At 45.7% G+C, this 70,723-nt stretch overlaps 6 protein-coding genes and 1 pseudogene across 8 annotated transcripts; 4 read left to right on the forward strand and 3 right to left on the reverse strand.

The window, feature by feature from the left end:
• Positions 1-6,783: 6,783 nt before the first annotated feature.
• On the forward strand, positions 6,784-12,191 carry LOC125510525 (protein LOL3). Its single transcript, XM_048675740.2, has 7 exons — positions 6,784-7,056; positions 7,328-7,447; positions 10,723-10,836; positions 11,322-11,440; positions 11,538-11,615; positions 11,700-11,771; positions 11,880-12,191. The coding sequence occupies exons 2-7, from the start codon at positions 7,330-7,332 to the stop codon at positions 11,919-11,921; spliced, it is 543 nt and encodes a 180-aa protein (XP_048531697.1). The 5' UTR covers positions 6,784-7,056; positions 7,328-7,329; the 3' UTR covers positions 11,922-12,191.
• A 3,929-nt stretch (positions 12,192-16,120) lies between these two features.
• LOC147972816 (uncharacterized) lies at positions 16,121-20,104 on the forward strand. Of its 3 annotated transcripts, XM_087521702.1 has the most exons (3): positions 16,126-16,721; positions 18,119-18,190; positions 19,812-20,104. In XM_087521702.1, the coding sequence occupies exons 1-3, from the start codon at positions 16,196-16,198 to the stop codon at positions 19,886-19,888; spliced, it is 675 nt and encodes a 224-aa protein (XP_087377828.1). In that variant the 5' UTR covers positions 16,126-16,195; the 3' UTR covers positions 19,889-20,104. The 3 variants fall into 3 exon arrangements, with proteins under 3 accessions (XP_087377827.1, XP_087377829.1, XP_087377828.1); XM_087521701.1 differs by lacking the exon at positions 19,812-20,104 and having other exon boundaries at positions 16,121-16,721; positions 18,119-19,805; XM_087521703.1 differs by lacking the exon at positions 18,119-18,190 and having other exon boundaries at positions 16,124-16,721.
• Positions 20,105-25,692: 5,588 nt separating this feature from the next.
• On the forward strand, positions 25,693-28,205 carry LOC125505937 (aspartyl protease family protein At5g10770). The gene is made up of 2 exons (XM_048670838.2): positions 25,693-26,133; positions 26,750-28,205. Exons 1-2 carry the CDS (start codon positions 25,779-25,781, stop codon positions 28,078-28,080), a joined length of 1,686 nt encoding a protein of 561 aa, XP_048526795.2. The 5' UTR covers positions 25,693-25,778; the 3' UTR covers positions 28,081-28,205.
• Positions 28,206-30,058: 1,853 nt separating this feature from the next.
• Positions 30,059-31,813, reverse strand: LOC125505938 (adenylate-forming reductase 06235-like). Its single transcript, XM_048670839.2, has one exon. The coding sequence runs from the start codon at positions 31,683-31,685 to the stop codon at positions 30,159-30,161; it is 1,527 nt and encodes a 508-aa protein (XP_048526796.2). The 5' UTR covers positions 31,686-31,813; the 3' UTR covers positions 30,059-30,158.
• A 1,499-nt stretch (positions 31,814-33,312) lies between these two features.
• On the reverse strand, positions 33,313-37,906 carry LOC125510526 (Lojap-related protein). The gene is made up of 5 exons (XM_048675741.2): positions 37,539-37,906; positions 36,804-36,891; positions 35,521-35,618; positions 33,709-33,801; positions 33,313-33,600 (listed from the first exon to the last, which is right to left on the reverse strand). Exons 1-4 carry the CDS (start codon positions 37,821-37,823, stop codon positions 33,733-33,735), a joined length of 540 nt encoding a protein of 179 aa, XP_048531698.1. The 5' UTR covers positions 37,824-37,906; the 3' UTR covers positions 33,313-33,600; positions 33,709-33,732.
• A 9,172-nt stretch (positions 37,907-47,078) lies between these two features.
• On the forward strand, positions 47,079-49,996 carry LOC147972817 (uncharacterized; annotated as a pseudogene).
• Positions 49,061-52,455, reverse strand: LOC125510527 (uncharacterized). The gene is made up of 7 exons (XM_087524460.1): positions 52,432-52,455; positions 51,351-51,744; positions 51,210-51,262; positions 50,559-50,736; positions 49,926-50,002; positions 49,584-49,682; positions 49,061-49,456 (listed from the first exon to the last, which is right to left on the reverse strand). The coding sequence occupies exons 1-4, from the start codon at positions 52,453-52,455 to the stop codon at positions 50,725-50,727; spliced, it is 483 nt and encodes a 160-aa protein (XP_087380586.1). The 3' UTR covers positions 49,061-49,456; positions 49,584-49,682; positions 49,926-50,002; positions 50,559-50,724.
• Positions 52,456-70,723: the final 18,268 nt, after the last annotated feature.

A 70,723-nucleotide genomic window follows, 5' to 3' on the forward strand; every position in this document is an offset into this window, starting at 1 on the left:
AGAGAGAGAGAGAGAGAGAGAGATCAAACACATAGCTACTGGTACATACCCTCAACCCCGAGGGAGAACTACTCCCTCCTCATCATGGAGAGCACCGGGATGATGAAGATGGCCACCGGAGAGGGATTCCCCCTCCGGCAGGGTGCCGGAACTGGTCTAGATTGGTTTTTGGTGGCTACGGAGGCTTCTGGCGGCGGAACTCCCCATCTATTCTGCTCCTGGATGTTTTTAGGGTATATGGGTATATATGGGAGGAAGAAGTACGTCGGTGGATCTCTGGGCTGTCCACGAGGCAGGGGGGCGCCCAGGGGGGTGGGCGCGCCCCCACCCTTGTGGGCAGCTCGGGACTCTCCTGGTCCAACTCCGATACTCCATGGGCTTCTTCTGGTCCAAAAATAAGTTCCGTGAAGTTTCATGTCAATTGGACTTCGTTTGATTTTCCTTTTCTGCGATACTCTAAAATAAGGAAAAAACAGAAACTGGCACTGGGCTCTGGGTTAATAGGTTAGTCCCAAAAATAATATAAAAGTGTATAATAAAGCCCATAAAACATCCAAGGTTGATAATATAATAGCATGGAACAATAAAAAATTATAGATACGTTGGAGATGTATCAGAGGGCACCACTTCAAATTTATCAAACTTTTTAGGACAGAAAAGTTTAACAAAAGCAACATCAAAAGCAGCACACTTGGTTTCTTGCAGACAAATTACTGAACATCCACTACTACTAATAGCATTACGCGAAGCCAATTGTTTTTGCTCGGAGTTGATCCCTCGGACGTTCCAGCACAACACTTTCCACGCCTTAAACTACATCGGGATCCACGGTGTCGCTCTTCTGCCCAGCTTGAGAGGAGAGCAGCTTCTGCTTACTTAACTGACTCGGATGCAAACCACACATATTAGTGCCAATGGATTGGATAGCTAGGATGGAGGTGGGAGGTGGAATAACATGAGATACCTTTTCAGGCCCACCAGCAGAAGAGGAGCAAGGAACAAAAGGATCTTTCCTGGGCTTGACCTTGGATGTCGTAGCTCTCTTGTCAGAAATAGGTGGCACCCTGAACCCATCGTACTTGTTTGTACGAGCACTTCTATGGAGGAGGACAGTGTCCACATGGGCAGTTTCACTTTGCATCAAATGGTCAACCGGATCCGGTCTAGGCGCAGGTTTAACGAGCACCTCCTTGTGGGTTTGATCAACAACCTGGGGATCATCCCTAACTGGCACAGAATGACCATCCAAAGTAGACATATCAATCACCAGGCCAATACAAAAAGCAGAACTAAAGAAGCTTCCAAACACATCAGGTTCTGGCATCAACTGCGCAAGCAGAGCCAAACACATAGAGTTCATCTGACAGTGAATGAAACTGAAGGGGTTGAGAGGGAAGCAGGCTGAACGTGGCATCATAGGTGGCAGTATCGAGCGAGTGTAGATCCTTTTGAGCATGCCACACATCCCCGCAGCAGCTCTTCATCAACAGTGACAAGGATCACAGATTCAGAATCCCCATCTCTGACGAAAGCAAGCCGGGCCTCAGGGACACCATTGATGAAGTTATCAGCTAGCTCCTCCACATGAGAATATTCTGACCAGGCATGAGAGAGGTTGTCCGTGATGTTATGCTCCTGTGTCACTCCATCCATGAGAGAGGGGCCATCGTACTCAAAATAAGTTTTGAAGCTGAAACCAGTATACGGGGGAGGGACGATGGGCCAGGCTCTCCAACCGTTGTCTTGAACTTGATCCTGCACCTGCTTGTTACCATTCCAAAGCGCTTCATTAGCAACCCGTTGTGCCTCCATCTCATCAATCCTTGCTTGCTGCATGAGAGTGTAGCACGACAGTTGATATGGATGTGGTGAAGCATTCAGCAGTGGTGCAACATCCTCATTCCCACGCAGGCCCAGGAGAGTGTTTCTACCATTCAACACATAAACTGGGACCGACCAAGATCTAGCTAGGCCTGGCAGCATCCCAACCCTGGTGACAACCAGACCATGAGGAACCTCAGCAACATCCTTAATGTGGCACTTGACAAGTACCCGAGCTTTTTTTTCATCCGGTCTGGGCCATGCAGGTAGCTTGCCAAACTTGGATACAGCCTTATACACATAATGTTCAGTCATGTAATCCATAGGAAAAGCGAGCATCAGAATCCATACTTCATACTCAAAAGCGGACATTCTCATATTAATCCCTTCATCATGGGGGATCAAAGAGAAGTAAGAATCTTCAGTTAACGCATGCGGACCATCTCTAATGGCTTCATCTCTACTCTGAACATCAGTAAAAGCAATACAACCAACAACAATCGGATAAACAAACTCATCCTCAATCTGATACTCAAGATCCTCTCTAATGATGTGACAAACTTCCTCAAGCCAAAACCTTTTCTGATGATCTGGTACTGGTGGATTGATCTCAATCAAGGCATACCTGTCATGATTGAGAGGCGGCTCATCGACGACCATGGTGCTCCGCTGAATCCGGTGATCTGGTCCATGATACGTCTCCAACGTATCTATAATTTTTTATTGTTCCATGCTATATTATATCTTGTTTTGGACATTATTGGGATTTATTATACACTTTTATATTATTTTTGGGACTAACCTATTAACCGGAGGCCCAGCCCAGAATTGCTGTTTTTGCCTATTTTAGGGTTTCGCAGAAAAAGAATATCAAACGGAGTCCAAACGGAATGAAACCTTCGGGAACGTGATTTTCGGAACGAACATGATCCAGAGGACTTGGACCCTACGTCAAGCAATCAACTAGGAAGGCACGAGGTAGGGGGGCGCGCCTACCCCCCCCCCCCCCCCAGGCACGCCCTCCACCCTCGTGGGGCCCACGTTGCTCCACCGACATACTCCTTCCTCCTATATATACCTACGTACCCCCAAACTACCATATACAGAGCCAAAACCCTAATTCCACCGCCGTAACTTTCTGTATCCACGAGATCCCACCTTGGGGCCTTTTCCGGAGCTTCGCTGGAGGGGGTATCGATCATGGAGGGCTTCTACATCAACACCATAGCCTCTCCGATGAAGTGTGAGTAGTTTACTTCAGACCTACGGGTCCATAGTTATTAGCTAGATGGCTTCTTCTCTCCTTTAGGATCTCAATACAAAGTTCTCCCCCTCTCTTGTGGAGATCTATTCGATGTAAACTTATTTTGCGGTGTGTTTGTTGAGACCGATGAATTGTGGGTTTATGATCAAGTTTATCTATGAACAATATTTGAATCTTCTCTGAATTCTTTTATGTATGATTGGTTATCTTTGCAAGTCTCTTCAAATTATCAGTTTGGTTTGGCCTACTAGATTGATCTTTCTTGCAATGGGAGAAGTGCTTAGCTTTGGGTTCAATCTTGCGGTGTCCTTTCCCAGTGACAGTAGGGGCAGCAAGGCACGTATTGTATTGTTGCCATCGAGGATAACAAGATGGGGTTTATATCATATTGCATGAGTTTATCCCTATACATCATGTCATCTTGCTTAAAGCGTTACACTGTTCTCTTGAACTTAATACTCTAGATGCATGCTGGATAGCGGTCGATGTGTGGAATAATAGTAGTAGATGCAGGCAGGAGTCGGTCTACTTGTCTCGGACGTGATGCCTATATACACGATCATACCTAGATATTCTCATAACTATGCTCAATTCTGTCAATTGCTCAACAGTAATTTGTTCACCCACCATAATACTTATGCTCTTGAGAGAAGCCTCTAGTGAAACCTATGGCCCCTGGGTCTATTTTCATCATATTAATCTTCCAATACTTAGTTATTTCCTTTGCCATTTATTTTACTTGCATCTTTATTTCTCTTTATCATAAAAATACCAAAAATATTATCTTATCATATCTATCAGATCTCACTCTCGTAGGTGACCGTGAAGGGATTGTCAACCCCTTTATCGCATTGGTTGCGAGGAGTTTATTTGTTTGTGTAGGTGTGAGGGACTCGTGCGTGGCCTCCTACTGGATTGATACTTTGGTTCTCAAAATCTAAGGGAAATACTTATGCTGCTCTGCTGCATCACCCTTTCCTCTTCAAGGGAAAACCAACATAGTGCTCAAGAGGTAGCAGTCCATGCTCAATGTTGGAGCCGATGGGGGTGAAGGTGAATGGACGGACCGGAAAGTTTACCATGGCTGCAACACTAGGGCTCTCCGGAGGAGTTGAGGCACTTGAAGCGGATGAGAGCAGAGCAAGAACAGGGGCGGCAGGGGAGGCGCACGCAACTGGGAAGACTGTGCTGGATTGGGCCCCGGGGCGGTGGAATTGACAGCTGCGGGGGGAGGGAGTCGTATCGACATGCAATGGGGGAAGCCATGTCACAAGTATCCAGGATTTTCTGTTGCACTTTCCACCCCAACCCCTGTTTTTATCGTGTATATCCCGATTTTCAGGCGGCTGGATACCATGCTGTTCCACCCGACCACACACAGATGTTGCTATCTCTTTGGGCCGCCAAATAAATCTTGGCCCAAGAAAACCTCCATGGCAAAAAACATGACCCAACAAACTACAAGTCCTACACCTCTTAAGGCCGGGACAACTGGTGGCAGAGTGACCACTTTGGCTACACACTAGGCATAGAGGTTTCATGCGGCCCAATATGCATGCATTTGACTTCTCGTACTGTTTAGTAGAATATGTTCGCTGATCAATAGGTTGAATACAACGTTGACAGAAAATACATGGGCAATCAGAAACAAGATGTCCATGACGTGAACAGTTCAGGCATTTCAAGAGTCTAGCATCAATATAAGCGAGTCTAGCATCAATATAAGCCTGTGATGGCACGTCCTTGATTTGAACCATAGACTTAATATCAAGACCAGAATAACCCGCTTGCCAGCCATCCATAATGTGATACAATTTATCATCCGAGATGGAATTCCAATATAATTCCCTGAAATGAGGACCATGAAAGACTGGAACAGCAGAAGGCAGCTTATCGTGACGATTACAAATCACATCACCAAATCGAATTTGAAAAATAGGATCTGAAATAATCGGAAATTGAAACTTTCCAAAGGAGATGTCGTTGGTGATCAGATCTCTCTCGGAGTTCAACTCCTGCGAGGTGGATTGAACAATCTTGTCTTGCTGATCCTGTAGCCATTTAGATTTAATAGCTACAGATCTAAACCCCACCCCAGAAAGATGACAATCCGCGTGCCAACCATTATCAGGATGATCGATAGCTGTATTAATCTCACCACGAAAGAGGTGAAAATGACAAACAAAATCCGGCCAAATCCGATCCTTAAGGCCATAGATAAAATGTCCCACTTGATTAAAGCCACAGAGAACCGAAAACGGCGATCACCGCAAAACCCTAAAACCCGAATTGATACCACCAATGCAATATTGTAGGGCAAGCGCTACCGATTCCTCCGTCAATGGAAGGATGCCGAGGAGAATGAAACAACCAGGTAGAATTCCTTAGAAGATCCGGGATGAGTCGACGAGAAGTGCACCGTGGATCTGAACTTGTCACGTACCTGAGATTCAATCGCCAAACCTGGGAAGAAGTCCCAATGAAGGAGACTCTCCATAGCGTCGTGGTGGCTGCCACGGCTGGAGTGGCCGGTGACAGGATGGTGGCCGCCGGGGCCGGAGTGGCCACCGGCGATGGTGGCGAGGGAGTCGCCTAGGAGGAGAGGGAGTCGCTTTTCAAATCATCATGCATATCATATTTTGTTAGGACAAGCCTTTGATCAACAATTACACTACTATAGTAGTGATGACCCTCACAAAAAAAATACTACAGTAGTGTAATTTTTGCGATACAAAATTGTAACCACAAGTACACTAAAATACAGATCTAATGACGTGAACTTTTTTTATGAGAAACTTTCAATCCATTCATCTTCAATCATGATAGTGTAAAGAACAACAAAGATAATAAAAAATTAAAACCATGTCACATAAAAGATAATTGGTGGCAAACCAATTGTTTTCATAAGATTTAATAAGATGGGTAATTTAGAACGGAGGAAGTATTACCGTGTCTTCATGAAAAAAAAATAAACATACTATTGGATCTAGCCTCGTGGCAGGTTGCATTGAATGTAATTTTTATTATTTATTATGATATTTCTTATACTGCCATGATATATGATAAATAGATAGGAAGTTCTCTAAAAAAAATTTAGCCTCGTGAAAAGGGCAACACAAAACTAGCGCGATACGCAGCAAAAGAGCACGACACGCAGAAGTAGGCCCTTCCCCCACTGGTTTCGAGGGAGAACCGAGAGAGAAACAAGAATGCGAATCAACCTGTGGTTGGAGGCTTCCAACAATGTGCATTCGGTGGCCCTGTGACTACTTTGGATTCTTTTGATCTACACTCTTCATCCGCGGCGGTTGCTGTTCTAGTGCGTTAGTTTTATGGGACCTTAGCACGACGACTTTCCGACTGTCTACTACAACAAGGTTTGCTCGGCTCCGATGAGGGGGGGGGGGGGGGGATGATGACAACGGCACGCCTTCGACTCGCTTCAGTGTTTGTAGTCGTCGCTAGGTGGTCTACGGATCTGGATGTAATTTTTATTATTTCTAGTGTTAGATTGAAAGTTTTTTTCGAAAAAAAAAATTCAAGATGATGTGCGTGCTTAATCTCGGATGTAGTCAGAGGGGTAGAGTGTTCGTGTATGCGTTTATAGGATGATTGTATGCGTATATATGATGAGTGCGTATGTCTGTGTTGAAAAAAAAAATGCCACCGCGTGAATAACTGGAAGTATTCCTCGGTTTTCCCCTTTGGCTGCCTGCCTAGCTGAAACCGACGACGACGCTACCACTCTCCTTCCTTCCTTTCCTTCCTTCACCGCGTCTCCTCCCAGACAAAATCCCATCCGGAATCAACTTCTCTCCCTACGATCCTCTTCCTCCCCCTTCCCCGCCGCCTCCGCCGGCGAGAATCGCCGCCGCGTCCGTCGCCACGACCTAGGAGCCCTCCTTCACGGGCGGACCTCTTCCCGGAGCCACCGGAGGGCGGGGACGGGCGGCCAGTCTCGTCCAGAGCCGGTAAGCATCCTCCCCACCCCACCCCACCCGCCTGCCGCTTCACGATCGAGATCTCGAGCGAGCTCAGATCCGCGGGAGCAGCTGGCGTGCGCTCGCAGGGTAGAGTAGGGTTGGTCGCGCTTTCCCCAATCCTGCTCTGTCGACCTCGTCGGGTCATTGGTCGGACGGACGATCAGATTTAGTTTTGGTAGATTTCGTTGATTGCTGGTACCGTATTGAATGCCTTGCCCCTTACGCCGTTGCTCCTCTTTCTTATCTGCTTCGTTTGCAGGTATGCAGAGCCAGATCGTGTGCCACCGCTGCCGGAGGGTGCTGGCCTACCCGTCAGGGGCGCCCAGCGTGTGCTGCGCCATGTGCCGAGCCATCACCGCCGTGCCACCCCCAGCGCCAGGTACTGGATTGCAGCGTGGTTTCCTTTCGGTTGCTCTTTCCGCGTTGGCATCGCCTCACGACGTGTATATACCATCCTGAGGTTCAACTCTGGGAATGTTGCTTTGGAAGTAGGATAGAGTTTTGCATTGTATGAAAAATGCTATAAGACCTGTGTAGAAAGATTTGTGAGTACACTCTATAGCCAAATAGTTAGCATGGGGTTTAAATTTCATTGTGCCGACGTGCATGTTTACTTTGATCAGATTCTTTTCTATGTTACTTTAGTTCAAGCTTCTGTGCGCCTAGTTTCACTATCTGCTGCTTGTATGATATGGATACTTACTCCATGGCTGATAATATCAGTGTGATGGATAAATCTTATGTTGCACCCTGTAATTTGTTCTCAAAAGGCCAACTGGTTTTCTGCAAAAAGCATTGAGAAGTATTGTAAATTCACAGGAAATAACAAAATCCCTTAAAGTTTATTTGGGTTGGATCTGTATATACACTATTTTCTTAAAACACAAATCTGTACATTCACAGCTGAATAGTGGATACATTTTTTCTTTTGGATCTGTACATGCAATTATTTGTACTGGGTTAGTGGTTAGTTTTATGTACCATTCGAATTATAACTGCTCTGTTGATATTTGATAACTCTATGCTTACTCTATGCTTCTAGCAAGAACCCAGAATTGTACCTCCTTCCATCCACTGACTAAATTGTGGTTTCTTGGTCCTTTTCACTTAAATACAATCTTCCATTTGTTATTCTTGTGCTCCCTCTGATTCAATTTACTTTGCATATTTGATTTTTCCAAAGTCAAACTTTATAAGTTTGACCAAGTTTATGGGAAGAAATATGAACATTTACAATAACAAATATATGATATGAAAATATATTCAGTGGTAAATCTGATGGTATTGTAGATGTTGATAACTTTTTCTATAAACTTGGTCAAAGTTTACTTGTATGCGAAGTAAATTGAAACGGAGGGGTTATCCCAACAACTGTCAAACCGCTACTACCTCCTGCTTACCAATGTACCAAAGTGCTGTTTAGATTGTCGTATTTTCACAAGAATCTTGGATCATCATACTTTGTCTTTTTCTTAGAAGCTTCATTCAAAAAATAGGATTGGAGTTGTTGAATTCCTGCATAATGCATCTCCGTGCCCCTTACGGAAATCAATATGGGATATGAATTTTCCTTTGAGAAGTCCAATCCAATGCATTCTCTCTTTCTCTACTGCTCCTCTTAAAAAAATTGCCTACAATTTTTCCAGTTTTTTTACTGTCATCATCCAAATGCACCATCTATGATATTCGTATGTCTTGAAATACTCTGCGGGATTCATAGTTCGATGTCATTCATTGTCTTGCATTATTTTCTGTTCCTGAGTTCCAAAGAGGCCCAATTAAAAATGAATATGTCTTTGCTACGTTTTACACCAACCAAGCAACCATACTCAGATGAGATCCATTGGCTATCTTCCTTTTCTGCGTCTGTTATATGGTGATAAGTAGAAAACCTTCTTCTTCCCTTGAGGCGGCAATAAAAATCTTACCATGCTATACAAGTGGCACAGACTTCCAAAGGATTAACAACTAGTTGCATCAGTAAAAGCTTCAGGGAAGTAGGTCTTCATCTTCTTCACAGGTCACCAGTTGTGTATTCTATGCTTGAGACATATTTCGTTGCTTTTCGCTTCCCACCATGCCTTGCTCTCCCGTCATATTTTTTACCACATGTATCTCGTGCAGTGCTGATTTTATTGATTATTTGCCATTGAACGTGTCCATCCTTGCACCGTTTGGATGTTTGCATTCAGGCCTGGTATTGGGTATTAAGAAAAAGGGTTTCCCCCCGCTTTGTATTACAATTACAAAGCAACCATCCGATACAACCAACGATAGGGGCTGGGGCGGAAGCAGCACAAACACGCCCAAAAGAAAGGAAAGAGAAAAAAGAAAAGAAACAAATGCCGATAACGGCGGATCGACAAAAAACGACGAAGCCTTGTGACCGCTGCGTCCACCGAAGATCGCCCACCAAGCTCCGAGATTCCGAAGTGCCGGTACCCAACAACACCTCCAAGAAGGGACGCGACGATGACGACGCTGCTGCCAAGGGTTTCCCCCGGTACACGGCGAGGAGAGAGGAAGGGTAGCCCCGACGCCCTCCAGGAAGGTCCGGCGGCACCCTCAGGCGCCACCGCGTCGGTGTCGGCCAAGCCAGCAGAGATTTCTCCCGATCCCAGCCTCTACCTCAGGCACTCCGGAGCTCGCCACCAGACCGACCACCACCCTGCGCCAGCACGGACACGAAGCTTCCCACGCTGTCTCACCACGGCACCGCGAAGATGGTCCGCACAACGAAGAAGAGGAGTCGGGACTAGGGCAACAGCACTGTCGGCATACGGGAGGGCCCCACCCGAAACCAAACCAGCGTCGTTCCTCCCATCCTGTCTTGCCCGCACATGCCCTAAGGAATGGCGGCAGCGCAGGTAGCCCATCCCGCCTGCATCTACCTCGAGCTCCGGCGGCCGATGTGCCTCCACCCGTCCACCACAGGATCCCTTCCTCCCCGTCTCCACCCTGAGCTCCAGCGGCCGGCGCCACTCTCCCACCCCGCCTCCACCCTGAGCTCCGGTGGCCGGCGCCACCCTTCCTCCATGTCTCCACCCTGAGCTCCAGCGGCCGGCGCCACTCTCCCACCCCGCCTCCACCCTGAGCTCCGCCGACCGGCGTGCCCCCACCCCGAGCTCCGCCGCCACCCTCCTGCCCCGCCTCCACCCCGAGCTCCAGCGACCGGCATGCCTGCACCCCGAGCTCCGCCGCCCGGCGCAGGTGTGTTGCTGACCACCTCCTTCCCTCTTCGTAGAGCTCCAACCTTCTCTCCTCTCCCCTGTCAAGTGTCCGGCCTCCTCATTGCCCGATCTCCTGGCAAAGTCTCATACAACTCAGTGCCTCACGTTGACCATCCAAACAACATTTGACATTCAATCTCAATATCAAGTCTGTGTTCCGAATACTTAAACATCCAAACAGAAGTATTGGCATTCAATCTCAATGCCAATATACTGTGATATTGGTATTCAACCCAATGCAATGCCAAGGCTCCCAATGCAAACATCCAAACGGAGCGTTGGTAGTTTTCTGTCCTATGTTTTCCAAGATTTCCAAAGGGCTACTGTTTTATGGACTATACTTTGTTCAAGCAATATGAACATACTTATAGAAGTTTAATTTGTAACAAAAATGCTTACACAAGTTACTTATTCTCTATTGCAGCAGTGGAAATGGCTCAGCTTATATGTGGTGGTTGCCGAACTTTGCTGATGTACACCCGTAATGCAGACACTGTGAGATGCTCATGTTGCAGTACTGTCAATCTTGTCAGACCAGGTAATGCCAATTCTGCTTCATATTCTGTTATTTCTTCTTATGAGCTTTCCACATTTATGCTTTTGATACATAGGCATGTTAATTTGTCAGAGGAATGTGGACTTTTGTTTTGTTAATCTGCAGTTGGCAAATATGTGTCATCCATGGAACTTTAGATGTGGTCAATTGTCTTCCATAATTAATTTCGCAAATACTGATTCAAGACCTGAGTGGCGTGTGATATGGTTTAGAATGATAGCAGCCTCACATGGAGAAGTGTGTGTTCTAGCCAGGTCGAGTTTACATTGTTGGTCTAGTTACTCTCTAGTACAGCCTTGATTGCATGCCAAAATTAAATAGAACATAATGTTTAGTTAATTAAAAATGTGCTTTGCGCTTTCCCTAGTAGGATATGTTATACTGCCTCCATACGAAATGTTATGCTCCAATTATGTATGGATCTCCTTTCTTACTTGTGAGTTATTTCACTTCTGTTCATAATGCAGTCAATAATATAGCCCACGTGAACTGTGGTCGGTGCCGAACAACTTTGATGTATCCACATGGAGCACCTTCTGTCAAATGTGCCATCTGCGATTATATCACAAATATCACAAATACTGGAGTAAGTTAACCCTTGCCCTACAGCATCATGTGATGCAAGTGTAATTGTTTAGCAGCAAAATTTACTGATTTCAAACCATCTGTGCTATGAATTTCAGATAAATACCATGTCACCAGCGCCATGTCCAAGGCCTACATCAAATGAATCTGCATATAATGCCTCATCAGCTTCTGTTGTATGTCCACAGACATGTCTTGTATTTTGACAAGTTGTTCCTGGAGAGTAGAATGATTTATCTCATATTTTCATCTTCTTGCAGCCCACACCTCAACCCCAGAATGTAACCGTCGTTGTTGAGAACCCTATGACAGTTGACGAAAAGGGTAAACTGGTAAGCCCCCCTGTTTATTTATGTCTCAACAATCCATTGAACCGTGTCGTATTTTACATTGCTGATTGGATTTTAGAGTGCTTAGCGACCTCTGTTCACTTGACACAGGTCAGCAACGTCGTAGTTGGAATTACACCTGGGAAAAATTGAAGGGTTGTTTCTCACCTGATGTATACCTGTTTTGTGTTCTATATAAGAACCTGGAAAGACCATGTACTGGTATTTCCAGCCTTTGGTGATTGGTTGCTGCCTGACCTGGAAGAACAAAGACGCATAAAGTGCTTTTTGGAATTTCACCAAGGAAAGCATGCATTTCGAAAGCTGTATTCTGAATATGTTGATTCTTTTGTCTGTATATGAGTTCTATCAGACTTCACTATGGGCATGACAAAATGGTATTATACATATTTTGAAACTTTACACGCTGTATGACATGACTTCTTTTTTGGTGTTTTCGTGCAGCCTATGCAATTTTACTGCATCGAAGTTAATGTCAAAGCAGAAAAATAATTAAATAAATAGTTGAACTAGATCAAATACACATACATAAGAGTAGTGTAACCAGATTTGATAGATTAACCACAAAGGTAGTTGGACAACAACACATTTTCTCGAAAAACAGGATAACCCTAGGTTTTGCATGTGATGTACAGTACATAGCAAGGTAAAGCCAATCGTTGATGCCAAATATGGGCTTAAAGGAAAACTAAGACCATCCAATCTTCACAATCATTGATGCCAAACAAAATTGGCTTGAAAAAGCCAAGGCCATCCAATCTTAACAATCTTATCGCAAACCCTATGACATGTGCTCCAATAACGATCATTTGCTATTCTGGACAAATCCTTTAAGAAGGGATTGTTGCATGTGCACTGTTGTTGACAAGTTCAACCATAATTTGAACTTAGGATTTTTAGTCCCTGAGCTGAGCTTCGAGGCAACACTTTTGACAAGGGCTTGACACACCCTGATATTGCCTGATCTGCCCCCCACCCCACCCACGTTGCTGGAGAAAGCAACGGTAGCCCGCATTATCACTTCCAACCATTGTTGCCCCTTCTTTGAATCCGTTAATGACAGAGGAAGGGACACTTAGACGTAAGGTGATGACTTAGATCTAGTCGTCATTGCAGCCATCTGATAGATCCATCAATGACATCCTAGAGGACGCCACCTCAACGTCCTCCATCGCGGCCACCGTTAGTATGATCATGCCAACCCCAACATGGTTGGTACCACCGAATGTGATGCATGCCCATTCCAAAGTCGAGCCACAACCACGCACGCCCTGGCCTAGATCGATGCACCACAACATAGACCTGACCCACGTGCGGCGATTCATCTCTCACACGAGCGCCCCCCCCCCCCCCTCTCTCGCAATTCTGGCGGTCTCCAAGCGCACATTCACCCCTACTCGCCATCTAGTGCAGATGCGCCCTAGCACGAAGGGAGGAGGTCCCCTCGATGTCACGTATCCCATAGGCTTTGCCTGTCGACAACCATGGAATGCAACATGGGGGGAGGAATGAAGGAGGAGCCAAGGCTGCCATCGGCTAGGGTTGTCTCCTTGTCACCCAATGTGGGACGACATGTGAGCAACTCTCATTTTGACTAAGCCCAGCGGTTCGGTTCCGTGCCCGGTCATATACCTTATTAGGACGTGTACAATGACGCTATATAGCTGACGCGTAGAATAAGTGGTTGTGGAAGAGAAAGAAACGAAAAAACAAGTTTTGCCTTCTCGTAGTTAAGAGATGATCTCTTAGGAAGAAAGATAAGACATTTGTCTGTGTTATTTATACTTTCCTGATTTAATATTAATAGTTCAAATTTTAGGATCTCATAACATTAAATGCTAGAGATACATTATGAGATAACTCATTCTACAACATGTTTATTAATTTCTCCAAATGACGTGAAATACATTAGCTTATTAACCATTTGGCATGCCTTTACTATATTGCTCAATTGAACAATTACACTTAAACCTAAGTGTCGCCAAAAAACACCACATGCTTATTTGAATTGATGCATGGGATCGTAGTTTGTACGCGTCAAAGAGCAATCTAGCCTTTTGAAAGGAAATCCGTCCCTAATGATGGTTTTGGTGTTTAATGGTGATAGAGATTAGATGACTAACTATGTTTCGGTTTACACATCTATGGAAATGAAACATATTGTTGGTCGGCCCCCTAAGCTAAATCACAAAAGAAAACGACATGCCAATTTTCTCGTCGATGATTTCTCCTTTTTGAGTCGTGGATATGCTATGCTATTAACAGGGGATGCACCATGGATCTTGTGTGGAATCACTTAACACATAAAGCCAAATACCATCCACACCCTATGTGAGAAAGAGTGCCATGAATTCTCTATGTTTTGTGCTTATGAACAATGTCGAACATTTGGTCGGATTGGCTGACAAAATATCTAATAGGTGGGATGTTATGTCATATATTCTAAGGCAATATCCGGCTCTATCCAGAGTCTACTGGACATGCTCGAACATTGTGTCGGACATCCTGTCGGAACATCCGACATGTTGGATTGTCCGACATAACTGGACAATGCACAACCGGTAGGTTTTTGGGTTGACCTTTATATACCCCCCCTTCTTCCTTGAGATCTTCCTTGAGAAGGGGACGACTCTGCTATGCCCACACATTGATCCAAAAGTTTCATTCTTTGATTCCTCCCCATCTAGCCTTCCAATCCACTCCATATTTAGAGACAGGAAGAGGTTCACCTGGTGTACCAATCCATCTAAGAACATCTCGAGTTTTCCGATTCTCCGCGAGATCCTAGCAAGTCTGGTGGCTCTTGGGTTTGTGGGGAACCCTAGACTGGTGGTGTTTCTCGGGAGCTTCCAAATCACATGCTTGTTACTCGTCACTCTGTGCATTTGAAAACCGAACTGAAAAACCATACAGAAAATAAACCGAACCGAACCAAATTTATGGGTTTTATGGTTTCTGGGTTCGGTATGGTATGAACTTTTCATACCAATTTGAACTTTGTTTTTTATGGTATATACCGAAAAACCGAACGGTTAACCGAATAAACCAAAGTAAAAAATAATTTTATATTTCTTGTGATGAACAACCATACAAGTTGTCATTTTTCGTGTACATGAGTCAAATTCACTACTAAGCACGAATTTTTTTGCTTGTAACATAGTCATTTTTCTCTTTTAAAATGTTAAGCACATCCATAACCATCAACAGATGAATCAATGCATGCATATATACTTATATATATAGTTATATACATTTGTGTAAAAGTATGTGTTTTGAGTCATAAATTTGCTAATTTTTATTACATCATTTTCAAATTCGCGTCAACTTTGGTTATTATGGTGTATACGAAACCATACCGAAATAATTTGGTATATACAGAAATCGAACCATATTTTAATTTCATATCGTATTTACCGAAGTATTAATACCATACAAACCGAAAAACCGTATAAACCGAACCATGTAAACTGAATAAACCGAATGCACATAGTGAGTTACTTGTGCTCGTTTGTGGGGGTTTGGAGCTCGCCTCAAGAGCTATCGCTCGTGGTAGGGAACCTAAGCATTCGTTGCTTGAGGTTCTCGGAGAAGAAGGTGAGCATTCATTATCATGGGAGCATTCGATGTTCCCCCTCTCCAACGGAGATTAGCACAACCCCCCCCCCCCCTTATGTGAACTTCGGATTACATCATCATCTCCACTACTTTCGGTTGTCTATGGACCCTAGCTTTAATTATTGTTATTACTTTGTGTTGCCTTCCGTAGCTTGCTAGCTTGCTTTAACACATCATATAGGATTGTATCACCTAGTTGCATTTCTAGATGTGAAGCCCGGATAATTAAGCTACAGTAATCCTCTGCTAATGATGTCACGTCACCGCGATTGCTGTTGTTAAACTCGCGTTGGTTCGAATCCGGTCCAAATTCAAGATTTTAAAATAAAGTCAAACAAATAAAGCTTTCGAATGTCAAAACAAAAATGTCCGTTGGGTTTAAAATATTCACTAGCTAATTATCACGTGGCAACAAACATCATTTGGCTCTCCCTTTAATCTCTAGGAAAATATAAAGTGGCCCAACGACATATTAATTGGCCTTTTCAATTTCCAAAAATGCTTGAACAATTCCGTTGGCTCTATAACTTTTTGTGCAACACCAAAATTTGGTGCATGAATTATGTGCCAAGTTTCATTCTTCACAACATTCATTTTGTGCTCCAACTATTTACAAAACAGAAAGGAAAAGCAAAAAAGGAAAATAATTTTAAGAAAAGGGAGACCTAAACCTACCGGACCCTTGGCCCATTTAGCTAAAACAGGTCCAGCCCAACCCAACTCGCCCTCGTCTCCCTTCTCTGTTCACACAGGGGAATCGTGGCAACGATCCACCGGCGCCATGGCCACCGATGACGCCGTGGCAGCCATCCCACACCTCCCCGTCGTTTCCCCCGGCGGATAAGAGCAACCCCCGGCCCCCTCTTCCTCTCCCCCAAACCCTAGCCTCCTCTTTCCCTCCCACGCGCCGTCACTCTCGCCCCGCACCCGCCCGAGCTCCTCCATCGCCGCGTCGTCATCGATCCCGTGGCCACCGGCCATCCCTCGTCGCCGAGCTTAGTCCAGGAGCACCGCCGTGCTCTTCCTCATCGACCGCAAGCCTCGATTCGAGCGGGGCCGCCCCGTACGCTCGCCATCGAGGCCGTCCCCACCGCGTACATCGCCGGTGTCCGCCGTCGTCGCCGCGACTCCAGTCCGCCTCCGGCCTCCCCGACCTCGCCTACTTCGACTACATGGGCGAGATCGAGCTGGAAGCCACCGGGACGCCCGCTGCTTCCCCGTCCTCAACCTCCATCCGTCTCGGTCGTCGCTGCCGTCGCCAACGCCGGCCACCTCTACTGCTACTAAACCATCGACGGGACCCCGTGCGCTCCCTACGTAAGCTCCGCGTCCATCCCCTCTATTTTCGGCATCGATTTCGACCTCTAGATGCGGCCACCACCGTTGCCGAACCCACTGCCGCTCGGACTCGTCGCCGGCGAGGTTCCGACGAACCTCTGGTCGCGTGCGTACACTAACTGGCCTCCCACACGCCTGTAGCTCCCTCCTAGCCCGCCAACTCACTCGATCTCGAGCTCCTGCGCCGTAGCCGCACCCTACCGAGCTCGGGCCGTCGCCGAGGTCGCTGCCGTGCCCGCGCGCCACTGGTCGCGTCCGGCCACGGGCGCCGCTTGCTGGCCGCGCCCAGGCACGCGTCCGCCTGCGCGTGGCCGTGCCTCTGCTGCTGCACTTCTACTGATGCTAGCCGCTGCCGTCCCCGCGCGTTCCCGCTGCTACTGCATCCTGCCGCTGCCGCTACGCCTCTGCTCTCTGCTACTGCCCCTAATCCCTATCGCTGCTTGCCTGTACTCCTGCTAGCTAGCTTTTTAGTTTTTACATTGATTAATCCCCTCTACAACCCCTAATCTGCGGTTAAACAACCGTTAACAGGACTTAAAAAAATATGGGAAGGTAGTATGTGTGACAAACTCCATTTTACCCCGCTGAACCAAATCCATTTGATGTATGGAATAAATCCTACGAAAATCGCAAAATGCTATCTTTTGTTAATATAAAACAGATTTGTGTGTTGCGTGCTGTGTGTGGTGTGTGTGTTGCGTGTGTGGCCGGCCGGGCCATTGTCCAGTACGGCCGGCCCTTTGTTTAATTAGGACTAGATTAGTTAGTGTTAAATTAATGCTAATTTACTTTAATAGAAAATGACATGTGGACCACCCTGTTGGTTATCTCTAATTAATTGACTTAATAGACACAGTGTCCATGACAAGTAGGACACACTAGCACTGTTCACACATTGACTAAGGTCAACTTTGACTGTTGACCTGTTGGCTAGGCTTTGACTGGCCCCACATGTCATTGACTGTGGCTGGCCCGGTCAGGGTATAAAAAGAATCAACATTATTTAAATTTGAAATAAATAATTAAAACAATTTGAGAATATTAATAAAACTTTGAAAAATCATATAAATTAAACCATAGCTCGGTTGAAAATGTTTTCTATATGAAAGTTGCTCGGAAAAATCCAACGAATCCGAATACGCGATCCGTTCATCTGTCACATGACCCTAGCATGCTGAACATGGAACTTTCCCCCTCTTTTCCTGTGTCCGAAATCCGTCTAACACCGGGAATTCATCCTCGGATGTTTATCCCCTCTGTCTGCAACGTGTAGTACTACGTTAGATCGACCCTAATTCTACTTATCGTCATGTCATGCTTAGCGTTGCATCTGTTTGCTTATATTTACTGTTTCTTCCCCCTCTTCTCTCCGGTAGACCCCGAGGCCGATGATGCCGCTGTGATCGACTACGTCACCGACGACCCCTCGTTCTTGTCTGAACAACCAGGCAAGCCCCCCCTTTTGATCATCCCGATATCGCCCATTCCATTCTCTCATGCTTGCATTAGATTTTGCTACTGTTATTGTTTGCTCATATTCTCATGCATAGCCATCTTTTGTAACCTGCTTATTGTTACCTTACCTGCTTATCCTAAATTGCTTAGTATAGGTTGGTTAGTGATCCATCAGTGACCCCCCACCTTGTCCCTGTTGCCCCTGCTTCATCATCGAAGACCTGATCAACGGGATCGAAGACCAGGCCCCGACACCGCACATCACTTTCCCCTTAGTTGCTCGACACTACTGGGTTACTATCGAGTGTCGAGGGTGAAACCTCTTCAGCACTTCTGATGTTAACCCTGTAGTGTAGTCATTCGGTCATGGTCATCGAGGGTGATTTCCTCCTTAACCACTTCCGATACGACTCTGTCGTGCAACCCCTCAAGTGTGAACCTCGGGGGTGATTCCTCTTACGTTCACCTTGATGATTACATCTAGTGGAATTCATCGGGGGTGATTCCTCGGGTTTTCCCCTTGATGTTTGGACACACGGAACTTGGACTTTACCACTGTTACTTGGAAAGACGGGTCGACCCTGAGGGGTACCCGCGCGAGTTTAATTGCGAGTGATGTGGAGTCGGGCGGACCTGGAAGGTGCCCGCGAGATAATTACGAGGCGTGGCCGGGCATTCCTAGCCCTTGCCGCAAGTCCTCGAGACGGGGCAACGGGGTCACATCTTTCGTGAGTCTCTGCTTGTTACCGCGCGTTCCTAATCCACTACGATTTGGATATTTGATCTGAGGGGCCTCTGGCCTGATAGCACTAACCATCACGTGGGCATAGTATGGGCGTTCTGCGTCGTATGCATCAGCCGAAGCTTAATAGACGTCAGCGACTGAGCGGCGCACGCTGGGTTGGACTGCGTAAGCGCCTGCCTTGTTGAAGGAGGTAGCTAGGTCTGCTCACCGGCCGCCCTCGCAATGTGCAGGAGTTCCCGGGGAGATGGCCCATGACCCATGGGGGCATAGGTTTAGTCCGGCGTGCTGACCTCTCTATTAAGCCTAGGTCGAGTTGCGGCATATTGTTTCGCCGAGGCCGGGCATGACCCAGAAAAGTGTGTCCGGCCGGAGTTAATTGAGCGTGGTGGGTAAGTTGGTGCACCCCTGCAGGGAAGAAAACATCTATCGATAGCCTGTCCTACGGTAATGGACACTTGGAGTTGTATCCTAATCGATACAACTAGAACTGGAGACTTGAGATGAGACTTGGATATGAGGAATGGTTTGTGATGATAACTGGATAGTATGGCTCTGGGATTGCTTTCTCGCAGGGAGTCGAGAAAGGATCTCTGGCCGAGGTTGATAACATTACTACTACTTTACTTTATGCTACTCTACTCCCTCCTGTTGCTGCAAGATGGTGGTTTCCAGAAGATGCTAGTCTTCGATAGGACTAGGCCTTCTCTCTATTCTGGCATTTCTGCAGCCCAGTCCACATATACAGCCTTCCTTTGATAATGTTGCATATGTAGTGTAGATCCTTGCTTGCGAGTACTTTGGATGAGTACTCACGGTTGCTTTGCTCCCCCTTTTCCCCCTTCCTTCTTCTTTCCGGTTGATGCAACCAGATGTCGGAACCCAGGAGCCAGATGCCACCGCTGATGCCTACTACTACGTGGAGACCGATGATGACCAGAGTAGTTAGGAGGCTCCCAGGCAGGAGGCCTTGCCTTTTCGATCGTTGTTGCCTTTGTGCTAGCCTTCTTAAGGCAAACTTGTCTAACTTATGTCTGTACTCAGATATTGTTGCTTTCGCTGACTCTTGTGTATTCGAGCTTATGTATTCGAGCCCTCGAGGCCCCTGGCTTGTAATATAAAGCTTGTATTATTTTTACTTTGTGTCTAGAGTTGTGTTGTGATATCTTCCCGTGAGTCCTTGATCTTGATCGTACACATTTGCGTGTATGATTAGTGTACGATTGAATCGAGGGCGTCACACTAGAGAACTTATATTTCCGCACTAGCCTCTAAAAGCAGCTAAGAAAAGAATCTTTCTCTTTACTATGGAACTTTATTCGTGGTCTGTTTGAGCAGTTACAGGGTCTTAAGGTTAACTTCCACAAGAGCGAACTCTTCACCTTTGGAAATGTCAAAGGGGAAGAGGATCAGTATAAGCGAATTTTCGGTCATGGGTTTGTCTCTTTACTGTTTATATACCATGTCATTCGAATGTAGTTTGGGAAACTCCTCAACAAGGAATGTAAATGTATCAAGGATCTTTTCGAGATCAAGCTAGGTTGTTGGATGAGAAATCTTATGTCCATCGGGTCAAGACTAAGCCTAATCCATGCAGTTATCATGAGTCTACCGATGTTCATGTTGTCCTCCTTTGAAATACCTAAAAGGGTACAAAAAAGATTGGAATGCTATAGATCTAGATTTTACTGGCAATGTGACAAACATAACACATATATCGTCTCACAAGATGGGATACAATTTTTCTTTCAAAAAATTAAGGAGGCCTCGTGGTGGAGGATCTTGATATTAGAAGTATGTGCTCTCTGAGAAAATCGCTCTACAAGATATTCACTGAGGATGATGTTTGGCAAGACCGCAAGAGGTGTTAAAACCTAAGTACCCTCACTCTAAAACCCTCTCTTAGGTTCAAGCCAAACCAAGTGACTCACCTTTCTAAAAAGGGTCCATTGGGGTAAAATAAGTGTTTTTTCAAGGGAGCTTTCTTGGTGGTCATTGGTCAATAGCTTAACCGCTAGATTTGGGAAGAACACATGGCAGATGAGCCTCTAGCTATGTCATACTTGTGTGTCTCTCATATGGTGAGCGGAAGGATGTTTCTGTTGGGTAACACAGTATTTCAAAAATTCCTACGATCACGCAAGATCTATCTAGGAGATGCATAGCAACGAGACGGGAGAGTGTGTCCATGTACCCTTGTAGACCAAAAGCGGAAGCGTTTGACAACGCGTTTGATGTAGTCGAACTTCTTCTCATTCCGACCGATCAAGCACCGAACGTACGGCACCTCCGAGTTCTGCACACGTTCAGCTCGATGACATCCCTCGAACTCTTGATCCAGTTGAGGACGAGGGAGAGTTTCGTCGGCACAACGGTGTGGCGACGGTGATGATGATGTTACCATCACAGGGCTTCGCCTAAGCACTACGACGATATGACCGAGGTGGTAAACTGTGGAGGGGCACCGCACACAGCTAAGAGATGTCTGTTGTGCCTTTGGGGTGCCCCCGCCTCCGTATATAAAGGGGGGAGGAGGAGGTGGCCGGCCTACGGGTGCGCCATAAGGGGGGAGTCCTACTTGACTCCTAGTCCAAGTAGGATTCGGCCCGCCCTCCTTCCTTCCACCGGAGAGGGAAAAGGGGAAGGGAGAGAGAGGGAGAAGGAAAGAGGGGGGCCGGCCCCCTCCCCTAGTCCAATTCGGTTTGGGCAAGGGGGGGCACCCCTCTCACGTGGCCTTTCTCCTCTCCATCAATAAGGCCCAACAGGACCAATACTTCTCCCGGGGGGGTTCCGGTAACCTTCCGGTACTTCGGAAAAATGCCTGAACCACTAGGAACCATTCCGATGTCCAAATGCAACCTTCCAATATATGAATCTTTACCTCTCGACCATTTCGAGAGTCCTCGTCATGTCCGTGATCTCATCCGGGACTCCGAAAAAACTTCGGTCATCAAATCACATAACTCATAATACAAATCGTCATCGAACGTTAAGCGTGTGGACCCTACGGGTTCGAGAACTATGTAGACATGACTGATACATCTCCAATGTATCTATAATTTTTGATTGTTCCATGTTATTATATTATCTGTTTTGGATGTTTAATGGGATTTATTATGCACTTTCATATTATTTTGAGGACTAACCTATTAACCGAAGGCCCAGTGCAAATTGCTGTTTTTTTTGCCTATTTCAGTGTTTCGTAGAAAAGAAATATCAAACGGAATGAAACCTTCGTGAGGATCGTTTTTGGAACAAACGCAATCCAGGAGACTTGGAGTGGACGTCAAGAAAGAAGCGAGGAGGCCACGAGGCAGGAGGGCGCACCCCAGGGGCCCCCACCCTCGTGGGCCCCTCGCAGCTCCACCGACCTACTTCCTCCTCCTATATATACCCATATACCCTGAAAACATCCAGGAGCACCACGAAACCCTATTTCCACCGCCGCAACCTTCTGTACCCGTGAGATCCCATCTTGGCCTTTTCGGCGCTCCGCCGGAGGGGGAATCGATCACGGAGGGCTTCTACATCAACACCATAGCATTTTCGGTGATGTGTGAGTAGTTTACCACAGACCTTCGGGTCCATAGTTATTAGCTAGATGGCTTCTTCTCTCTCTTTGGATCTCAATACAAAGTTCTCCTCGATTCTCTTGGAGATCTATTCGATATAATTTTTTTTGCGTTGTGTTTGTCGAGATCCGATGAATTGTGGGTTTATGATCAAGTTTATCTATGAACAATATTTGATTCTTCTCTGAATTCTTATATGCATGATTTAAATATCTTTGCAAGTCTCTTCGAATTATCAGTTTGGTTTGGTCTACTAGATTGATCTTTCTTGCAATGGGAGAAGTGCTTAGCTTTGGGTTCAATCTTGTGGTGTCCTTTCCCAGTGACAGTAGGGGCAGAAAGGCACGTATTGTATTGTTGCCATCGAGGATAAAAAGATGGGGTTTATACCATATTACTTGAGTTTATCCTTTTACATCATGTCATCTTGCCTAATGCGTTACTCTGTTCTTATGAACTTAATACTCTAGATGCATGCTGGATAGCGGTCGATGTGTGGAGTAATAGTAGTAGATGCAGAATCGCTTCGGTCTACTTGTCACGGACGTGATGCCTATATACATGATCATGCCTAGATATTCTCATAACTATGCGCTTTTCTATCAATTGCTCGACAGTAATTTGTTCACCCACCGTAGAATATGCTATCTTGAGAGAAGCCACTAGTGAAACCTATGGCCCCCAGGTCTATTCTCCATTATATTATTCTCCCAACAGCTAGCGATTTCTGTTGCCGTTTATTTTGCAATGTTTACTTTCCAATCTATACAAAAACACCAAAAATATTTATCTCATTATCTTTATCAGATCTTACTTTCGTAAGTGACTGTGAAGGGATTGACAACCCCTTTATCGCGTTGGTTGCGAGGTTCTTGTTTATTTGTGCAGGTACTAGGCGACTTGCATGTAGTCTCCTACTGGATTGATACCCTGGTTCTCAAAAACTGAGGGAAATACTTACGCTACTTTGCTGCATCACCCTTTCCTCTTCAAGGGAAAACCAATGCATGCTCAAGAGGTAGCAATGACCGAGACACATCTCCGGTCAATAACCAATAGCGGAACCTAGATGCTCATATTGGCTCCTACATATTCTACGAAGATCCTTATCAGTCAAACCGCAAAACAACATATGTCATTCCCTTTGTCATCGGTATGTTACTTGCCCGAGATTCAATCGTCGGTATCATCATACCTAGTTCAATCTCGTTACCAGCAAGTCTCTTACTCGTTCCGTACTGCATCATCCCGCAACTAACTCATTATTTACATTGCTTGCAAGGCTTATAGTGATGAGCATTACCGAGAGGGCCCAGAGATACCTCTCCGATACACGGAGTGACAAATCCTAATCTTGATCTATGCGAACTCAACAAACATATTCGGAGACACCTGTAGAGCATCTTTATAATCACCCAGTTACGTTGTGACGTTTGATAGCACACAAAGTGTTCCTCCGGTATTCGGGAGTTGCATAATCTCATAGTGAGAGGAATATGTATAAGTCATGAAGAAAACAATAGCAATAAAACTAAACAATCATAATGCTAATCTAACGGATGGGTCTTGTCCATCACATCATTCTTTAATGATGTGATCCCATTCATCAAATGACAACACATGTCTATGGTCAGGAAACTTAACCATCTTTGATTAATGAGCTAGTCAAGTAGATGCATACTAGGGACACTCTGTTTGTCTATGTATTCACATATGTACTAAGTTTCTGGTTAATACAATTTTAGCATGAATAATAAACATTTATCATGATATAAGGAAATATAAATAACATCTTTATTATTGCCTCTAGGGCATATTTCCTCCAGTTTCTGTTGCCACGGTAATGGTCCAAGTCAAGCTGGATACTGAATTTCGACGGACACTCATCGGAGAAAATTGGAAAGATTGGATACATCTCGTTACAAGGTTAATGACAGTCAACCTTAGTGAGGAAACAAACACATTCTGTTGAAAGTTGCACACTTCCAGTGCTTTTCAGCCAAATTCATGTATATGAACCTCATCGATGATGGTAGACCTTTCCACAGTAAATATATTTCAAAACTTAAATTGTTGTTGAAAATTAAAATCTCCATGTGCGTCTGGATCGAAAGGTGATCCTAACCAAAGATAACCTGAAGGAACTGGCAGGGAAGCACAAAATATCGCTTCTTTGGTACCAAGGAGTCGATTCAACATCTATTCCTTTAATATCCGCTTGCCAAACTTTTGTGGCGGTATGTCCATATAGCCTTTAATTTACCTCCACCGACCAGTAGTATGAATATGTTTGGAAATTGGTTAGTAGGGGTTGAGTTGAAGTCTAAGAGGATAATTGGTTTGATGCCAAAAAATTGGCATGCCAACATTTGGCAAATGCCAAATATTGGCTAGTGCTTGGTTGGCTACCATGTTTACTTGAAAACCTCACAAGAAGTTGCCAATTTTTGACAACTTTTGATATTGCCAATTATTGGCTTGCCAAGTATTGGCAATGCCAAATGTTGGCATCAAACCAATTATCCTCTAAATCTGAGTGGGAGTTTATGCTTTACTTTGGCTATTTAAAAGTGTCATAATGATTGTCTTTTTAATACAATGGAAGTTCGGATTATTTTCATGGTTATCTTTAGAGCTATCAGGTGGATTTATACGTGGTCCTTCCTTCGCCGGGAGGAGAAGGGGGCACCAACGGTCTTTGGATGTAACTAGTAGGAGATGGTCGTTCAGGATTTATTCAACGGATTTGGTCGACGGGGAGCCGAATGATCTTCTTCACCCTTTGAAAGAAAAAAGAAAAACTATCTCTTAAAACATGAACCAGCGCAGTGAATGATTTTGTACCGAGCTTGCTTCACCGGCCCCGACGCAGCACTGCGTTGGACGACCACCGAACGAGTGACTTTGGCGCGAGAAGTCGATGGAGTTGACGAGATGCCGGCCACGAGCGCCGGCTCCATTGCGCGTCGTCTTCTCTCCCCTGTTCGCGCCCGTGATTCTAAACATTTCACAAAGCTACAAAATTACAGTACTCCCGTGTTCCCGCGTCGTGTGTTCATGCATGCATGCGCCCCTCACGGTCTTCGCTTTCTCTCTCACACACACGCACACGCATACATCCAACAGAGCGACAGCGTATTCTCTCACTACTGATCTCTCCCGGCCTCCCCCCCTTCTCTTTGTTCTCTTGTGGGCGCCCTGGTCGACCTCGAGCATCTCTGCTCAAAAGTATACAAGGATGTCGATCCCATCCATCTCCCGGTGGGTATGTACACTCTCAATGTACGTGTACGTATCCTCTCCTTCTCTCACATTCACGTTCTCTTGTCCGTTGCGCGCTTCCCACTTCCTGCTTGGTCGCTAGCTTCTTCCCTCCCGCGAGCGAGGTCCACTCCACTAGCTCCAATGGCGGCCGCTTCTTCCAGCTCTGCTCGCGGGCACCACCTTCTTCTCCGCCTCCTTGCGCTTCTCGCCGTCGCTGGCAATGCTGTCGCCGCCGGCAGCGGCGCCGTCGTTGGGAAGAAGAGCGCGGTGCTGTCGCTGCGTGAGTTGGAGTGGGGTGCTGCTGCGAGGAAGATCCAGGGCGGCCGCTACGAGCAACAAAGCAAGGCTCAGATCCTAGGTAAGTAATAACTTGTTTTCTTCGCTTCTACGTAGTAAGTACGTACGAATTGTACCTTAGATTAGACTTATCTAAAAGTACGGTCGAAGCATTCCTAGGCAATATCATTCTGAGATATAGTGACCACACATTCACAATCCACTATTCCTGAAAAAAAAAGTTATGTACATCTACCGGTAATTAAGAATTCGAGGTGTCAATGCCCTTCAGCATAGTTTTTGAATGAAGAACAAAAAAGAGAAGCCACGAACAGAATGAAAAAGCGTCAAGTGTCAACATGGGCGCAGTCTTACAAAGATGCATGATTGCATGAATATGAATGTATATACATGGCCTATATTCTCTGGCAGGTGACTGCCGTACCTGGAATTTTACACTTTGTATTATCCGGTGGCCTTCTCGTGGTTAACTCTCACGTGTACTACTCTGATGACAGTGGAAATCATACCATACATAGAGAATCCAATTCATGATCTAGTTCCAAATTGCATGCATGTACTACTGATGTACTACCTACGATACTTGTAGAATCTACAGGTCTCTGATGCCTGATGGGCACTTATTACACAGTTACACTCCGGTTTACACTCTCACTGGTCCATCTCATCTTCTCCAGGAGAGCACAGGAAAGCAGAGGGAGCAAGCAGAGCAACCACCGTGCTAGAGCTGAAGCATCATTCCCCGGCCACCATCTCCAACCAGCCCGCCGGCAGCGAAGGATACCTCAGCCGACTCCTCGCCGCCGATGCTGCTCGTGCTGCCTCGTTGCTGCTCCCCAGGGCAGCGTCCATACAGTCCCGCCAGGCGGCGGCCCAGGTCCCGCTGACATCTGGCATTCGCTTCCAGACACTCAACTACGTCACCACCATCGCGCTCGGCGGCGACTCCTCCGGCGCCGCCGCCAAACTCAACGTCATCGTGGACACCGGCAGCGACCTCACCTGGGTGCAGTGCAAGCCCTGCCGTGCCTGCTACGAGCAGCGGGACCCACTCTTCGACCCAGCTAGCTCCGCCACCTACGCCGCCGTCCCGTGCAACGCCTCCGCCTGCGCGGCCTCGCTGAAGGAGGCCACGGGCGCGCCCGGATTCTGCGCCAGAGGCGGCGGCAGCGGAAGCGAGAGATGCTACTACGCGCTAGGCTACGGCGACGGGTCGTTCAGCCGCGGCGTGCTGGCCACGGACACGGTCGGCCTCGGCGGCGCCAACCTCGACGGCTTCGTCTTTGGCTGCGGGCTCAGCAACCACGGCCTGTTCGGTGGCACAGCGGGGCTCATGGGCCTCGGCCGGACCGAACTGTCGCTGGTCTCCCAGACGGCATCCCGGTTCGGCGGCGTGTTCTCCTACTGTTTGCCGGCGACCACCTCCGGCGACTCCACGGGGTCCCTCTCCTTGGGAAGCGACTCATCCTCCTACCGCAACACGACGCCCGTGGCATACACCCGCATGATCGCAGACCCGGCGCAGCCCCCGTTCTACTTCATGAACGTCACGGGCGCGTCCGTCGGCGGCGCCGCGGTGACCGCGTCGGGGCTCGGCGCCAGCAACGTGCTCATCGACTCGGGCACGGTGATCTCGCGGCTGGCGCCGTCCGTGTACCGCGCCGTGCGCGCCGAGTTCGCGCGCCAGTTCACCGCCGCGGGGTACCCCGCCGCGCCGGGGTTCTCGCTCCTCGACACGTGCTACAACCTCACGGGCCACGACGAGGTGAATGTGCCGCTGCTCACGCTGCGGCTCGAGGGCGGGGCCGACGTGACCGTGGAGGCCGCCGGGATGCTGTTCATGGCCAAGAAGGACGGGTCTCAGGTGTGCCTGGCGATGGCGAGTCTTCCATACGAAGACCAGACGCCTATCATAGGGAACTACCAGCAGAAGAACAAGAGGGTGGTGTATGACACGGTGCGCTCAGGGCTAGGTTTTGCTGACGAGGACTGCAGCTACAATATGTAATAGCAGAAACTGAGAGTAGAATTGTATTCAAGTGTTTGCGAAATGTAACTTAAAACGGAGATTTTTTTTTTAACAATGTATGCCATGTTTCTCTCTTCTTCAGTAAACATATCTTTAGATGTGGAGTAGTTAGGTTTTCTACGTTCTCGTGCCGCTGCCGCCGTCGTCGTCATGTAAGAAATTTAGATCCTCTCGTCTTCGGCTGCCATCTTTGCGCTGAGAGGTGAGCGGACCTCGGATCTTCAAAACCTCTATGTTCTTTGTCAACGTCTAGTGGTCATCATAGTTTTGTGAAAATAAATTTTCTTTTCTTTTTTTGGCGGTGCCATGAGATTTCTGTCCTCGAAGATCCGATTATTTGGATCCGATGAGTTTATGGTGTTGTATCAAGATTTTTTGTTGGTTTGATCATTTGTAGAGATGAAATCTTTCATCGATATCATGGTAAAAATATAATGATTCGACGGCTTGCACTTTTAAGGATCATCCCCGACCCAAGTACATTCATCAATATGGTTTCCCATCTTTTTGGATGGACGACTCAAAGCGCTTTAAAAAAACCTTTATTGGTATTGTTCGTGCTGCTGAATAGTGACAACATCATTGCTCCAAATCAATTGCAGCCTCTTTATTGAAGTTTTTGAAGTATTTTTTTATCTAGAGACTAGCACGAATGCCAGTGCGTTGCAACGGGAAAAATTGATATTTTGTGCAAGCATAATGTCCATAGGTTTTACACATAGAAACTACATCCGTATAGAAATCTAGTGATATACTTTTCATGACATATAACACATATTTAAATTCTCAAATCGATGAGCTAGAACTAGCGAATGACTTATACACCAAGAGGGAAGTAGTACCTCAAATCCTTCATATAGAATTTATTAAGATCACAATCTTTCTTTTAGTTATTCCACTGGTTTACCCATAATCCTTTCTTTAATTAGCCACATCCATTAAATATTCTATTTATACTCACGATCCTTCCTTTATTAGCTCATTCGTTTAATTAGCTCGCCCTAAACATGATGACTGCCACTTTGTATATTTAGAGTGAGTTGAGATTAGTAAATAGAAAGGCGCATAGGTCCTGTGTTCAACTCCCATAATGTTGATTTATTTTGACACAATTATTTTTTGTGGTCTCTATAAAAGCCCATAAAAGGCCCATCAACATACAAGTACCTGACCCAGATCACTTAACGTGTGTAAACCAAATAAAAAGGACTAAAACAAACCAAGAATACCTATTCCCTTTAATAGTAGGTATAGCTATAGAATAGATATAGATATAGATTAATACCGCAAAGAAGGTGTTAGTTAATTGGACTTTCCTAAAAACAACACCTCTTGTGTTTAGTTTTTCTATCAGATCTGTTGTGTTTAGTTAGTTTGTATATTTTTTTACATTGATATGAGGTCACAGGATATTTTCTTTTCCTTTCGAAAACACTAATGTCCGCACGTGTGGCAACATTACAACTCGTCCACACGTCTGGATCACCGTTCAGTTAAGTTTGCACGAATTTTGACACACCGAGACAGTTTTCGCGTGCCATGTAGGACAAGCCGGTGTGTGGGCGTTCGAGAGGTCGCCCACACGCCCAACAGCATGCGGTTGCCAGCTTCTACAACCTTATTTGCCATCTCGAATAACTACATCTGCCATCCCGGATGGCAACTAAATCGTCATCCCGCGGGTACCTAATGTAGTTGCGTCAGGACGTGTGGGCATTTTTGCTTTGTGCCACACGCGCAGGATGAAGATGAGTAGTATTTGTTGGGCATGCGGCACGAAGTAGCTACGCCCACACGTGTGGACAATTCTACTATTCGCCCACACACAACCCGTGTGGGCTGCCCCTGCTCATGCCACACATGATGTGTGGATGAATGCCTATTATGTCACACGTGTGATGAATATCGACGTCCTTTCCTTTTGGAGTTTCATTTTCATACCACTCTTTTTCTTCACTATTTTAATATACACTACATACGGACTGAAATAAGTGAATAAATACAAAAAAACATGTATAAACATGTCTATATACATGTGATTCACAAAAAAGTTAACATCAAGAATCCCATATAGGCCCAAACGCCGGGATGCCGGCCTTCTTGCACCCCGTCACGACGTCCCTGCTCCCCTCCGGGTTGCTCGTCACCACCACCGCCTCCGCGTTCCACCGTCGTGCCGCGCTAACGGCCAGCTCCGTGACGTCCGGACGCCCCATGGTCATCGTGTCGTGCACGATCACGCGCCCTCCAAGCTTCTCATTGCTCGCCACCATCGCACTCATCCCCTCGCCGTAGTTGGCATCGATCCCCTTGGCCACCCACACCAGAGACACCTCCGCCCAGCTCGGCTGCATCAGGAACGACAGGAACACGCATATGCCGGAGCCCGTCGCCACCATTGTGACTCTCCGGTACATGCTGATGAGGTAGGGCAGCCCGGCGAAGTGGAGGGTACGCACCCAGAGGTGGCTGGGCGGGTCGGAGACGATGCCTCGGGTGAAGTCTCCCACCGCACCGGCGAGCATGGCGTGCGTGTCCCCGTCGTCGGAGATGATGCCGAAGGCGTGCCACTCGGAGAGCGGCGAGCGGCTGATGCGGCCGAGCAGGCCGGCCTTGACGCCGCCTTGGAACGTTATGATGGACGCGTGGGTGGACGGCGCGGTGACCGTGACCGGCACGCGGCGCACGGCGAGCCACGGGAGGAGGGTGAAGAAGGTGGTGGCGGCCGCGAGCCAAAGCTCCAGCCGCTTGGCCAGGGCGGCGGCGGTGAGCCTGCCGTAAGATCTGGTCGCCGGGTCGTAGCCAGCAGTGAGCACGACGAACGCCCAGAGCAGCGCAAGAGCGCTCCAGCCAGCGAACCGGTGCGTACGCTCGAACACGTTGTGATGGAGGTGGCGCACGAGCGGAAACGCCGCGAGGCACGAGAGCGCCACCAGCCCGAGTATTGCCCACGCGACGGCCAGGATTTCGGGGGGCGTCACGTGGCGTAGCTGGAGCGCCTGCAGGAGCGCGTACAGCAGCCACGCCAGCGACGACACGCCGCAGCCGCTGTGGACGCCGCCGAGGGACTGGAGGACAGCCGTGACGCCGGCCTTGACGGCGACCGGCACCCATGGCCGGCCGAGGAGCGCGACGGCGAGCCAGAAGACCGCCCGGAGCACCGCCTCGGAGCGGCACAGCGTGAGCGCCAGTATATTCCCGACGGCGAAGATGGCGGGGCGGTGCTTGGCGTAAGGGAAGCGGCCGGTCGCCGCGGCGGCGAGCCCGGCCGCGTTGAGCGCGACGCAGAGCACGAAGAGGCGCTTGTACACGGTGAGCAGGCCTTGGTCGAGCAGTATGACGCCGAGCCTCGAGTGCCCTGCCGCCGCCCTCACAGGCTTAGCCGCCGACGCGTTCGACCCCCCGGCGCTCTGCGCGTCGGCAGCCGCGGCGGGAAGGGCCATCTCCACGTCGTTGGAGTCGGAAGGACAGGCGACGCCACGGCAGCTAGAGAAGTTGATGGCCATGGCGTCGAGCGGCAAGTGATGTGTTGTCTTCTCTACACGTACGCCTGTACTCTGGCAGCTCGTATACAACAGTTGCATGGGTGTGGTGGGGTGCTAAGATGTGCAGATACGCATACGTATTTATCGGGCATCGATCATGCATCCATGCATAGGAGTGACGAGGAAGATGATTTGGTGGAGTATAAAATTTGAGGTCCAGTTAATTGTCGGCTAGCTATACATGCTACGTACTCCGAAGCTACTGGGAGCTAAAGTACAAGATACTGGCGATGGGGAATTGGTCAAATTTCTGACCTGCGACTTGGTTGGAAATGTATATACACGGTTTTGCTGTTTCTCAGGCTGAGAAACAGCTATGTCTCAATCACAAACACGGGGACCGTCCGATTTGCTCGCATCCAAATTGACGCGCGCTGACCATGCTGAGTCGTATGCTGGGTCGTACGCGCTCTGACCATGGGCAGGAAGGCATGGAGTGGCCCTTTTGGCAGCGTAGCTTTTCTTCAGAGCCTTTTATTTCTTATTATTAAACTGTTGGAGTTATACAGTACTAAAATGTAATTTGGTACTCCCATTTGAACTAAAATGACATTTATTTTTGGATCGGAGAGAGTATCTCCATTATACTCCCTCAGTTCCTAAATATAAGTTTTTTTAATGATTCTATATGGACTACATACGGAGCAAAATGAATGAATCTACACTTTAAAATAGATCTATATACATCTGTGCGTAGTTCATATTGAAATCGCTAAAAAGACTTATATTTAGAAACGAAGGGCATATATTTTTGGCCTCCTACTTTTCTCTTTATAAGTTGTACTGAGAAACTAGTTTTATTCTTTTTTGTTTTTATTAAATTTGCTTCTACCCTACGCCAAGATAAAGAATGCTGGGTTGCCAAGAACAAACCCTGTGATTCAAGGTCTTGCCTAGAATTGCCCCTAAGAAAAATGCACCCCGTTAATTGATCCCTCTTTAGAGTAGTATAAGTACATCCTCGACTATAGCACGAGTAGAGTCGAGTTCTCATACTAACCTAAGAGCAGATATGTCAAAATATTTCCACGTTCAAGTAGCTAATCAGTAAACGACTTCTACGTAACAGTTTGAAGATTGGCTCGCAACGCAAGTAGCAGCAAGAAAGGGGAGCAAGACTTCCTTTTCTAAAAGAAGAAAGAACTAGACTTCTATAAGAAGATTTTTATAATCATAGATCGTGGAATATAACTACTTTAGCTGCTCTTGAAACTGAACCATCGTGAATAGAACTAGCGTGTGCAATTGTAAGTGTTGTAACCCGATTACAACTCCACGACCCACAAGGCCACAACATGACTGCGATTGTGCCGAAAGAGGAATTTTGAAGGCAAATCACAACTGTTGGTTTTTAAAATTGGATCGCAATTGCAAGTATTAAAGTCAGGTTGCAACTGTAAGTTATCAAATGGGGGCCGCAACTATAAGTTTTTAGTAGGGGTTGCAGTTGCAAGTTTTCAAGTTGGATCGAAACTGCAATTTTTTAATATCTAAGTATTTAAATGTGATCGCAACTACAAGTATGACGGCACATTTCAGCATCAGCCATAGCTGCTACAACAAAACTACCAAACAGCTGCACCTCATCGTCAACCTAACAACTACAGCTCCTCCTTCCAGAGGGAGCCGTTGCAACTTAGAAGTTGCAGCCCAAACAAACACACCCTAAATTGTCCAACGTGTTACCTTGGCTTCAAGATAGTATAGTATTATGATTACCATCCAACGAAGGGGTGAATAACAAAATGAAAGAAGCGAAAAAAGTCCACAATCTTGGCTTGAACTTGCAAACGACGACATGATAAAAGATAGCTGAAGCAAACTTGACAGAGAGACATCATGCTGGCATGAATCCAGACGGTCTCATTCACAAGCAACCTTGCAAGCCTATCCTTCCAAGGTTCTTGACACAAACAAGCTTGACGCTGCCAATCTGACAAACCTTGAACAAACCCTGCATACAAAATCATAAATACATCTCGTCTTAGTGGAGGTCCGTGGTGTGGCCATGTGGTTCGTTGGACAATACATCCAAATAAAATTTCAGGGTCGGAAAACTGACCACTACAGACCGCAGCACATTAACTCAAATGCTCTTCATGGGTTTTTGTGACAGGTCCCTGCGGCGCGTCTTCACAAGTGAGGTCTCCAACTCCTGCAGCATAAACAATGTAAGATGAGAAACTGTGTTGAAGTACAACCAAAACAAAAATACTATGTGCGCCTGCTTGCGCCTTTAAAAAGGACCATTTTTAGAACATCTCGAAATTCAGAGCAGGCATGAGAAAAAAAAAGGTAACCATCGGTCTTCATCCCTCATTATCCGATTAAAACAACACGAATTATTCCGGGCCTCTGATCCATTCAACTGCAAACAGATTCTTCAATGGGGAATTCTAAAAAATGCATAATGTGCACAGCACAGTTATCTGTATAATTCAATTTTTTTTCTTATTTCCATATGTATTCCAACATTAGAAAGCAAAGATTAGATTGTTTCACTAACAGCAAAGGTTGACAAGCAAATGATGCGTTGTGAATAGTCTCACCGCTAACTATTCGATCAAGTTTCCACCCAACATAAGGTGTGCCTGATCCCTATAATTATTTAAAGCATCTTCAATTTTGTAGTTACTGATGCACATTAACCAACCCGTGGCTGGGAGCCCTACCTAATGGTCAAAAGTAAAGCCAATGGTTCACCTGGTCAGCAATGAGATAATATTTATGTGCCTTACTATCTCATTGAACGTCGGCCAGCACAGCACCAAGCTGCCACCGGACCAAACATCAGGGACACAGCGAAGACCATGCCCACGCTCAAGATCCAGGCGGCTCAGGCAGCAATGCCACCGCCCATCTGCTGAGGAGCGCCACCTGGTCCCGCTAGGGCTCAAGGATGGCGTCACCGTGCGGACAAGACCTGCTGCCCCCATCCACCACTCACGCAAAGTCCAGCGATAGGGTTTTGCCACCCGTCTCTCCCGTTGGGAGCAACGCTGGGGCCTTTTTTTCACTATGTATTTCATTTAATAAAATGTTTTCCCCTTGATCTTGAAACATCCTAAATTCATCATCTATCCAAAACCCAGAGAAGATCAGAATTTCTGTCCAGATGCTGCTTGGATATGGAACACTCTGCTAGTAGCACATTTATAAGCCATATAATCACCAGATAGAGCCAACCTCCCTAAATGATTGGAAGATCAAGGCCTCATAGCAGTTGAACACTTACAGAGCAAAAGGCACACAATTTCACATGGCACAGCATTGTAATTCCCTCCAGGTTGACTGTTAATTTAAATACCTAAAGCTTATCTAAAGTATTTCTTATTATGATTCTCAACATTCTAGACTGTTCAACTGGATGAATTGAACAGATAAATCAACTTTCGAAGATCTAATACACATAAGAGTGCTTAGTTAACTACTTCAAAAAAACGTTCAGAAAGAGCATCAATTCTCTAGCTACCTTTTGGAATAGTTGTCACTAAAGTCCATGGTAAGTTCCTTCACATCTGTTTTCTTCTGACATAAATTTCTTATTCTTTCCAAGCATAACGGCAATTCCCTTATACTGGAATTAAGTACTCACTTCAGATAAAGCATCATTAACGCCAGTATTGCCAAGAGCATAGAGGATTACAAAGTCAACAAATATTTCATATTAAAACGTCAATATCACGACACAAACGCACCAAATAAATATTCATTATGAAGTCCACATACATGCAGTTGCATAGTAACTTTAGTAAAACGGTATTTATTAAATCATAAATATCAACGATGCATTTGCATTTATCATTAATTAGACACACCCGATACCAACTGTCATGGGAAAGAACAACAAAGAGAAGTAATATGTTTGGCTGACCTGAACAGAAATGTTAGGGGACACCGCCTTTGTCCAAATACTTTCCAAATCATAGTACTCTCTTGCTCTTTCTTCAAGCGCGTGGATGATGATACTTCCTAAGGTTAATTGTTCAGAACAAGTGCAAAACATAAGTGATTAACACAGGAGCCACTTCAAAGACAGGTACACCACGATTACAAAATTCTAAAACACAAGAAACTAGACTTCAGACCATCAGATACTGACTTCAACAAACTTAATCAGAAATAAGGTACTACCATTTCAAACCTCAAACTAAAGAAACTAGAGACACCCCATTTCTTTCTTTTTTTCTTTGGCCAGATCTGTGCCTGAGCCTCGAGTATCTTTTCATTCATACATAGAGAACAGCTCTACAACAGAAGCCAAGCGGCTCAAGACACAACTGACATCGGCATCAAAAAAAGAAAAGAAAGAAGCACAAAAAAGCCAGCTGCTATTCCCCGCAGCAAATATGACTGTCTAGAGCCTACCAATCTCCACAGTCTGCACCTTCCCTTAATTTTGATTGCTAGACCTTGAAACGATGTCCGAAGGTCAGGCACCCTTGATCACAGTAATTCCAGTGTTCCCAGATAGACCACATAGTTACTAAGCCTTTTCACATGTCTGCTTGAAACATGACCCAGAAGGGTGCCCACCAATCATTTAAGATGGAAGCCAATTGTGTTATTAGCTGCTGCTCTCTTATCCAAGACAAAATCTCCCATGAAATTCGTCTCGTGAACACGCACAAGCACAGCAGATGACAGATAAACACTCGCTCTTGGTCGGGAAAGGGACACCCTAATATCCATCACAGGGCTTCGTCACTCTAAAGGATCAGCTATCAAACAGAACAGTTCAAGGAAGCTAGCCAGCTAAAGTACTTGGCCTTTATAGGTGCCGCTAATTCAAGATTAATTCCAGCAAACATCAATGGTGGAAGCCCGGTATAAAGCCTTGTACGAGGAAGTTACTGAATATTTCCTAGAGCTGGCCCAAAACCATGCAAAAGAAGGATAGTAGCGTGGGAGCCACAAATCATAATGATTAAATCTGGTCTAGACTCTAGAGATAAGCCTCTGTCTTCTGTTTCCTTTTTCTTTAAAGTTTATATAAGATCCTTTAGACAGGATCCTTTGGTATGTTTAGATTTGACAGTTAGGGTTCCTTCAATTGCTAAAATTAAATTTCATCGTGACATTTGTCTATGTCTATCCATTGCTAAAACAAATTTTACAAAGAAAATTGCAGGGATACATATGAAGTTTAGATGTTACCAGAATCAATGACAACCCACTTTCCAGCTTGCTGGCCTTCTACACTCGGCATCAATATTCGATTAGAACCCTTCTGTTTCTGCTTTATCTGATGAAAAAGGACAATTTCAGTATCATATTAGGATAGCCCGTCTGCATGATCACAAACTTCAAATCACATGGCACGGCCACTGAAGCAGGCTTGTAAACTCCACATGGCACAGGAGAATATATCCTAAAATACATTAAACCACATTAATTCTAAAAACCATACAAATAACTGAGAAGGCAGAGAACCTCAGAACTAAGCCAGCTCTTTAACAGCCCCCAGTTTGTGATGGAGGGGGGCATTGATAATTAATTTTCTACAGTCCCCTTACACTGTGGCAGCACGGTTCATGCAATTGCCTCAGGGGTTAACTACCCGCTTCAGTCCAATCCGAATCACCCATCATGAAACTGGTGCACACTGGGAACCAAACCATCTTTGCAGTTACATCCATATTAGTCACATTTGCAGACGAGTCCACCAAAACACTAAAAGCAAAATTGGTTAATTCTATGGAAACAAATCATTGGACCCTTAGGGATTCCTAGAGCTAAAATCCGTTAGCTAGCTATATAATACTTCAAGATAATTCATGGAATGCAAAACAATCATGTTGCGTCCACGCGAATTCCAGTCACAACATCACCAAAGTAGCAAACATTGGCCCAAATCATACATTTACAACAACAGAGAGGAGGGGGGCTTGCCTTGTAAAGTATGGCCTGAGCGATGTTGCGGACGTGCCAGTCGGAGCGGCCGGTGGCGACGACCATGTAGTCCGCACAAGCGCCGCCGTGGAGCCCGCCCTCGCCGACGGGGAACACACGCACGTCCCCCGCCCGGACGTCGTGCAGCACCTTCTCCACCTCCGAGAGCTCGATAAGCTCCGCCGGCCGGGCCGACGAGGCGCCGGCGGAGGAGAGGAGGCGCGGGAGAAGGTGCGGCGGCGGGCGCCATCGGCCGAGGGCTCGGGATCGAACAGCGGAGAACATCGGTGCGGAGGAAAGGGGGTTTCTCTTCGCCCAGAGCTTTTACGATTTCCACCCCGAGGTCGAGGAGCGACCAAAAAAAGAGCTCTGCTTAGACCTAGGTTTTTTTTTCCTCTCTCCTGCAGTACAGTAAATCGGTTTATACGATGACGTGGCCTTATTTTCTTTGATCTCCCATTGTTTTGTCATCTAACGTGGCCCTCTATCTGTCCACAGGCCTGTTCAGACATCATTTTTTTCCGCAAACCAGGGGAGGGGGGCTTTGCATGCGCCCAAACCACTATCACGCACGCATCCATGCCCTTTTCCGCCCGAAACTGTCCGCATTCATGCTGCTCTAGAGCGGCAGCTACGCATTGATGTCGGCCCTGAGCGGACGTGACCTCTCGCTGGTGCCAACATTGAAGCAACTCGCCCGCCTAGGACGCCGTCCGCGCCGTGTCCCCGGTTTCCGCGTCTGGGATGGTGCAGAAGACGTGTCGTGTGAGGGCAAGGCGATCACCCAGAGATAGTGCACACTTGTGCCATGTGGATAGCTTCTTCTCAAGATTGTCGACGAGAGGGAGAAGATCAGGCCCTAAATCTTTGAAGTATAAATACATGCTTAAGTCGACGTCTGCATCGATCCCTAAATTGGGGTTATGAAGTGTTGATGAAGCCGGTGAGAGAAAGTGGCAGTGGAGAGAGGGAGAGTGAGCAGTGTGAGAGGTGTGAGGGGATTTAAGGCGCGGTTTCGAAAAACAACGTGCCATCTCCCTCTTTGTCCCTGGGCATGCCATTCTTGCGCTTGCTCGAGTATGGCTCGCTGAAAATAGCTAATGCGACTACCATGTTTTGAGTTTTGTGCTATGCGGCCCAAAATTGCATCCCATGGGCCTGACGGAGTGTTATGCAAGTAACCAAACAAGTCGTTGTTGAAGAAAAAAAGAGTAGGCCTGAGAGCCCAAAAGCTTGTGATCTCTTTAGTCCGACTCATCCAAATATTTTGTCGTAGCTCCGCTGCGTACAGAGAAACCGTGCATTTGTAGGATTTGTCGTTATACTGCCATCATGCCATATCTTAAACAGACTTTGTGTCGAACCAGCATGACGAAGACACATTTGTTGTCACCTGTCGGGTCATGCGACATAGTTTCTATCTTCCTGGTCGAGGAGGTGGCAATATTAGGGAGACTTGAGGCAGCTCTAGCTTTTACCTAGTCTTCGCCGTCTCACTAGTAAAAAAAGGGTCAAATGTGAAGCACATTAGTGCCGGTTTAAATTTAAGCCGGCACTAATGTGACCATTAGTGCCGGTTTCAACGCTAGGCGGGCGGACATCATTAGTACCGGTTCGTGGGCAACTTTTAGTACCGGTTCATGCCACGAACCGGTACTAATGAGTCCACTGCGGCTGTGGTCAGGCTGGGGCCCACACGAAGACCTTTAGTACCGGTTCAGGGCATGAACCGGTACTAGAGTTTCTTAGTAAGCTGATTTTTAGTCCCACCTCGCCAAGAGAGAGGTAGTATGAGCGGTTTATAAGTCGTGAGTGCAGAGACAATGACGAAGAGGCGCAATGCTCACCTGCACGTTGATTAGCTTCAAGCCTTTCGGAATAACATAGATTGCACTGAGCTATGTGCAGTGCAGTCTACACTATTCCGAAAAGCTTGAAGCGAATTAACCAGCATTGCACCTCTTTTTTTATTTTTAATAACTTATTTGAACTCCGGACTTCTTTTGTGTTCAATATGCAGCATTCAAAGCGACGTCATCAATTTCCAACATGTTCTGACATCATTTGTTGTTTTTCAGTCATTTACCTAATTGTTTAGAGAGCTAAATGACCGTGAAATTGAAAATCACTACAAAATGAACTCTGAAAATGTTGAAACTTGGCATGGTATCATCATTTCACCCGCATAGCATGTGCAAAAGAGTAGAGAGGGTCATGGCAAAAACTGGACGCACTTCGTGTACAAACTGGACAAACTCTTTCGGAGTATCAGGGTTTCGGATAAGAACTCATCTGTTACACGGGCACTTCAATATTTTTTAAACTTATTTAAACTTCAGACTTCTTTTGTGTTCAGTATGCATCATTCAAAGCGACGTCATCAATTTCCAACATGTTCTGACATCATTTGTTGTTTTTCAGTCATTTACCTAATTGTTTAGAGAGCTAAATGACGTGAAATTGGAAATCACTACAAAATGAACTCTGAAAATGTTGAAACTTGGCATGGTATCATCATTTCACCTGCATAGCATGTGCGAAAGAGTAGAGAGGGTCACGGCAAAAACTGGACGCACTTCGTGTACAAACTGGACAAACTCTTTCGGAGTATCAGGGTTTCGGACGAGAACTCATCTGTTACACGGGCACTTCAATGTTTTTTAAACTTATTTGAACTCCGGACTTCTTTTGTGTCCAGTATGCAGCATTCAAAGCGTCGTCATCAATTTTCAACATGTTCTGACATCATTTGTTGTTTTTCGGTCATTTACCTAATTGTTTAGAGAGCTAAATGACCGTGAAATTGAAAATCACTACAAAATGAACTCTGAAAATGTTGAAACTTGGCATGGTATCATCATTTCACCTGCATAGCATGTGTGAAAGAGTAGAGAGGGCCACGGCAAAAACTGGATGCACTTCGTGTACAAACTGGACAAACTCTTTTGGAGTATCAGGGTTTCGGACGAGAACTCATCTGTTACACGGGCACTTCAATGTTTTTTAAACTTATTTGAACTCCGGACTTCTTTTGTGTTCAGTATGCAGCATTCAAAGTGATGTCATCAATTTCCAACATGTTCTGACATCATTTGCTGTTTTTCGGTCATTTACCTAATTGTTTAGAGAGCTAAATGACCGTGAAATTGAAAATCACTACAAAATGAACTCTGAATATGTTGAAACTTGGCATGGTATCATCATTTCACCCGCATAGCATGTGCAAAAGAGTAGAGAGGGTCATGGCAAAAACTGGACGCACCTCGTGTACAAACTGGACAAACTCTTTCGGAGTATCAGGGTTTCGGATGAGAACTCATCTGTTACACGGGCACTTCAATGTTTTTTAAACTTATTTGAACTTCGGACTTCTTTTGTGTTCAGTATGCAGCATTCAAAGCGACGTCATCAATTTCCAACATGTTCTGACATCATTTGTTGTTTTTCGGTCATTTACCTAACTGTTTAGAGAGCTAAATGACGTGAAATTGGAAATCACTACAAAATGAACTCTGAAAATGTTGAAACTTGGCATGGTATCATCATTTCACCCGCATAGCATGTGCGAAAGAGTAGAGAGGGTCATGGCAAAAACTGGACGCACTTCGTGTACAAACTGGACAAACCCTTTCGGAGTATCAGGGTTTCGGACGAGAACTCATCTGTTACACGGGCGCTTCAATGTTTTTTAAACTTATTTATACTTCGGACTTCTTTTGTGTTCAGTATGCAGCATTCAAAGTGACGTCATCAATTTCCAACATGTTCTGACATCATTTGTTGTTTTTCGGTCATTTACCTAATTGTTTAGAGAGCTAAATGACGTGAAATTGGAAATCACTACAAAATGAACTCTGAAAATGTTGAAACTTGGCATGGTATCATCATTTCACCCGCATAGCATGTGCGAAAGAGTAGAGAGGGTCACGGCAAAAACTGGATGCACTTCGTGTACAAAATGGACAAACTCTTTCGGAGTATGAGGGTTTCGGACGAGAACTCATCTGTTACACGGGCACTTCAATGTTTTTTAAACTTATTTGAACTCCGGACTTCTTTTGTGTTCAGTATGCAGCATTCAAAGCGACGTCATCAATTTCCAACATGTTCTGACATCATTTGTTGTTTTCGGTCATTTACCTAATTGTTTAGAGAGCTAAATGACCGTGAAATTGAAAATCACTACAAAATGAACTCTGCAAATGTTGAAACTTGGCATGGTATCATCATTTCACCCGCATAGCATGTGCGAAAGAGTAGAGAGGGTCACCGAAAAACTGGACGCACTTCATGTACAAACTGGACAAACTCTTTCGGAGTGTGAGAGTTTCGGACGAGAACTCATCTGTTACACGGGCACTTCAATGTTTTTTAAACTTATTTGAACTCCGGACTTCTTTTGTGTTCAGTATGCAGCATTCAAAGCGACGTCATCAATTTCCAATATGTTCTGACATCATTTGTTGTTTTTCGGTCATTTACCTAATTGTTTAGAGAGCTAAATGACCGTGGAATTGAAAATCACTACAAAATGAATTCTGAAAATGTTGAAACTTGCTATGGTATTATCATTTCGGAGTATCAGAGTAGAGAGGGTCACAAAAAAACTATTCAGAAATAAATAAAAGAAAATAAATAAAGCAGAAAAGAATAAAACTATATAAAAAATTACTCAAAAATAAATAGAAGAAAATAAATAATGCAGAAAAGAAAAAAACTATATAAAAAATTACTCAAAAATAAATAGAAGAAAATAAATAATGCAGAAAAGAAAAAACTATATAGAAAATTTGTTGGGGCGCTGCCCAGTGGGCCTGCCAGACCTAGGATGTGCAAATGCAGGCACAGAAGGGCCAGCAGACTCACAGGGCAGCGCGCCCTAGTTAGGCCCAGAAGACAGATATATAGAGAAGCTCGAAGGAGCAGCCGCGGCTGGGTTTATAAACCAGTGCGGCTGTCCTTCGCTCGGCGAGGTGGGACTAAACATTGTGCACCTCCGGTGGCAGCGCACAACCATTAGTACCGGTTGGTGGCTCCAACCGATACTAATGATTGGGCCTTTAGTACCGGTTCGTGGCACGAACCGATACTAAAGGGGCTGTTTCCCGCCCATTGGCCTGGCGAAAATTGGCCGCGCCTCCTATATATATGGCACTTACGAAAAATTCAATTTCATCCACCACTTCTTCTCGATCCAACTTCTTCGCCGCGCCCGTCGCCCATCGCGCGCCGCCCTCGTCGCCCGTAGTCGCCGTCACCGCTGTCGCCCCCGCCACCCGTCATCGCCGTCACCGCCATCGCCCCGCCACCCGTCGTCGCCGTCACCGCCGTCGCCCCCGCCGCCCGTCGCCGCCGCCTCGCCCGCCGCCCGTCCCCGTCGCATCGCCCGCCGCCGCCCGTACGCCGCCGCCCCCTGCTCGTACACACACACATTGTTTTTACTTATTTTCTATTTTTTGTTGTTTAGATTCATGTTAGATAAATTATGTAGATAATAATGTTAGAATGTTAATGTTAGCTAGATGAATTATATGGAAAAGATGTTAAATATTAATGTCAATTTTAGATGAATTAGCTAGATATTAATTAGGTATATATATGAGATTTGAAGTAGTTGAATTAATATAACTAGTTTATTTTTAGTATGAAAATTAATAGAACAAGTTTATTTTAGTAAGAAAATTTAGGTATATGAGATTTGATGATCTGATCAAAATATTACTATATAGAACTACCTACTTTATTTTAGTAATTAATTAATAGAATTAGTTTATTTTTAGTAAATGCTTAGTTGAATTAATAGAACTAGTTTATTTAGTTGAATTAATAAAACTAGTAAGTGTTTAATGTTTCACCTATATATAAACATATGTTAGATATTAATGTCTAATGTTAGATGAATTAGATATAAATTATATGTTAGATATATATTTAGTTTAGTTATATGAGATTTCATTATCTAATTAACATTTTATTATATAGAACTAGCTACCTTATTTTTAGTAAGAAAATTAATAGAACTAGTTTAGTTGAATTAGTTGAATTAATTAGTTGAACTAGTTAGTTGAATTAGTTCAATTAATTAGGTATATTTTTCGTAAGTGCTTAGTTGAATTAGTTCAATTAATTAGTTGAACTAGTTGAATTAATAAACTAATAAGTGTTTAATGTTTCACCTATGAACATAAGAATGTCGTCTGACGACGAACACAATTTCATTATGTGTGAATACTGCGAAGACCAGCGCGGCTTGTGCGGCAGAAATTTTCTAGTTGATGATAGACGCTTCAGCATCAAGCTGGATGAGAACTTCGAAGTGGATACAGTAAGTCACAACGACAAGTCTTTTTTCGTAATTAAGCATGACTTATGCTTTATTTGCTTCAGCTTTTAATTTTAATTTTTCACTATTCTACTAGCGTATCCTCTGCCATGCAAGAATTTTTGTCTTGGATAAGATAGGTTTCAGTCCTAATGAAACTATGGAGGTAAAAAGAGTTTACTTGAAGACCGAGCATGGTTATACCTTCAACGTTAAATTATACAATGCAGACACATACACCTATTTTGAATGCAAAACTTGGCAAGCACTATGCAAGGCTTATGCATTTGAGCCTGATATGGTTATCACCTTTGGTATTCGTCCGGAAGATGATATTGAAGGTAATAGAGACATCTGGGTCGATGTGCAGACACCTCCAGTTCTACCATTATGTGAGTTTCTCAACCATATTTATGTCTTCGATATGAGATTATTTGAACCAGTTGAATAATTAATAGATCTCAATTTATATTGACAGCTTACTTCCAATCAAGCAAACATGTCCGGCGCTTGGTAGACAGGACCGTCCACTGTCCCGGGGCTGAACTAAACTGTGAGGAGACAAGTCATTATGTTTTATGGCTTGAGGATCTTGATGCTGTCAAGACAAATTTCTTTCCTGCACTTAGAAATGTTAGTACTCAAAACGTGCGACCAATAGTGTTCGTACTGAACTACGGTCACATATATTTAAGAAAAATGGTAAGATTTCTACTATTTCTCCTTGGTGCATCTTTTGCATACATTATTTTTTAAGCTAAACTTCATTGTTAAGTATGTTACTATACGATGTTCTTCAACAGGGACTCTCGATGAATGTTGTGCCTGATTGGATCGAGACTAAAGGTACCATGAATATTGTTAGCTTACGGCCAAGATATCCTACAATGCACTTTAGTGCATTCAGGATTTCTAATAGCGAGGAATGCTTAATAGTAAAAGACTGGAGCAAAATTGTGAACGATCACAGAGAAGTACTAAGGGGCAGCAATCAGAAGCGCAACCCACGATTAGGAGACAGGTTCATCTGCATGCTCCAATATGATGAATCAGCAAAGCTATACATGTTCTATGCTATTTTACCTGAGAGAGAGCAGCAGGAGTGATTAATTAGCTAGTTCATGCTCTTAGTACTTGTCCTCTCATGTCCGTGTTCTTCGTCCTGAACTTAATCTCAAAGAGTGATTTGCTTTTGTGGTGTTATGAACGCTTATAATATCATTACCATGTTGAACTCGATGATATCTTTGCTATGAAAACCGTTGGTGATGATATATATGATGCAAGAGTTTTTATATTAATATGATGATGATGATGAGTTATTATATCATTTATGAAAGAAACTGCATATTAGTTTCAACTGGATGGATTCTAGCTAAGTGATCAAGTATATGCCATATCCATATTACCTCGATCACTTAAGTAGGTGATCAAGTATATATAATATGGATATGACATATACTTGATGACTTAGCTAGGATCCACCATCCAGTCAAACTAATCTGCGGTACATTCACCTAATGATTTAACAACTCATTATAATGTAAAACAATCACTAAATTAAATTGAAAACACAAAATTAAAGTAAAAGTAAAAAATAAAACCAAAACACACCCAAATATTTAGTACCGGTTGGTGTTACCAATCGGTATTAATGTCTTAGGCACTCACGGAGCTGGCTCGTCCACGTGGTTGCCCTTTAGCACCGGTTCGTGCTGAACCGGTATTAAAGGGGAGGGGACTTTAGTGCCCACAATTTAGTGCCGGTTACCGAACCGGCACTAAAGGCCCTTACGAACCGGTGCTATTGCCCGGTTCTGCACTAGTGTCTGCTCACATGAGTGCAGCATCTCGTGAACATTTTATACTATATGATCCATATATATGATTTGCATGAATTTAAGGGTATAGATATGAGGAGTGTGACTGTCCAATAGGACATATGAGAAGCCGTCCGGCGCCATTTGAAGACGCGTCCGGGCGCCTTCGTGAATGTTTAGGGTCTGGATTTGTTAAGGCAGACTCTCATGGACTAGCATGTTGAGGCTGACAAGAAAATGGTGTTGGGTTACTCACTCTGATTACTTGAAACCATAACGAGACAGTAGCATACTTGCTTGGTCCATGTGCATCTAATAAGACGTCCCTACCATGGCCCCTGGGTATCCTATGCCAACTGTGCGTGCCATGCCTACGACTTCGTCTAGTGATTGAAAGTCTCTAGAACAAAGACAACCACAAGTCCAGGATTGTGCGAGCTAAGCTGTATCACACACGCAAGCTTGCATTGGAACTAGCTAGCGTCTCTCAGGTCCACAACTAACTAGGTAAGCTCATCTCCAACCCGAGTAAATAGCATAAAATACTAGTTTACAGACTAGGGTTTCAAAAAACTATCACTTTTTAATTTTTCTCAAAAAGTTACCAAACGAGCGGTCAGCTGTTTCAAAAAACCCAAAACGCCCGTGACTAGCGATTTAACCGTTTTCCTGACGGATTGGGCCCACCTGTCAGCCCACATGGCCGCGCGCGCTCACGGCGTGGCCGTTGACGGCCGTTAGCCAGTGCTGTCCAGTCGGAACCAAAGCCGACGGTCGGTCGCACTCGCTCTCCCTCTCACTCCCACTCTCCCCCAGCAGTGACCTAGGTTGGCGATGGCGGCGTCGCAGCGAAATGCCGTCGGCGGCGAGGTTTTGAGCCAAGGCGTCACCGGCGAGGAGGGCGGTGGACATTCAGCGGTTCAGGCATGGCTAGGCAGCTCGAGCTTCCCAGCGCAGCGGTCGCCGCGGCCATCACCGCCCGAGGCTCAGGTGGATTGAGAGAGCTCAGATCCGGAAGTCCGTGCTACTAGGGCAGTGGCCAAGTGCATCCACGCGGATCCAGATGGCGGCCACAGGTGGGCGTCCGCGTTTGGTGGAGTGAGGTAAGTAATTTCAGTACCAGTTACAATTTTAGTTGAGATTTTAAAATTAGGCTTAGAAGATGATAGTTTTGGTTAGGAAAAAAGTACTTTAGTTAGGGTTAGAAGATAGTGCAGTATTGGGAATTAGCAGTGTAGTTGTTTGTTGGCATGCTTCTGCATTTTAGTAATGTTCAGTGCATTTGGTCATTATTTTAAGCTTCAGTTACTTGAAAAATAAATGTTTGTCAATTAAATCTCCTACAGCTTAGATGAAGAGGTTTGGGACATGAGGCTGCATTTCCAAGGAACAGATAATATGGAGAGAAAGTATTCCGTTTTTTCAGATATCAGTTATCTGACCATATTAGCATTGGCTGAGTTGGAGGGGTATGGAATGGAGGCTTTTCTGACTTATGTAAAGGAAGAGGGAAAGGGCTTGGAGGGGTGGTGGTCATGGATAGTGAGGAGGCATTAGAGGAAATGCTTGACTTATCTGTTGATAAGAAGATTCTGAACATCACTGTCAGAAAGCCTACTGATCCAAGCCCAGTAGATGTTAATATGGATCACAGCTTGCTTGAGGAACAGATTCCCATTAGTAATGTTGGTGAGCAAGTTGTTTATAGTGTTTCCCAAGAAGGTGTCCTGTATCCACTCCAGAATGCAACTTTGGCACAGAAATCCTTGAGGAGCCCTATCTTAACACACAACATAGTTGTAATTTCAACAAGGGGAAAAATGTTGTGGAAGAAGAAGAAGATGTAGAAGTAGAACATGAGGAAGATGAATATGAAGATGAGATGGACAAATCTTCTTCAGATTTTGAGTTTTTTAGGGGTGATTACAAAGGGCAGACAATATCATACAAGGCTTGGTGTAGGGATGAAGATGAGGCTGGCACAGGGACAAACCATAAGCCTAGGGAAGAGGAAGATACTGCAGAGCACTATTGTGGAGCAAACTCAGAACCAACAGAGTTTTGGGAGGAAGACCAAATCATTTCTGAACATGAAGAACCCTCAGTTGTACCAGAGAAAGGAGCAAAGAAGCTTAAGCCTGTCAGAAAATCAGGCCCAACTAGCAAGTCACACAGTGAGTCTGAACACATCAAGTTTGAAGATTTTGTGCCTGAACCTGATGAATACTGCTTTCCAGGTGATTTTGGCCTTAGTGATGAAGAAGAAGTTCCAAGGTTGCCTTCTGGTAGGAAGAGAAGGTTGAAGAAGAGGAAGGAGAGGAGGTGGTATGATCCATCAGTCCCTGATGCACATGAGCAGTTTGCATTGCATTTGTGCTTCCTAAATGTTGTGGAGTTCAGAGAAGCACTAAGAAATTTCCATGTCAGGACACTTAGGAATTTTGAGTATCACAGAAATGAACCAACTAGGGTTATTGCTTGGTGCTCTGATAGAAAGCAAGGTTGTCAGTTTTACATAGTGGCCTCTAGAATAGCTAATGAGTCAACTTTCAGCATCAAGAAGATGAATTTGGATCACATTTGTGGAGCAAGTGGAGAGAGCACCAAGGTTACAGTCAATTGGGTTGCCAAGGTTTGCGATGATACCATTAGAACAAACCCTGGAGCTGGTGTTGAGACAATTCTATCATACACAAAGAAAACATTTGGTGTTCATGTGCCTAAAAGCTTGGCATATAGGGCAAAGAAGCGAGCACTTGAAGTTGTGCAAGGAGATCATAAACTCCAATATCACAGACTAAGGGACTATCTACAGTGTGTGCTAGATACTAATCCAAGCAGTAGATGCATAGTGACAACAAAAGAGGACCTAGAAAATCCAGCTCCTACCCCCAGGTTTCACTACATGTTCTACTGCCTTTTTGCATGCAAAGAGGGCTTTCTAAATGGATGCAGGCCATTCATAGGTACATGATCCTTACACATATATCTAAGAAGGTTGCATTCATGTTATTTACAACTAATGTGATCATATTCTCAGTTTTAGATGGTTGCTTCATCAAGCTCAGCACTGGACAACAGATATTGGCAGCTACTGGCAGGGATGGGAACATCAACACACTACTAGAGAAAAGGCTACTAGCAGCACGGGTAAACTGGCTACTAGCAGCGCGGGTACCCGCGCTACTAGTATCGCGCTACAGCTAAGTAGATAGCAGTAGCGCTGATGCAACCCACGCTACTATTACATCTGTTAGTAGTAGCGTGGATGGCACCGCGCTACTACTATCACAGCCAGCGCTACTACTATCCTAAGTAGTAGTAGCATGCACTTTTCCTCCCACGCTACTACTAGCTAATTAGGAATTAAAAAAATAAAATTTAGATGCATTATTCCTGGATAGAAATAGACATGCCCGGTGCAAAATAAACTCATGTCAAGGAACAACATCTCAACTGAAAGAAATCACGACATCCCATTTAACGTCAGACGAACACAACCATCACCTAAAAGGTGGGTACCTTCCCTAGCATTCCACTACCAACCTAAACAAACCACATGGAAGATGTATCTACCAAGGCTTGGAGTTCAAACACCGGTGGACCTCCCCCCGGACGGTGGCGTCGAGGACCTCCACCTCGGCAGCCTCCGACGGCGCGATCACCTGGATGATCATCTGTGTGCAGTAGTCACCAGGCTTCCACGGTGAAGTGCACCTCCAAGTGGTTGAAGAGCACGACACCCACTGGGCCATGGTAATCCTCCTCGATCACCCCTACAACCACGTCAGGAAAGTGAAAACTTGTTGGTTCATGTCCTGTGTCCAAATCTAGTATTGTATTTTCTTTTTTTATTTGTGCATGCACATGAATCAATAGTAACAGCCGAAGGCTAGTCCTTACTTGTTGCTCGACATGTGAAGAAGGCTGGGTCCCCTCCTTATTGCACGAACGAATCCAAGGAAGACACTGTCGGTGGCTCCGAACCCGGCTTCCGCTTATCTGTTGACAAGGAATAGTTTCAGGTAACAAAGGAAAATGAGAACAAAGAGCAATCAGTAATTGTGAGACAAGAAATAACTTCTGTTGTAACCCGTGCATTGTATTCTATCCCAAGCTAAACTACCTAGTATCTGTCATAGTCATGGTGAACTCGCTTTCATTTTCAGAAAAATCATGTATATGTCATGTTCCTCCCAAGGTTTACACCGGGCTCATTTGGCTCCGGCAACATGGCATTCTCACCGGCCAGCATCATGACAACCGAAGACATCACCGGCCTGTTCCTAGGCTGCACGTGGGCAATCAGTAGATAAATGCATCTGAAAAATAGATGTAAACGAGGCAACGGCCAAAGTTAACTTCTTGAAATCAGATAAAAAAGGTGGAAGATATGAAGTGCAGCAACATCTTTTGTGATATGAGAAACGCTAGCTAGTACAAAAATCATTAGGTAAAATATAAAAAGTTAACTTGTGTGGCCACAAGTTTACAGCTATTCGAGTACTTCAGATCATTAGTAATTAACCTGGCCGAGGATACTCCTAACATATAAAACATAGTAGGCTCAAGCAATTGTTAGCTTCATTCTGTAAATCCTAGAGATGTATGCAAGGTATATTCATCCATCAAACTACACGCCTGAATTGCTCTACCAAAAATTTCATCAGTCCACCGACAGGAATCACACCCAAACAGTCTCTACAGCTTCTGGCTACAGCCTAACTAACTTTCTACGCATATTTTAGTTGTGTTCTTCCGTTGACTATCAATGTACTGAAGTCGTAATCTTGTCTTCACCAGGTTAAATGTGGCTCGGCTAACTCCCTAATGCAAGTAAATTCTGGAGCCCAAGGAAGAAGAGTATTGGGGACTGACCTGAATGGCAGCCTACCACTTCAGCAAACTAGCAGTGTCGTCTCTCCCCGTCAACCCGAGCTTTTGGACAAAACTCCGTCAGCGAATCTCTTCTAATAAACTTGATCTTTTCCCTGAGCTAGTATTTTATAGGATGCCCCCGAGGGACTCCCGTGGCCGCCAGTGTTCATTTTGACACCTACGACAAGAAAAATGTTAAAACAAAACAAATAAGAAGCTCAATTAGCTACTACGTACAAAACTAACCCTTGAGATGGCTGGATGCCCTGTTTCATTCAGATCTGGAGAGAGAGCAGCTGAATCATGGTGAAATAAATTCAAGTGAAAAGGAGGAAGAAGTTGAATTAGGTAGGTGAAAGTAACCGTGCAAGGACACATCTTGAACTGCCTCACCAACCGAAGAAAATAATACAACAGTTTAATTTTCAGTTACATTTGGAAGCTTACCCTGACGGGTTAATCTTACTATTATCTACTGACCCTAACTCTTTAATCTCGAGAATTTGCACATCTAAACATGTGCATATAGCTTAAGAATTCAGACAAACAAACAACCTTCTGATGGCATACAACAATTTTCATCAATCAGATTTACATGCCACTTTTTTTTCAGCAGTTAGCTGCAAGACTTCCTACAAGAAACAGACTTACCCTGAGGCCTTCCCCGCTGGCCTCCCCCATCAGATCTGCGCTCGTCAGCGGCCCTGCATTCACAAGCAAGCACATCATATTATACCTGCAGAACCACATCGGGCGAGCACCAAGCAGAAAAAAACATGTTGTCGGCCTTACGACGCAGCACGATGGCGGATTCGCGGGAGAAGGGCACGCCGGTGGGCCTGTTGGCATCGTCGCCGTCGCCCGGTCCCGGCGCCTGCTGCGGGGAGGAGGCGGAGACGGAGGAGACAACAGAGCGGCGGGCGGACGGAGACGACGTGGAAGGGCAGTCCCCACGGACGCGCCCCCGCAGCGGGGTTGTGGGTTTGGGGGGAGGGGGCGTGGCATCCAGCGAGGTGGAGGAGCTGTGCGTTGCTGAGGGACAGGCTGGGGAGATGGAGGAGGCGGCGCCGATGTGGGAGCAGGAGGCGTGGCAGCTGTGAGGAGAAGGGAATGAGAAGAGTGGTGGGTGGGAGTGGATCAGGTGGATGGTGCAGCAGTAAGTAATAGCGTGTGTTGGCGAAACGCGCTACTCCTAAGTATTTTAGCAATAGCGCGTCTATGAAAAGAGCGCTACTACTATACCTAGTCTGGAGGCAACACCCTGACAATTTTAGTAGTAGCGCTCTTCTCTCCTAGCGCGCTACTGCTAAAGGGATATTAGTAGCGCGGTTTTGTAGAGAACGCTACTGCTATTTAGCAGTAGCGTCTGTTTTTAAATAGCGCTGCTGGTAAGTTTCTGTGTATAAGCTTTTCCCTAGTAGTGACATCTTCCCCATTGCATTTGGTGTTGTTGACAAGGAAGAAACAGACAGCTGGACATGGTTTCTCACACAGCTGAGAACAGTTATTGGAAGTGGGAACAAGTTTGGCAAGTACACAATTATGTCTGACAGGCAAAAGGTATGTGCTCCACTACTCTTGACCACCACACTTTAAACTTACCATCATACTTAGCCATCATTCTAAGCCATCATAATTAACAAGCCAATCAGGACTATGCTGGAGGACATAAGAACAAAGTTGATGATCAAGTTTTAGAAAATCAAAGAGAAAATAGAGTCATGCAGATGGGAGATCACACCAACCTACTCAGAAATTTTAGAAGAAGGCAAGAAGTGGGCTAAGTATTGTGATGCATACATGGCAGGTCCAGGCATTTGGCAAGTGACTAGTAGCTCTGAGAACACATAAGTGTTAACTTGAACAACCATACCTGTGACTGTAGGAGGTGGGACATGACAGTTGTGCCTTGCAGTCATTCCATTGCTACAATGCAGAAAGTGAAGCTACATCCTCAAGACTTTGTCAATGCTTTCTTCAAAAAGCCCATGTACTGTGAAACATACAAGCATATAGTTTTCCCAGTTCCAGGTCCTGGCCACTGGCCTCATACACCTGGAGATGACATATCTCCACCAGTGTTCAAAGAAAAAAAGGGCAAAAGGCAAACTTCGAGGAGGAAAGGTGTATTTGAGGTGCCAGCAAAAAAGGACACCTCAAGAATTGGTACTGTCACATGTAGCAATTGCAAGAAGCAGGGCCATAGGTTCAACAATTGCGGTGACCCTTTGAAGCCTAAGTTTCAGATGAGGATGAACAAGCATCAGGTCATTTGAGGCCATGTTTCATTTCAGATCATTGTCTCATTTCAGGTTAAATTTCTTACAATGTTTCTTAATTGTGTAGGAAAATAGAGCAAATTACTCTCAAGCTGGTTCTTCTATGGCTACAAATGCTCAGAGGCCTCCAAGAGTACATGCTGCTACTGCACCTGAACCAAGACAAGCTACAACAAGAGCTACAACTTCTGCACCTTCACCAGCTCCAGTTGCTACTTCTAGGGCAAAAAAGGGCTGCTTCAACTAGTCCAGCAGCAATAGCACAAGGACCACCAGCTAAGAGGGGCAGGACTAACACTTCTTCTACTACTAACACTTCTTCTCCTGCTAAGAACACCAGATCATCTACTACTTCTCTAGCAAAGAACACCAGATCTTCAAGTGCCCATAGAAGAACTTTCATTGCACCAAGGCAATCAACTTCAACTGTTGTCCATGAGGGGTCAAAGAGGATCAGGAAGCCAAGTGGGAGGCTGAAAGACTACTTTTATGCAAGTGGTAACTAGCATGTCTTGGTCTGAACTTGAGTTCATTTGGCATGGTTCTGTTTGTGTCAGTAAACAAATATCGATGGATTTGGGTCTACTATGGTTTGTAATGACTATACTTTATTTTGTTTTAGAGATATTCAGTCAATTGAACTACCATGGGTTGTAATAACTACTATTCAGTCAGTTCATTCAGACAGTCATTCCTGTGCTGATTCAGTCAGTAAATTCAGTCAGTGTATCTTTTGTCAGTTAATTCAGTCAGTACATGTCAGATCCACATCATAGTTTCATTGAGAGTAGCATAAATACATAGATACATTGGTTCTGAGTAGCATCAAACACTAGTTATTACATAGAATAGAGTAGATCTTACATAGAACACCAGATCTTACATAGAACACCAAGATAGAAACATAGATAGATAAGTATATATATATATATGGATGGATGAGATGAGACTGACAGATCAGTCATAGCACATGAAGAAACGGACCCACTTGGCCCTAGTAGCTGGGTGGGGAACCATGACTGCCTCATCCTTGCCCAGCTAATGATCTCCATGAATGTCCTTCCCCTGCCACCAGTGAAAACCAGCTCAAATTCTTCATCATTGCATTTCTCCAGTACCTTGTCGGAGAGTCGGCGATTTGATACGTCTCCGTCGTATCTACTTTCCCAAACACTTTTGCCCTTGTTTTGGACTCTAACTTGCATGATTTGAATGGAACTAACCTGGAATGGCGCTGTTTTCTGCAGAATTTCCATGGTGTTATTTTTGTGCAGAAATAAAAGTTCTCGGAATGACCTGAAAATCAGCGGAGAATTATTTTGGAATATATAATAAATACTGGAAGGAAGATCCACGTCAGGGGGGCCTCCACCTGTCCACGAGGTTGGGGCGCGCCTGCCCCCTGGGCGCGCCCCCCTGCCTCGTGGGCCCCCTGACGCTGCACCGACCTCAACCTTGACTCCATATATTCACTTTCGGGGAGAAAAAACTGAGAGAGAAGGATTCATCGCGTTTTACGATACGGAGCTGCCGCCAAGCCCTAAACTCTCTCGGGAGGGCTGACCTGGAGTCCGTTCGGGGCTCCGGAGAGGGGAATCCGTCGCCATCGTCATCATCAACCATCCTCCATCACCAATTCCATGATGCTCACCGCCGTGCGTGAGTAATTCCATCGTAGGCTTGCTGGACGGTGATGGGTTGGATGAGATTTATCATGTAATCGAGTTAGTTTTGTTAGGGTTTGATCCCTAGTATCCACTATGTTCTGAGATTGATGTTGCTATGACTTTGCTATGCTTAATGCTTGTCATTAGGGCCCGAGTGCCATGATTTTAGATCTGAACCTATTATGTTTTCATCAATATATGAGAGTTCTTGATCCTATCTTGCAAGTCTATAGTCACCTATTATGTGTTATGATCCGTTAACCCCAAAGTGACAATAATCGGATACTTACCGGTGATGACCATAGTTTGAGGAGTTCATGTATTCACTATGTGTTAATGCTTTGGTCCGGTACTCTATTAAAAGGAGGCCTTAATATCCCTTAGTTTCCAATAGGACCCCGCTGCCACGGGAGGGTAGGATAAAACATGTCATGCAAGTTCTTTTCCATAAGCACGTATGACTATATTCGGAATACATGCCTACATTACATTGATGAATTGGAGCTAGTTCTGTGTCACCCTAGGTTATGACTGTTACATGATGAACCGCATCCGACATAATTCTCTATGACCGATCCATTGCCTATGAGCTTTTCATATATTGTTCTTCGCTTATTTACTTTTCCGTTGCTATTCTTATCATCACTACAAAACACCAAAAATATTACTTTTGCTACCATTACCTTTTACCACCGTTACCAGTACTATCATATTACTTTGCTACTAAACACTTTGCTGCAGATATTAAGTTTCCACGTGTGGTTGAATTGACAACTCAGCTGCTAATAGTTGAGAATATTCTTTGGCTCCCCTTGCGTCGAATCAATAACTTTGGGTTGAATACTCTACCCTCGAAAATTGTTGCGATCCCCTATACTTGTGGGTTATCAAGACTATTTTATGGCGCCATTGCCGGGGAGTATAGCTCTATTCTTTGAGTTACTTGGGATTTATATCTGCTTATCATTATGAAGAACTTGAAAGATCCAAGAACCAAGATTTATCCCTCAACTACAGGGGAAGGTAAGGAACTGCCATCTAGCTCTGCACTTGATTCACCTTCTGTTTTGAGTAAGCTTGCGACACCTGAACCTGCGTCTGTTATTAATTCTGATATGTCGCATGTTATTGATGATGCCACTTCTGCTATGAATGATACTTATGATGATACTACTTCTATGCTTTATACTACTGTGCCACTTGGTGAATTTCGTGATGAACAACTTGCTTGGGCTAGAGAGAATGAAATTATTGAAACTGATAATATTGATGAAAGTGATGATGAAGATTCTCCCCCTAGATATGAATTACCTGTTGTGCCTGAGGGCTATGTTATGGATGAAGAAACTGCTAGAGATTTTCTTGCTTGCAATGATAGGAGTGATCTTAAGAAATTATTAGCTAAGGCCTCCTTTGGTTCATAGGATAGAAATTTTATAGGAATAGGAAAATCATAGGAAGTGAGATGACATGCATCTCAATTCCTATAGAGGAAGAGATGTCATTTGGTGCATAAGATAGGAATTTTTCCATTGAGTCTAGGCTAATGTTTTTTTTCCTCCAAAATGTGAAGGATAGAATCCTATCCTACATAGGAATAGGAATCCATTTCTACAAACCAAAGGGCTTCAAAGGAATTTTTCCTTTGCAAATTCTATCCTATAGAATTCCTATAAAATTGCTACAAACCAAAGGAGGCCTAAGATGAAACAAAAAACTCTGAATGCTAGAATGAAATATGGTGCTGCTTATGCTACTTCACCTATCTTTGTTATTGATAAGGATTATGAATTCTCTGCCGACCCTGATATAATTACTTTAGTTGAATCTGATCCTTTCTATGGCTATGAATCTGAAACTGTTGTGGCACATCTTACTAAATTAAATGATATAGCCACCCTGTTCACTAATGATGAGAAAACTCGCTACTATTATATCCTTAAGATATTTCCGTTCTCATTAAAGGGTGATGCTAAGATATGGTTTAATTCTCTTGATCCTGGTTGTGTGCGTAGTCCCCAGGATATGATTTATTACTTCTCTGCTAAATATTTCCCTGCTCATAAGAAACAAGCTACTTTAAGGGAAATATATAATTTTGTGCAAATTGAAGAAGAGAGTCTCCCACAAGCTTGGGGGAGGCTTCTCCAATTACTTAATGCTTTGCCTAATCATCCTCTTGAGAAAAATGAAATACTTGATATCTTTTATAATGGACTAACTTATGCTTCCAGAGACCACCTGGATAGTTTTGCTGGTTGTGTTTTCAGGGAAAGAACACCAGATGAAGCTGAAATTAATTCTATTGAATAATATGTTGACTAATGAAAATAATTGGACACTTCCTAATCCAATCCTTGATTGAATTCCTGAACCAACTCCTAAGCCAACTCTGAAGAAAAGGGGTATTCTATTTATCAGTCCTGAAGATATGCAAGAGGCAAAGAAATCTATGAAAGAAAAAGGTATTGAAGATGAAGATGTTAAGAATTTACCTCCTATTGAAGAAATACATGGTCTTAATTTACTGCCTGTTGAAGAAATACATGGTTTTAGTCCATCACCTATTGAAGAAACACATGGTCTTGATAACCCGACACAGGTAGTAAAGGTAAATTCTCTCTATAGATATGATAAAGCTGAAATCCCATTTACTAAGTTTGCTAGCCCATGCTTGGATGAGTTTGATGACTTTATGGTTAAGCAAGAAAACATCAAAGCCTATCTTGGTAGAGAATTGAAACATAATGCTTATATGATTGAACACTTGAGTGATTATATGGCTAATGTTAAAGGTGAACCTAAATTTATTAGTAACCATGCTTCTATGGTTACAACTCAAGTAGAACAAGTACTTAAAGCTCAGAATAATTTTCTCAATGAATTAAATAGTAAGAATGATAATGTTGTTAGAGTTATGACTAGAGGTGGCAAAATGACTGAGGGAGTCCTGGATTAGGGGGTGTCCGGATGGCCGGACTATACCTTCAGCCGGACTCCTGGACTATGAAGATACAAGATTGAAGACTTCATCCCGTGTCCGGAAGGGACTTTCCTTGGCGTGGAAGGCAAGCTTGGCGATACGGATATGTAGATCTCCTACCATTGTAACCGACTTTGTGTAACCCTAACCCTCTCCGGTGTCTATATAAACCAGAGGGTTTTAGTCCGTAGGACAACATACAGAACAACCATCATACCATAGGCTAGCTTCTAGGGTTTAGCCTCTCCGATCTCGTGGTAGATCTACTCTTGTACTACCCATATCATCAATATTAATCAAGCAGGACGTAGGGTTTTACCTCCATCAAGAGGGCCCGAACCTGGGTAAAACTTCGTGTCCCTTGCCTCCTGTTACCATCCGGCCTAGACGCACAGTTCGGGACCCCCTACCCGAGATCCGCCGGTTTTGACACCGACATTGTGCTTTCATTGAGAGTTCCTCTGTGTCATCGCCGTTAGGCTTGATGGCTCCTACGATCATCAATGGCGATGCAGTCCAGGGTGAGACCTTCCTCCTCGGACAGATCTTCGTCTTCGGCGGCTTCGCGCTGCGGGCCAATTCACTTGGCCATCTGGAGCAGATCGAAAGCTATGCCCCTGGCCGTCAGGTCAGATTTGGAAGTTTAAACTACACGGTTGACATCCGCGGGGACTTGATCCTCGACGGATTCGAGCCACTGTCGAGCGCGCCACACTGTCACGACGAGCATGATCTAGCTCTGCCGCCGAACAGTGCCCTGGAGGCCGCACCCGCATCGGCTTCGACCCTTAATTCGGAGCCAACTGCGCCGATCGAGGATGGGTGGTTGGACACCGCCTCGGGGGCTGCGATCCCAACGGCGGTCGAGCCGAACACCAGCCCTGCACTCCGTGAGACTCGTGACTCCAAGGAGCCGGACTCCTCTCCGGACTCCGAACCCTCCGCGTCCCTGCCGATCCAATCCGATTGGGCGCCGGTCATGGAGTTTACTGCCGCGGACATCTTTCAGCACTCGCCTTTCAGCGATATTCTGAAGACACTAAAGTCTCTCTCTTTATCAAGAGAGCCCTGGCCGGACTACGGTCAGCAAGGTGGGGATACGGACGATGAAGAAATTCAAAGCCCACCCACCACCCACTTTGTAGCCACTGTCGACGATTTAACCGACATGCTCGACTTCGACTTCGAAGACATCGACGGTATGGATGCCGATGTAGGAGACGATGAAGAACCAACACCTATTGGGCCCTGGAAAGCCACCTCGTCATATGACATATACATGGTGGACACCCCAAAAGAAGGAGATGGCGATGGAACAGCGGAGGATGACCCCTCCAAGAAACAGCCAAAATCCCGCCAAAGCAAATACGGTGATTCCAGCATGGGAGATAATAATACTTCGGAGAGTGCCGAAGAAAACCCCCTCCAGCAAGATTCAGCACAGGAGGATGGAGAAGTCAGCCCTCATGAGAGAGCGGCAGACAGAGAGGTCAAGGACGATAACTATACGCCTCCCTCCGAAGACGAGGCAAGCCTCGACGACGACGAATTCGTCGTGCCAGAGGATCTCGTCGAGCAAGAGCGTTTTCAACACAGGCTTATGGCCACGGCAAGAAGCCTCAAGAAAAAATAGCAACAACTTAGAGCTGATCAAGATTTGCTAGTCGACAGATGGACTGAAGTCCTTGCGGCCGAAGAGCATAAACTCGAACGCCCCTCCAAGAGCTACCCAAAGCGCAGGTTGCTACCCCGATTAGAGGAGGAAGCACTTAAATCTACATCACCAGCACTTGATACGGCCGACCGGCCACCTCGTGGCCGCGACAAAGAGGCCTCTCGGCCCTCCACTCAAGCCGCACCTCGTACCAAGGCACGGGAAAATGCGCCAGACCTGCGAGACATGTTGGAGGACAAGGCAAGGCAAACAAGATCGATCTACGGATCATGTGGGCGCCCCACGACTCGAGACGATAACCGTCACGCCGGACACAAATCCGGTAGGGCCGAACACAGTAGACAAAGCTCATTGGAGCTACGTCGTGATATAGCCCAGTACAGAGGCGCCGCACACCCACTATGCTTCACAGACGAAGTAATGGATCATCAAATCCCCGAGGGTTTCAAACCCGTAAACATCGAATCATATGATGGCACAACAGATCCTGCGGTATGGATCGAGAATTATCTCCTTCATATCCACATGGCCCGCGGCGATGATCTCCACGCCATCACATACCTCCCACTCAAGCTTAAAGGACCAGCTTGGCATTTGCTTAACAGCTTGCCAGTTGGATCAATCAGTTGTTGGGAGGACCTGGAAGCCGCATTCCTCGATAATTTCCAGGGCACTTATGTGCGACCACTAGACGCCGATGACCTAATCCACGTAATTCAGCAGCCAGAGGAATCGGCCAGGCAATTCTGGACACGGTTCCTAACAAAGAAAAATCAAATAGTCGACTGTCCGGATGCAGAGGCCCTAGCAGCCTTCAAGCACAATATCCGTGATGAGTGGCTTGCCCGGCATCTTGGACAGGAAAAGCCGAAATCTATGGCAGCACTCACGACACTCATGACCCGCTTTTGCGCGGGAGAAGACAGCTGGCTTGCTCGTAGCAACAATATGACCAAGAACCCTGGTAATTCGGATACCAGGGACAGTAGTGGCAGGTCGCGTCGCAACAAGAAAAAGCGCCGCATTAACGGTGACAATGCTGAGGATACGGCAGTTAATGCCGGATTCAGAGGCTATAAATCCGGTCAGCGGAAAAAGCCATTCAAAAGAAATCCTAGGGGCCCATCCAGTTTGGATCGAATACTCGACCGCTTGTGCTAGATACATGGCACCCCCGAAAAGCCGGCCTATCACACCAACAGGGATTGTTGGGTGTTCAAGCAGGCAGGCAAGTTAAATGCCGAAAACAAAGACGAGGGGCTGCATAGCGATGACGATGAAGAGCCCCGGCCGCCGAACAACAGTGGACAGAAGGGTTTTCCCCCAGAAGTGCGGACGGTGAACATGATATAAGCAACCCACATCCCCAAGAGGGAGCGAAAGCGCGCGTTAAGGGACGTATACGCGGTAGAGCCAGTCGCCCCAAAGTTCAACCCATGGTCCTCCTGCCCGATCACCTCTGATCGAAGGGACCATCCCACTAGCACCCGTCATGGCGGATTCGCCGCATTGGTTCTAGACCCAATTATTGACGGATTTCATCTCACTAGAGTCCTTATGGACGGCGGCAGCAGCCTGGACCTGCTTTACCAGGATACAGTGCGGAAAATGGGCATAGATCCCTCGAGGATTAAGCCCACCAAAACGACCTTTAAAGGCGTAATACCAGGTGTAGAGGCCAACTGTACAGGCTCAGTCACACTTGAAGTGGTCTTTGGATCTCCGGATAATTTCCGAAGCGAGGAGTTAATCTTCGACATAGCCCATTCCGCAGTGGCTATCACGCACTGCTCGGGCGAACCGCATTCGCCAAGTTCAATGCAGTACCGCACTACGCATACCTTAAGCTCAAGATGCCAGGCCCGCGAGGAGTAATTACGGTCAACGGAAACACCGAACGCTCCCTCCAAACGGAGGAGCACACGGCGGCCCTTGCAGTGGAAGTACAAAGAAGCCTCTCCAGGCAGTTCTCCAGTCCGGCCATTAAACGTCCAGACACCGTCAAGCGCGCCCGGAGTAACCTACAACAAGACCGCCTGGCACGTTCCGAGCAGGCGTAGCAATGCGGCCCCAACCCCAGCCCTCGCAAAAATGCGACACCAGTTCTTCGTGTACATAACTATGCTCTAGAAATACCATGGGTACAGGGGGAGGGGCACCATCATGGCACGCCCGAAACACGGCTTAAACCGCACCAGGGACTGCCGATTTTTTAATTTTCTCTTACTTTCAGGACTCCATTCTTCGGAAGGCCTGTTCGGCAGTTCAAGTGCCGCACAAACGATGCAAGAACCAGGGAAGCAGACAAGCCATGCCGCATTACGGAACTCCCAGGTGGTCTCTATCACGAGCAGTATACCTGTTTCGCATACCATTCCGCAGCCTGCCCCTGGAACAGACAGGTTAAATAGTCCAACCTTTTGCTGATCGCATTATTTGTATCGTTCTGCTTTGATCGCAGCCCCTTTTTAATAAACAATGCATAGCTTTTGTCTATTTTTGCATTACTTTTTTTTACAAATATATGTTCCTTAACGACATGTTGCACCCGACCTTGGTACGGCCAAAATACGCCAGGGGCTTTAGTACCCCTCAATATGGTGTGAGAAGTCCGAACACTTTAACAAGTGCGGCACCCCGAACTTATAGCATTATATGCATCGGCTTCGAATCATGTCTTGGGTCAATAGTTGGGTTTGCCCGGCTCCTATGTTTTGGTGCCTTACGTTCCGCTATATCGGCTAAGGTAGCACTAGGAGAACTACTGCGATTGTGCCCCAGTTGAGCTGGGCTGAGCACCTCAGTAGAGAAAGCTAAAACTGACTGTCATGATGAGGCGAGAGACCGATCGCTGTTCGAGAGGTTTTTCGAGTCCTTAAAGATTTATGCCGTTTCGAGTGAGGAACCGGCTTTGTCCAGCCAAGGCGTGGATAGCGCCCCGAACTCGGTCTTCCGAATACTAGGGCTTCGCCGAAATTTAAAATTATAGAGTTCTATGCTAAGTGAGAGTGTTCAAGCATTATAGTCCGATTGCCTTGTTCGTTGTGCTGAGCGCCTCCCTCGAAGGACACAAACATGGGAACAAGAGCGCTCAGGTTTATCCCCGAACACCCCAGCACTAGCGGCACGGGGGCAGAAGCCGACGACTCGCCATCTCTCAGAATTGATAAAAAAGCCGCAGAGAAGGTAATATTTTAAATTCCAATAGCATTGCTTAGCGCATATGAACAAGTTTTCAGCGCACAGGACAAAACGAGCGAGTTTTACTCAAAAATTACATCCCTGGAACATTCATCCGCCATAAGGCGGGCACCCTTCAAAACATCCTTATAATAATTCTCGGGCTTGCGATGCTCTTTCCCCGGCGGTGGCCCATCCTTCACAAGCTTCTCAGCATCCAGCTTGCCCTAGTGCACCTTAGCACGGGCAAGGGCCCTACGGGCACCTTCAATGCAGACGGAGCGCTTGATGACTTTGAGCCTTGGACAGGCCCCCACCAGCCGCCGCACCAGCCCGAAATAGCTCCTAGGCAGAGCCTCTCTAGGCCACAGCCGAACTATGAGGCCCTTCATGGCCTGTTCGGCCGCCTTGTGGAGCTCGACCAGTTGCTTCAACTGGTCGCTCAGGGGCACGGGGTGTCTGGCCTCAGCATACTGAGACCAGAACACCTTCTCTGTCGAGCTGCCCTCCTTGGCTCGATAGAATGCGGCGGCATCGGACACGCTACGGGGAAGATCTGCGAATACTCCTGGAGAGCTCCGGATTCGGGTAAGTAACAAGTAACTCACGTTTATGTGTTTGCTTTGCATAGAGAATGCCTTACCCGCCGCTATCTTTTTCACCTCATCCAACTCCTGGAGGGTCTTCTGGGATTCAGCCTTGGCAGACTTGGCATTTTCAATAGCCATCGCGAGCTCGGACGCTCGCGTCTTTGAGTCAAGCTCCAAACTCTCATGTTTTTCCATGAGAGCCTGGAGCTCTTGCCGCACCTTGCCAACCTGGGCCTCATACTTCTCCCGCTCGGTGCGCTCCGTGGCCGCCCTCTTCTCGGCCTCAAGCAACGCTTGCTTAAGGGTCGCCACCTCAGACGTGGCCCCTACAATAGCCACGATAATCCTGTCATTTTTTGCAATTGCACCTTTTATATATATATTTAAACAAGGTATTTCTTACCTTCCTTGTCCTCGAGCTGCTTCTTGGCATGTCCGAGCTCTTGCTCGGACTGCTCGAGGTTCTCCTTTAGCGTGTCCACTTCCGCAGTCAGTACGGCGGACGCCAGCAGAGAAGCCTGCATATGCATATTGACTCCTTTTTGTTAGACTCCTGCGAATTTTATTTGATCCTCTATTCGTCTTTTCTTCCCGAACGCCAAACAGAGCATCAGGGGCTACTGTCTATGCGGTAATATTATTTACACATTCTTTACTTACCTCAAAGCCTGTTAAAAGGCTAGCACAAGCTTCACTCAGTCCGCTCTTGGCGGACTAAACCTTCTGGACCACCGCACTCATAATGGTGCGGTGCTCCTCGTCGATGGAGGCGCCTTTGAGCACCTCCAATAGATTGTCTGGTGCCTCCGGTTGGACGGGGGTCACCGGCACGGTGGGCTTGCTCCTCTTGGAAGGAGGTCGCCCGCCGGACTCTGGAACCTTTGAAGGTTCCGGAGCGGTGCCCGGCCTAGAGCTGGACTTGGAGCCCTGGGGGGTTTTATCCCCTTTACTCCTGGAGTCCGGGAGGTCGCCTTGCGGCGCCTCCAGGACCACCTCCTCCTGGCTTGGAACCTGTTGGGACAACACTTCGGCATCGTCCGCAGGGCGGGGGGAGGTAGCCGGCGGAAGCGAATTCACATCCGACGAGTCCAGTGAACCGCTCGACAACGTGTCGAGCCGGTCTTTGGGTGGGCTGCATAATCATATTCGACATAAGGGAAAGCTGTGCAATAAAGGAATACTATGAATTACTCTGGTATCCGGATACTTACGATTTCGCCAGGGGCTTGGCCCTGAGCGGCCACTCCTCTCCGCCGTCATCGGCGTTGGTGGAGTAGTCCGGAGGAAGGGTTTTCCCCTTCTTGGACCTTTCGGCCTCCCCAGTAAGGGCGGCCTTCCTTTTCTTCTCTCCCCCCGCTAGAGGGGGAGAGGTCTCTTCTTCCTCCTCCCCGTCTTCACGGGAGGAATGCGCCTTGGAGCCGTCGGATGATGAACCCGACACCTCCTGGCGCCAGGCACTTGTTCGAGTCCCCGTGGCCTTCTTCTCCAGCACCACATAGGGTGCCGGAACCAGCAGCTTCGCCAAGCGAGCATCGGCTGGGTCTTCGGGTAAAGGAGCCGGACAGTCGATCTGTCCGGACTTCGCCTGCCAATCCTGTCAAAGGTAAGGGAGCTTAGATCCCGCATAGAGTTAAACTATGAAAAACTAATACCCTGTAAAAGGTACAAACAACTTACCGTGCTAGCGTGACGCTGCGCGCTGAGTCCGCGATCCTCGGTAGCGGATGCGGGAGCCTCGGTGCCCTTGAAAAGCACCTTCCAGGCATCTTCGTACGTCGTGTCGAAGAGCCTGCTCAGAGTTCGGTGCTGCGCCGGGTTGAACTCCCACAGATTGAAGGCCCGTTGTTGACACGGGAGGATCCGGCGGATGAGCATAACCTGGACTATGTTGACAAGCTTGAGCTACTTGTTCACTAGGGTTTGGATGCATGTTTGCAATCCAGTCACCTCTACTTTGCTGCCCCACGACAGGCCCGTCTCTTTCCAGGATGTGAGCCGCGTTGGGGGTCCGGACCGGAACTCGAGGGCTGCGACCCACTCAGGGTTGCGTGGCTCGGTGATGTAAAACCACCCCGACTGCCACCCCTTCAGGGTCTCCACAAAGGAGCCCTCGAGCCATAAGACGTTGGGCATCTTGCCCACCATGGCGCCTCCGCACTCCGCCTGGTTGCCGCGCACCACCTTCGGCTTGACATTGAAAGTCTTGAGCCATAGGACAAAATGGGGGCGGGTGCGGAGGAAGGCCTCGCACACGATGATAAACGCCGAGATGTTGAGGATGAAGTTCGGGGCCGGATCATGGAAATCCAGGCCGTAGTAGAACATGAGGCCCCAGACAAATGGGCGGATAGGAAAGCCCAATCCACGGAGGAAGTGGGGAAGGAACACTACCCTCTCATGGGGCCTTGGGGTGGGGAGGAGCTGCCCCTCTTCGGGAAGCCGGTACGTGATGTCGTTAGACAAGTATCCGGCCTTCCTCAGTTTTTTGATGTGTCCCTCCGTGACGGAGGAGACCATCCACTTGCCTCCCGCTCCGGATATGGCTGGAGAAGGTTGAGGTGGGGAGTGCGGACTTGGGCGCTGGAGCTCGAGTGCGCGAAAATGGATAGACAAAGGAGGAAGGAGGCGTAGGTGAAAAGGTGGATCCTTATCCCCTTATATGGGTGGACGCAACTACGTGTCCCCACCAGCCTGGTGAAACTCGCTTATCTCCAAGCGCCGTAATCAATGGCGCGGTTGGGTTACCCACGCCCGTATTGATGAGAATCCCGGAATAAGGGGACACGATCTCTGCTTTAACAAGACGTGCCAAGGAAACCGCCTCGCATGACACGCTGAGGTGGGACAATGAAGCGATTCGAATAAAGGCTAGGCCATGGTGTGATGTCACACTACGGAATGCGTCAACAGATTAGATTTGTGTAAATATTATTCTCTCTATGGCAATATGTGGAAACTTATTTTGCAGAGCCGGACACTATCTTTGTGTTCAAAATCTTCTATGAAGTACTTGGAGGAGGAACCCGCCTTGCAATGCCGAAGACAAACTGCGCGCCGGACTCGTCGTCATTGAAGCCTGGTTTAGGGGCTACTGAGGGAGTCCTGGATTAGGGGGTGTCCGGATGGCCGGACTATACCTTCAGCCGGACTCCTGGACTATGAAGATACAAGATTGAAGACTTCGTCCCGTGTCCGAAAGGGACTTTCCTTGGCGTGGAAGGCAAGCTTGGCGATACGGATATGTAGATCTCCTACCATTGTAACTGACTTTGTGCAACCCTAACCCTCTCCGGTGTCTATATAAACCGGAGGGTTTTAGTCCGTAGGACAACATACAGAATAACCATCATACCATAGGCTAGCTTCTAGGGTTTAGCATCTCCGATCTCGTGGTAGATCTACTCTTGTACTACCCATATCATCAATATTAATCAAGCAGGACGTAGGGTTTTACCTCCATCAAGAGGGCCCGAACCTGGGTAAAACTTCGTGTCCCTTGCCTCCTGTTACCATCCGGCCTAGACGGACAGTTCGGGACCCCCTACCCGAGATCCGCCGGTTTTGACACCGACAATGACTCAGGAACCTTTGTATCCTGAAGGCCATCCTAAGAGAATTGAGCAGGATTCTTAGAGAAATAATATTGATGTACCTAGTCCTTCTAAAAGGAAGAGAAAGAAAAATGATTACATGCTTCTAGTGAACCTGTTGTAGACACACCTGAGAATCCCAATGATATCTCTACTTATGATGCTGAAACACAATCTGGTAATGAACATGAACCTAGTGAAAATGTTAATAATGATGCTCATGTTGATGCTCAACCTAGTAATGACAATGTTGTAGAGATTGAACCTGTTGTTGATCTTGATAACCCACAATCAAAGAATCAATGTTATGATAAGAGAGACTTTGTTGCTAGGAAGCACGGTAAGGAAAGAGAACCATGGGTTCAGAAACCCATGCCTTTTCCTCCCAAACCATCCAAGAAAAGGGATGATGAGGATTTTGAGAGCTTTGCTGAAATGATTAGACCTATCCTTTTGCGTATGTGATTAACTGATATGCTCAAAATGAATCCTTATGCTAAGTATATGAAAGAAATTGTTACTAATAAAAGAAAGATACCGGAAGCTGAAATTTCCACCATGCTTGCTAATTACACTTTTAAGGGTGAAATACCTAAGAAACTAGGAGATCCCGGAGTACCAACTATACCATGCTCCATTAAAAGAAACTATGTTAAAACTGCTTTATGTGATCTTGGAGTTAGTGTTATGCCTCTCTCTTTATATCGTAGACTTGATTTGAATAAGTTGACACCTACTGAAATATCTTTGCAAATGGCCGATAAATCAACTGCTATACCTGTCGGTATTTGTGAGGATGTGCCTGTTGTGGTTGCAAACATTACTATTTTAACAGACTTTGTTATTCTTGATATTCCCGAGGACGATAGTGTGTCTATTATTCTTGGAAGACCCTTTTTCTGCAGGAGCTGTTATTGATTGCACCAAAGGCAATGTCACTTTTGATGTTAATGGTAATGAGCATACGGTACACTTTCCAAGGAAACAACCTCAAGTCCACAATATCAATTCTATTGGAAAAATTTCAACTATTACTATTGGAGGTTTTGAATTTCCTCTTCCTACTGTCAAGAAGAAATATGATATTCTTATTGTTGGGGATGTGCATATCCCCGTTGAGGTAACCTAGTGTTATTCGAAAATTATCTGGTTCCATGTTATTCGGAATGAGTTTGTTAACAAGACCTGATCAACTTTGTTAGTGGATTCCTTTTGATGAGCATGAGATGGATGAATTTAGAAAACACAACTCTTTGTACCCTCTTTTTACTTTCTGTTATTTATATTAAATAAAGCAAAAATAGTAATTTCTGTTGTTTTCTGAATTATCCATGCAATAAAAAATACCCCAAAAATAAAAGTTCTCTAAATGCCCTGAAAATTAAATATGATTTTTTCTAGAATATTTGAGAATACCTGGCACTGAAAACACAACAGGGGAGAAAGCACCTGGCCACGAGGGTGGAGGGCGCGCCCCCTGCCTCGAGGGCCCACGGTGGCTCCCCTCCACTTATTCCAGCTACCACACACTCCTTCTTCCTCCCAAAAACATCACTAACCAGCTCAAACCCAAGTCCAAGCTCATTTTGCTGCCATTTTCGATCTCCTTGCTCAAAGCTCCATTCAAAAAACTGCTTTGGGGGATTGTTCCTTGGTATGTGACTCCTCCAATGGTCCAATTAGTTTTTGTTCTAGTGATTTATTCATTGCATATTTTTGCTGCTTAGGTGACCCTGTTCTTGAGCTTGCATGTCAAATTTATATGGTCAAAAGTAGTTTTAATGCATGAGATATCCTCTAGGCACTTGAAGGAGTAGTTGCTATCAATTTTGTTGAGTTTGGTTCACTTTTATTTTGAAGTTACTAAAAATTTCAGAAATTTTCAGAAAAAGATGAAGAGATTTTTGAGGGGCTCATCGAGCCGAAGCTCGAAGGATAAGCAAAGCGAGGAGGATAAGAGGCCCAAATATAATCTCCCACGCACCGCGGAAGTTTGGCCGTGTGAATGGACTTGTGATAATTTCTTGAGAGCAGCTGAGATTTACGATGATTTCTATGAATTGGCTGAGAATGCAGGCCTCACCACCTTCCTCCACGACCAACGCGAACAGTATCTCTTACTCACCAATATCTTTATGCAAAACTTTGATTTCCATGCTAGGAGCTCACCACCTTCGGTGGAATTTTATTTATATGATGAGCATAAGGAGATGTCACTTGTGACTTTTGTTGGATTTGTTTGATCCCTTTTGAGGGCAGTGTAGAGGAACCACATCGTGACGATGTGGATGGGTTTATTGATACCATTGCTGTAGGGGAAACGAGGAAGGTTTCCGATGCATGAATTACTAGCATACACTTTCCTGTTCTACGTTACTTTGCTATATTTGCTAGTAGATGCTTAATTGGGCGCGGAAACTGTGGAAACCTGAGTGTCCCTAATATTTTTATTTTGTGCCATGCCTTATTTTGTGATGACACATTCAGTATGGGCGCTATTGTTGCAAAGCGGTTAAATCTTAATCGTACTAAGGGCCCCGCCCTTGGAGGCATCTTCGCCTCGCGCCTTGCTGCACACTTTAACATACCTATTAGGCATTATGAGAAGGAAGAGAAGTTGCTACCTCCTGTTTATCTAGATTATAAGAGTATGGTAGCACATGACTTTATTGTTAAGAATAGGGAAAATGAGCTTAAGTACAAATTAATATTTGGTAAAAATCATCCCGAGACTATTACCTTGCCTGCTCCTTCCTTGTTTGATTTATATGCAGGCAAGTACCTTGTTCCGTTGGAGGCCATTCACACCTACCAGAACCCTACATCAGCTACAAAGCCAGAACCACATTTGATCCTCCACGACAGTCTGATTACCAGTGGGATTCGGAGGTGATTGCCAACCAGTGGCAATCCGAGGCTTCTTCTCAGTACGACCCCAACTATTACTATGGACATCCGCCAGCCCAGCCGTGGCCATAGACCAACTTAGGACAAAAGCCTATGCTTGGGGGAGTACGTATTTCTCACCGACATTACATTCATGCTCACACACTCATTGCTAGTTGTTGGTGCTCATACTTTTTCATTGTATCATCCATGCTAGTTTATTTCCCTTTTTATTCTTTCTTCTTGTGTGTTTAATAAACCTTAGTAAAAAACAAAAAAATTAGTTGCAGCCTTTAATTAGTTTACTTTCCATGCTTGCAGTAGTAACTAAAAAGAAAACCCAAAAAGATTTCTCATTCTTCTTTTGCTTGTTGGGAGCTTTCCCGTGTAAATAGTTTTAATTCTTTTCTTTGGGGGTCGAGAGGAGAAGACCATAATTAAAATGTTAAAGTGGCTCTTATATGCTTTATTATTAATCTAACAAAGAGCCCATATTACCTTATATTCTGTATTGAATTGAATGCTTGCAGATTCCAGCTTAGTCCAATGCAAGTGCACTATTATTATTATCCACATCATTCGGTCGTGCAAGTGAAAGGCAATAATGATGATTATATGATAAACTTATTGAGATGAGAGAAGCTGGTATGAACTCGACCTCTCTTGTTTTTGTAAATATGATTAGTTCATCATTCCTGATTCAGCTTATTATGAATAAACATGTTTGCAATGACAATTAGAGATTATAGTTGCTTATGCCATGCTTAATTAGCTAGGAGCTTATAATGGTTTACCTTGCATGCCAACATGCTATTAAAATGGTTGTGATGTGGTATGATAGGGTGGTATCCTCTTTTGAACGATTCGAGTGGCTTGACTTGGCACATGTTCACGCATGTAGTTGAAACAAAATCAACATAGCCTCTACGATATTTATGTTCATGGTGCATTATATCGTACTCATGCTTGCATTCGGTGTTGATTAATTTTAATGCATGTTCAATGACTGTTGTCACTCTCTAGCTGGTCGCTTCCCAGTCTTTTGCTAGCCTTCACCTGTACTAAGTGGGAATACTGCTTGTGCATCCAATTCCATAAACCCCAATGTTATTCCATATGAGTCCACCATACCTACCTATATACGGTATCTACCTGCCGTTCCAAGTAAATTTGTATGTGCCAAACTCTAAACCTTCAAATAAACATTCTGTTTTGTATGCTCGAATAGCTCATGTATCAACTACGGATGTCCGTATCTTCCATGTTAGGCGGGTTATTCTCAAGAGGAGTGGACTCTGCTCCTCACTCACGAGAA

The sequence above is a fragment of the Triticum urartu genome, chromosome 5A (assembly GCF_056163025.1).
Source record: "Triticum urartu cultivar PI428250 chromosome 5A, HENAU_Tu73, whole genome shotgun sequence".
NCBI lineage: Eukaryota > Viridiplantae > Streptophyta > Magnoliopsida > Poales > Poaceae > Triticum > Triticum urartu.

Excerpts from the sequence above, each read along its gene's own strand:
- LOC125510525 (XM_048675740.2), top strand. The coding sequence starts at position 7,330 with ATGCAGAGCCAGATCGTGTGCCACCGCTGCCGGAGGGTGCTGGCCTAC. Across the intron at positions 10,837-11,321 it reads TGTCAATCTTGTCAGACCAG|TCAATAATATAGCCCACGTG; the intron begins GTAATGCCAATT and ends TTCATAATGCAG. Across the intron at positions 11,441-11,537 it reads CAAATATCACAAATACTGGA|ATAAATACCATGTCACCAGC; the intron begins GTAAGTTAACCC and ends TATGAATTTCAG.
- LOC147972816 (XM_087521701.1), top strand. The coding sequence starts at position 16,196 with ATGACGCCGTGGCAGCCATCCCACACCTCCCCGTCGTTTCCCCCGGCG. Across the intron at positions 16,722-18,118 it reads GGACCCCGTGCGCTCCCTAC|ACCCCGAGGCCGATGATGCC; the intron begins GTAAGCTCCGCG and ends TCTCTCCGGTAG.
- LOC125505937 (XM_048670838.2), top strand. The coding sequence starts at position 25,779 with ATGTACACTCTCAATGTACGTGTACGTATCCTCTCCTTCTCTCACATT. Across the intron at positions 26,134-26,749 it reads AAGCAAGGCTCAGATCCTAG|GAGAGCACAGGAAAGCAGAG; the intron begins GTAAGTAATAAC and ends CATCTTCTCCAG.
- LOC125505938 (XM_048670839.2), bottom strand. The coding sequence starts at position 31,685 with ATGCAACTGTTGTATACGAGCTGCCAGAGTACAGGCGTACGTGTAGAG.
- LOC125510526 (XM_048675741.2), bottom strand. The coding sequence starts at position 37,823 with ATGTTCTCCGCTGTTCGATCCCGAGCCCTCGGCCGATGGCGCCCGCCG. Across the intron at positions 36,892-37,538 it reads CTCAGGCCATACTTTACAAG|ATAAAGCAGAAACAGAAGGG; the intron begins GCAAGCCCCCCT and ends CTTTTTCATCAG. Across the intron at positions 33,802-35,520 it reads CCCCTAACATTTCTGTTCAG|GAGTTGGAGACCTCACTTGT; the intron begins GTCAGCCAAACA and ends TTTATGCTGCAG.
- LOC125510527 (XM_087524460.1), bottom strand. The coding sequence starts at position 52,455 with ATGTCCCACCTCCTACAGTCACAG. Across the intron at positions 51,745-52,431 it reads CCCACCTCCTACAGTCACAG|CGCGTTTCGCCAACACACGC; the intron begins GTATGGTTGTTC and ends ACTTAGGAGTAG. Across the intron at positions 51,263-51,350 it reads ATCCGCCATCGTGCTGCGTC|GGCCGCTGACGAGCGCAGAT; the intron begins GTAAGGCCGACA and ends TTGTGAATGCAG.